The 66,936-nt window shown below is 45.1% G+C and overlaps 1 protein-coding gene across 1 annotated transcript; it reads right to left on the bottom strand.

The window, feature by feature from the left end:
* Positions 1-6,260: 6,260 nt before the first annotated feature.
* On the bottom strand, positions 6,261-11,766 carry LOC139263241 (actin, alpha cardiac muscle 1). The gene is made up of 7 exons (XM_070879008.1): positions 11,691-11,766; positions 10,583-10,724; positions 9,884-10,208; positions 9,324-9,485; positions 9,040-9,231; positions 7,747-7,928; positions 6,261-6,598 (listed from the first exon to the last, which is right to left on the bottom strand). The coding sequence occupies exons 2-7, from the start codon at positions 10,709-10,711 to the stop codon at positions 6,455-6,457; spliced, it is 1,134 nt and encodes a 377-aa protein (XP_070735109.1). The 5' UTR covers positions 10,712-10,724; positions 11,691-11,766; the 3' UTR covers positions 6,261-6,454.
* Positions 11,767-66,936: the final 55,170 nt, after the last annotated feature.

Here is a 66,936-nt window from a genome sequence, read left to right as displayed (position 1 = left end):
TTGCAACAGTGACTACACTCCAAAAGTACTTCATTGACTGTAAAGCGCTTTGAGCCATCTGGTGGTCGTGAAAGAGCCTATATAAATCCACGTTTATTTTTCTTTCTTTCCTAATTTAAAAAAAATGAACCGCACAGCTTATCCCTTTTGTGGATTGTTTTCTTTTGGCATCACTTTTCTTTTTAGGCAACATTTATCTGCAAGAAGCATTGACGTCCTGTATTTTTGTTTTCATTTGTGGGCCTCAAGCCTATACCTTGAAGTCTCTTAATTTTTTTTAAAGCTCTGAGCATTTGAAATCAGTAGAAGATCAGCTGGTCCATCTAGCCTCTCCCATAATGTTGTGATGCCTTATGCATTAAGTCAAGAGATTCCTTACCTATTACAGGAAAAAACTCTGGAAAACTCTCCAATCCCGTTAGGCTATTCAAACTAATTCAGGAGACCACGTTGAAAATGGCTTTGGTACCTACCGCGTGTAGATGCAATCTCCTCCCAATCCAGCTCTTTTTTGAAGGTATACAGTGCTCGTCTTATAATTGGCAACTTATTCCATAGATCAAAAGCTCACTGCCTTGCAATGTTCCCCATAATTTTCTCTTTGGGTGCGTGGCCCCTTTAAAGGGCTGTGCAGCCCTTTCACAACTTTATAAGAACATAAGAATATAAGAATTAGAAGCAGAAGTAGGCCATTCGGCCCCTCATGCCTGCTCTGCCATTCGTCTTCTTCTTCTTAGGCAGTCCCCCGGAGTCGAGTATGACTTGCTTCCGCACTAAAATTAGTTCTAAGGTTACTGATGAGACCAATACAGAATCTACAGTCTCTGTCACAGGTAGGGCCGATGGTGGTTGGAGGGACGGGTGGGTGGGGGGCTTGATTTGTCGTTCACTCCTTCCGCTGTTTGTACTTGGCTTCCGCATGCTTCTGACGAAAAGACTTGAAGTGTTCAGTGCCTTCTCGGATGCTTCTCCTCCACTTTGAGCGGTATTGGGCCAGGGATTCCCAAGAGTCAGTGGGGATGTTACATTTTTTCAAGGAGGCTTTGAGGGTATCCTTGAAACCATTCAATAAGATCATGGCTGATCTTCCAACTCAACTCCACTTTCCTGCACTGTCCCCATATCCCATGATCCCCTTAATATTCAAAGATCTATCGATCTTTGTCTTGAATATACTCAAAGACTGAGCCTCCACCCTCTGAATGAGGAAGTTTCTCCTCATCTCAGTCCTAAATGGTCGACCCCTTATTCTGAGACTGTGACCCCTGGTTCTAGGCTCCCCAGCCAGAGGAAACATCCTCCCTGCATCTCCCCTGTCCAGCCCTGTAAGCATTTTGTATGTTTCAATGAGATCACCTAAACTCTAGAGAATATAGGCCTAATCTGCTCAATCTCTCCTCATAGGATAATCCCCCATCCCAGGAATCAGTGTGGTGAACTTTCGTTGCACTCCCTCTATGGCATGTATATCCTTCCTTAGGTAAGGAGACCAAAACTGTGCACAATACTCCAGGTGCAGTCTCACCAGGGCCCTTTATAATTGCAATAAGATGGCTTTACTCTTATACTCAAATCCTCTTGTAATAAAGGCCAACATACCATTTGATTTCTTAATTGCTTGCCGTACCTGCATGTTAACTTTCAGTGATTCGTGTACAAGGACACCCAGGTCCCTCTGAACACCAACATTTTCCAATCTCTCATCATTTAAAAAATACTTTGCTTTTCTATTTTTCCTACCCAAGTGGATAACTTCACATTTTTCCACATTATTTTCCATTTGCCATGTTCTTGCCCTTTCACTTAGCTTGTCTATATCTCCTTGAAGCCTCCTCACAATTTACATTCACACCTAGCTTTGTATCATCAACAAACTTGGATATATTACATTTGATCCCCTCATCCAAATCATTGATATAGATTGTGAATAGCTTGGGCCCAAGTACCGATCCTTGCGGTACCCCACTAGTTACAGCATGCCAACCCGAAAATGACCCGTTTATTCCTACTCTCTCTTTTCTGTGCGTTAACCAATTCTCAATCCATGCTAGTATATTACTCCCAATCCCGAGTCCTATTTTTGTTTAATAACCTCTTGTGTGGCACCTTATTGAATGTCTTCTGAAAATCCAAATACATCACATCATCTGGTTCCCCCTTATTTATTCTACTAGTTACAACCTCAAAAAACTCTAGCAGATTTGTCAAACATGATTTCCCTTTCATAAATCCGTGTTAACTCTGCCCAATCTTATTATTATTTTCTAAGTGCCCTGTTATCATGTCCTTAATAATAGATTCTAGCATTTTCCCTAAGACTGATGTCAGGCTAACTGGTCTGTAGTTCCTCATTTTTTCTCTTCCCTCCTTTCTTAAATAGCAGGGTTACATTTGCTACCTTCCAATCTGCTGGAACCATTCTGGAAGCTATGGAATTTTGGAAGATGTTTAAGATTTAAACATTGCAAAAGCCAATGCCCAGCTGTGTGGGACCAGCAAAGAGCTGCGTGACCAGGCAGGTTCTGGGGAGCGTTACTGCCTAGTAGGGTTGCCAACTCTGGTTGGACATATTCGGGGAGATTTCATCACATGACCTCCCGCCATCTAACATCCGACCCCCATGCTCTCGCCATTGGTCACCCGTCACGTTCAGCTTCATGGCGCACCTCCTTCCCACATCAATTGGAAAGCGGATAGGCTTTTTGTTACTCGATTCTTGACTGCCAGTCACACAGCATTTTACCCATCTCCAATATTTTATAACTAGTAAACAAAAGTGTTTAAAGGAAATGAAAAAATCTCACATTGTTTTTTTAATGCCCTATATTTTTTTCCTGGGTTGCTTGCAGCAGTATCTTGGAGATTAATCTTTAATTTATGGAGACATAGAAACATAAAAAATAGGTGCAGGAGTAGGCCATTCGGCCCTTCGAGCCTGCACCAGCATTCAATAAGATCATGGCTGATCATTCCCTCAGTACCCCTTTCCTGCTTTCTCTCCATACCCCTTGATGCCCTCAGCCGTAAGGGCCATATCTAACTCCCTCTTGAATATATCCAATGAACTGGCATCAACAACTCTCTGCGGCAGGGAATTCCACAGGTTACCAACTCTCTGAGTGAAGAAGTTTCTCCTCATCTCAGTCCTAAATGGCGTACCCCTTATCCTAAGACTATGTCCCCTGGTTCTGGACTGCCCCAACATCGGGAACATTTTTCCCGCATCTAACCTGTCCAGTCCCATCAGAATCTTATATGTTTCTATGAGATCCCCTCTCATCCTACTAAACTCCAGTGAATAAAGGCCCAGTTGATCCAGTCTCTCCTCATATGACAGTCCAGCCATTCTGGAATTAATCTGGTGAACCTTCGCTGCACTCCCTTAATAGCAAGAATGTCCTTCCTCAGTTAGGAGACCAAAACTGAACACAATAGTCCAGGTGAGGCCTCACTAAGGCCCTGTACAACTGCAGTAAGACCTCCCTGCTCCTATACTCAAATCCCCTAGCTATGAAGGCCAACATAGCATTGTCTTCTTCACCGCCTGTTGTACCTGCATGCCAACTTTCAATGACTGATGAACCATGACACCCAGGTCTCGTTGCACCTCCCCTTTTCCTAATCTGCCGCCATTCAGATAATATTCTGCCTTGGTGTTTTTGTCCCCAAAATGGATAACCTCACATTTATCCACATTATACTGCATCTGCCATGCATTTGCCCACTCATCTAACCTGTCCAAGTCACCCTGCAGCCTCTTAGCGTCCTCCTCACAGCTCACACCGCCACCCAGTTTAGTGTCATCTGCAAACTTGGAGATATTCACTCAATTCCTTCATCTAAATCGTTAATGTATATTGTAAAGAGCTGGGGTCCCAGCACTGAGTCCTGCGGCACTCCACTAGTCACTGCCTGCCATTCTGAAAAGGACTCATTTATCCCGACTCTCTGCTTCCTGTCTGCCAACCAGTTCTCTATCCATGTCAGTACATTACCCCCAATATCATGCACTTTGACTTTGCACACCAATCTCTTGTGCGGGACCTTACTGGAGTGTTGGCAACCCTACTGGCTAGATGTTCCTTTTGTCCCTCTATGTCCCCAGCCAGGTGGAAGGGCTAAGATGGTGACTTCCACCCCATAGTGATTCACCAATAAAACCAGCAATCTCTGCCAGTCCCTTCAGGTGTGAGTTTGAAGAGAACATCACTTGCTGTTGTAAAGATGAATGGGGGCCATTCTAGCTAATAGGTCTGGGATGAGACAATTTACTCCCATTTTATCTGTTGTGACAATTTGGCTTCAGTTCACATATTCAATTCTCGTAGCCTGTGGTCTTTCTTTTTGAATCTGTATAAATTGATTTTATTTTAAAACAAAATCCTTAGACATAACTCAATCCCAAAATCCTCTCCATGAAGAACATAATCTAAAACACAACAGCTTAGTTATATGATTTGTCCTCAATTCTCACAGACTAAATGGGTTAATAACCAATTATATTACTTAAATGCATTTACTTTGGATATAATTCCAGTCCACAACATTGAGCTTGAATTTACTTTCAGACTGTAATTTCCATGAGTTCCTGCTTTATAATCCTTCATTACTGTCTGTGTTTTCTCCAATCTATCCAGCCTGAAATTGTATTTTGGTTTAAATGCTTTTACATGTAAACTTAACTCTAACATAACTGGAAGATTAAAAATAAAGAGGAAATAATATTGATAGAAAAGTTCATTCTGAGTGCTTTGCGAAGGTACAATGGTCACTTGGTATAGCTTAAAGTGCACTCAGTTTGAATTCCATGGCACAATTTTTGCTATCGCTGAAATGTGTCCCCCCTCTAGATCCTGGTGTAGCCCAATATTTATTGTAACACTTTCCAAATGCAGTTTCCTGAAACATCAGCTGTACATTTTCTGTCTGTTTTCTGCAGATTAGAAGGTTACTATGGAATGCAGCATATACTGGAGATTATTCCTGTGAAAAGCCATGTGTTATCAATGGAAATCAGTAGCCCAGGATTAGGATGTATTACGTGATTAAACAGGCTTCAACTTCTATTTCTGCTCACCTATCTAAGAGATAGCTGATTTTTCCACTATACTGATGCCATACTAATGGTACTGAGACTACTTTTTCTAAGACTGTTATACATTTAAGAAGTTGATTCATGGATTTAAAATGTATCTTGTTCAACAGGCATTAAATAATAATTGAAATTATTGAGAAAGTTGGTAGCCCCATCACAAGTTTCACAATTTCTAACGTTGCTCATTCTACTGTGAATCAGTGGGCCATTTATCTCAAGTCAAGTTTAACTCCCACTAAAAGAGAATGGCAGCTTTAAATTTTGGATGTTCTTTTTATTTGTTTGGTGATCCCATATTTGCTTTGTATAGATAGACTTGAGATATTCAATGGATTTCTACTCATTCAATTTAATTTGGCCCTCGTACTTGATTTCCTCTCATACCCAATACTGACCTCTGTGTGAGCCTTCAGGGGGAACAACATTTCATATTCCTTACATATATGTACTATTTCTTTAGTGCTTTTATTCAATGACTTCAAGTGATCACAATATGTATTGTGGCTCTATGCGCAATATATCACTGTCCATTTGTAAAAGATATATGTGTTTGCAAGAGCACATTTATAGTTCAGTGTTTGATTCACACCAAAATTGTCAATTGAATTGCTCATTTTATGTTGCTAGACAATATTAGAGGTGCATTTCCAGCCAGGCAAAATGAGGTTTACATTGCCTGGCTGGAACTGGAATAGTTTTGTCTTAGAGAGGGGTTTGTGTATAGCTGGATATATGGGTGAGCAGAACTCCCTACCCCAACAGTTAAAATGTCAGATGTTTGAAAAGTTAGGTGGGGGAGCATTCCTATATTGTAAACATTTAAACTGACCCCCCCTGAGCACTTTGTAAACCAGGTTTAACATCACTAGATTTCAATTCTATCTGGTGTTAAAGTAAAGCCGGATTAGTGTTGGTACCAAGCCAAAATTGCTTCCTGCAGATTAAACCTGCATTGCAAGGGTGGAATTATACAACAGACTTCCTGGAGTCATTTGGAGACTTCTACCCAATTTATGTGCTATTTTAAATTCAACACTTGGTGGTGACACTAAATTTAGTCTATTTTAGTGTAAATAGACTCCAGGAAATATTTATCTTGCTGTGGCCACCGCGTGCATCTCACCCACCCCCCAACCCCAACCCCAAGTCAGACACTATTCATAAGTTGCAAGTCCCGGTCTTGTTTTATTCATAGATCAATAAATATTATTGTCACAAATAAATTGCACATGTGTAAACAAACTGTACAATGAAAATAGTTTTGAAACTATTTTGTGTTTCCTGATGGCCTGATGATTCAAAGTAACCAGAGGCACAATCTTGTCAACCTGAGTTCAAAGTAAGTTAGAATCATGATGTTTAGAAGCATTTGCGGTGAACGATGGATGGGCCAGCTTCATCGTACTCCTGCTTGCTGATCCACATCTGCTGGAAGGTGGATAGAGAGGCTAGAATGGAGCCTCCGATCCAGACAGAGTATTTACGCTCAGGTGGGGCAATGATCTGAAGTATTAAAAAAATGTCTTAGTACTGGTATGTACTAAAGCAAATCTACCTGAAATCTATCTTCATACATTATAGTGCAGGAACATTTTCAAGAGCTTAAATTGTACAGTAATAGTATATTATAAAATAACAAAACATGTTATCAAAGTTAGATGGTTAAGGAATAAATGCTTTTAAATTAATATCTGTTGTAAGAATAGATTATCTTACAATTTTTAATAGTACTGATGTAATGTACAAGTGTTTAGCTATAACATATTGTGAATCACACCAAGATTTGGCAGATGGAGTATAATTTTGGAAAGTGTGAGGTCATGCACTTTGGCAGAAAAAAATCAAAGAGCAAGTTATTATTTAAATGGAGAAAGATTGCAAAGTGCTGCAGTACAGCGGGACCTGGGGGTACTTGTCCATGAAATACAAAAGGATTGTATGCAGGTACAGCAAGTGTTCAGGAAGGCCAATGGAATCTTGGTCTTTATTGCAAAGGGGATGGAGTATAAAAGCAGGGAAGTCTTGCTACAGTTATACAGGGTATTAGTGAGGCCACACCTGGAATACTGCGTGCAGTTGTGGTTTCCATATTTACGAAAGGGTATACTTGCTTTGGAGGCAGTTCAGAGGTTCACTAGGTTGATTCCGGAGATGAGGGGTTGACTTATAAGGAAAGGTTGAGTAGGTTGGGCCTCTACTCATTGGAATTCAGAAGAATGAGAGGTGATCTTATCGAAACTTATATTATGAGGGGGCTTGACAAGGTGGATGCAGAGATGATGTTTCCACTGATAGGGGGGACTAGAACTAGAGGGCATAATCTTAGAATAAGGGGCCACCCATTTAAAACAGATGAGGAGAAATTTCTTCTCTCAGAGGCTTGTAAATCTGTGGAATTCTCTGCCTCAGAGAGCTGTGGAAGCTGGGACATTGAATAAATTTAAGACAGAAATAGACAGTTTCTTAAACGATAAGGGAATAAGGGGTTATGGGGAGCGGGCAGGGAAGTGGACCTGAGTCCATGATTGGATCAGCCATGATCGTAGTAAATGGCGGAGCAGACTTGAGGGGCCATATCGCCTACTCCTGCTCCTATTTCTTATGTTCTTATTTAACTTCATTGATATTTATTACAGTTTTAGATTTATTACCTTGATCTTCATAGTGCTGGGGGCCAGTGCAGTGATTTCCTTCTGCATACGGTCAGCAATACCTGGGTACATGGTGGTACCACCAGACAAGACGTTGTTGGCATACAGATCCTTACGGATGTCAATGTCACACTTCATGATGCTGTTATATGTAGTTTCATGAATGCCAGCGGACTCCATACCTGTAAGAATAGACCAAATCTTACAATTATTATGAATGAAAACTCTCAAGCAGGTAATTGCAAAGTGCTGCAGTACAGAGGGACCTGGGGGTCATTGTGCATGAAACACAAAAAGTTTGTATGCAGGTACAGCAAGTAATCAGGAAGGCCAATGGAATGTCGGCCTTTATTGCAAGGGGGATAAAGTATAAAAGCAGAGAAGTCCTGCTCGAACTGTACAGGGTATTGGTGAGGCCACACCTAGAGTACTACGTACAGTTTTGGTCTCCGTATTTAAGGAAGGCTATACTTGCATTGGAGGTTGTTCAGAGAAGATTCTGGAGATGAGGGGATTGACTTATGAAGATAGGTTGAGTAGGTTGGGCCTATACTCATTGGAGTTCAAAAGAATGAGAGGTGATCTTATCGAAACATATAAGATAATGAGGGGGCTCGACAAGGTAGTTGCAGAGAGGATATTTCCATTCATAGGGGAAACTAAAACTAGGGGACATAGAATAAGGTGTCGCCCATTTAAAACTGAGATGAGGAGGAATTTCTTCTCTCAGAGGGTTGTAAATCTATGGAATTCTCTGCCCTGGAGAGCTGTGGAGGCTGGGTCATTGAGTATACTTAAGGCGGAGATAGACAGATTTTTGAGTTATAAGGAAATAAAGGGTTATGGGGAGCGGGCAGAGAAGTGGAGCTCAGTCCATGGTCAGATCAGCCATGATCTTATTAAATGGCGGAGCAGGCTTGAGGGGCCAGGTGACCTACCCCTGCTCCTATTTCTTATGTTCTTATGTAACAACACCACACACTTGTTCAGATTTAGTTCATATCAGGTCAAAATGAGACATCTGTTGACAGATGGCCACCAACCAACATATCAACAGAACAACTGGTGCCTGACCTCCTATGTATGCCTATTAGCACATATTCCACCAGTAGATTGTTATTACAGCTTTACATGTATTACCTCCAGGTTTTAATTAATTTGAGTAGTTTGACTGGAATAATTCAACAGTTCTGAGGTAATGAGAATAGGTCAACTTTATATTTCAAAATGTTCAACACAGTAACCCAAAATTCATAAGTGGTACATTCAATGGAAATAAATCTGAATACTTACCAATGAAAGATGGCTGGAACAGTGTCTCGGGGCAACGGAAGCGCTCGTTACCAATGGTGATGACCTGACCATCAGGCAATTCATAGCTCTTCTCCAGGGAAGATGAAGAAGCTGCAGTGGCCATTTCATTCTCAAAGTCCAGGGCAACATAGCACAGCTTCTCCTTGATGTCACGGACAATCTCACGCTCAGCTGTAGACAGACAAGTTAATCATTAAGATGGCCCTTGTTGAATTTTAGAATGTAATTAATGCAGTGCGCTAAGTAAACTGGTAGCCACATACCGGTTGTCACGAAGGAGTAGCCACGTTCAGTAAGGATCTTCATGAGGTAGTCAGTCAGATCCCTGCCAGCCAGGTCCAGACGCATGATGGCATGAGGCAGAGCATAACCCTCATAGATTGGGACATTGTGAGTGACACCATCACCAGAGTCCAGGACAATACCTAGGGTAACAGAATGTAAGTTTAAAAAGGGGACTTCATGAACCGCTGCTCTCTAGTCACATTTCCAACAGTTACATTGATGACCTCACCTTCAGCACAGATTTATCATTTCTGAGGTAATGAGTATAGGTCAATTTTACATTTCAAAATGTCCAATGAAGTAACACAAAATTTAGAAATGGTACATTCAGTGTGGATAAATTACTGATAAGGCTTATCAATTATATTTAATAAAATTAATATACAGCAATATTTTGGATGAAATTTTAAACAAAATGTGATAATCAGTAAATTCTAATGTTTCTTCGATTTTGAGTTAAAAGTGTAATAATTTTAGAGGATTGTCTGAAGCGTCTGCCGTGTCTGTAAGCATCATCGTCTGAGACTGTTGTACTTACCTGTAGTACGACCAGAGGCGTACAGGGATAGGACAGCCTGGATAGCGACGTACATAGCTGGAACGTTGAAGGTCTCAAACATGATTTGGGTCATTTTCTCACGGTTAGCCTTGGGGTTCAGAGGAGCCTCAGTAAGAAGTGTGGGGTGCTCTTCGGGTGCCACACGGAGCTCGTTGTAGAAGGTGTGGTGCCAGATCTTCTCCATATCGTCCCAGTTGGTGATGATCCCGTGCTCGATGGGATACTTCAGAGTCAAGATACCTCTTTTGCTCTGGGCCTCATCACCTACGTAGGAATCCTTCTGACCCATACCTACCATGACACCCTATAGAAGGATATATATATAAGATATATAAGATATAGAAGGATACATTAACAGTTTGAACATTAAAGAGCTGACTATCTTCATATTGTTCGGTTAATATTAAACGAGAATAATGAATAAATTATCGTTACACATCAAAAACATGAGCATTTTGTCAAGAATTTGAAGAGCAAATTTTGTAGCGTGATAAAAAATCTCAAGCGTACAACCTCGGAGACCCTCGTGAAAGGGAAGTTTGTGCGTGTCAAGTTGGGGAAAGCTTATAAAACGTGCAAAGCAGAAATAATCCTGGCGAGTTTTACACTTCACAGGGAAGACGAGGCTACACATAATGCCGTGTGGTGTAAGGTGAAAGGCCATTGTGTGCTGGATACCTGGTGGCGTGGGCGGCCGACGATGGAGGGAAAGACAGCACGTGGTGCATCATCTCCAGCGAATCCAGCCTTCACCAGTCCCGAGCCATTGTCGCACACTAAGGCGGTGGTTTCCTCGTCGTCGCACATGGTGATTTGGGATCTACAAAGAGAACGGGGTGTGATGGAACAGCCATCAGAGACGCTGGCATCAGACTGTATTACAACTCACTTGAACCGCGTATGGACTCAAAAGCAACAGTGCGACAATCAGCGATATATAAAGTAGCGTTTCATATGAATACTTCCTATTTTATTGATATTTAACTATTCAACTGCAAAGCTATTTTCATGGCACCAAATGCCGACTGCCGTGAAGCTATAGTTGACCCTTGGATTATAATTATATTTAAACTACTTTCATAAAGGCTTGTTTGGGCTGCATCTGTTTGGTGTGGCATTCCTCCCTACGGTACCAGATGTCAAATATCGCTGACTGCAAATAAAGCAAAACCGTGCAGAGAAAAAATGAAGATCGGGTTAAATTGTTCTTTAAGACTTCAATTGGATGAACTTCTTTACGTTGTTTTAAAACTTGTAAATCCCACTAATAAAATATTGATCCAAGGTTCAATACAATCGAAATTCCCATTGCTCCAATATAGTGATGTAACCAAAGATTGTGTTAGTCCGGCAAAACTTTCTTCTGTTACTCTCGACCCGCATTGTCTCTTTAACTGGAGTATTGAGAAGGTATCTATTCAAATCTTTAAAGTTCCACCAGTGCCACCTGACCAAACAATGGCAACATGCGGAGAGATTGATATAAAACAGCCAATACCGAGATTTACAGAGAAATTTCCCCAAACTGTTTAAATTATATTTAGTGAGAACAAATTGAAAACTTTTACTTTCCTTCTTTTATGGAATAATAAAGCTTATCTTTTGCATAACAGCTCCAGTGAGTTCAAAAGGAAAATAAACGCTCCTTTTTTTAAAAGTCTTAAATTCCACTTAAACAAGTCTGTGTTTAAAAATGACACAGTTGCATATGTTTGAAAAGTTTCCAGTGTGAGGATTCCCCTCTGTCGCCCCACCCCCGTGACTTGGACAGGTTTGGAGAGCTTACCAGATCAGCACCTTCAGTCTGACAGGCTCCTCTGCAATGCTGGGTCGAGATTAAGTGAGAGGGAGACAAGGATTTATATTCCCCGATGTGTTGGTGAAACAGAAAGCCCCCCTAAGGGAGAGTCTGGGACATTGTCCTTATTTGGTAGCCTTCACGCCACTGTGTCTCAGTGAAACCATTAATGGAGACAGCGGCTGCAGAGGGGGAACGGGCAGACTCTGCTCACAGCCCCAGCAGCTCCAAGCTTAGCCCATGTAAGGAGAGTGTCTTCAGCAGCCTGCAAATGTGCAGCGGCCTACACAGAAACATCAAAGGGATGGCCAAATAGGGAATTGCAACCGAAAACATTCGTGACTGGCGAAAGGTGGGAATGCAAGGGCAAGACAAGAGTCTCGCCTGCAAAAAAAACAGTACCGTGAAAGTCAATTACTAATGATCTAGCAATCGCGCCACAGAGGGTCAACTACATATGTCTCCCGAGAGAGATTTGATTTACATTCTATTTTATAATCGGATTGTAAATTTTTTTACAATCAAAGCAGGATGTGAATGGCACTTATGCAAACATTCCTGGGAACATTTTTAGAACCTTTAGAACCTTTGGATTACTAGGTGATTCTGGCACCTTTCTAATTCTGGTTTGAACCACGTCAATCAGAACAGATCAATCGCACCAGTTACTGTAGCGCAACACATGCATGTATATATTGTGTACATATAGTGCATATATAGTGCATATATACACACATATATATATATATGTAGTCTATATGTATCTGTGTGTATATATAATACATCACTCATTTAACTTCAAGTCATGTAGTGGTAATCCCCATTTAAACCATACTGCATTAATAAAATACCACGTGGTGTTGAACACAGCAGGATGAAACTGTTGACAATATCACAGAGCAACTGTGGTCCCACCTCTGAAACAATGTAGGAGTTGCATCATACATTATGGCAAGCAATGCTGTCAGATCACCGCTTTAATAAGATAGGAAATACGCATCTTTATGGCATTGAGCTGTATATTACCACTCGGAAGATAAGTGGCATTTCTTTCTGTTGAATGCATTCATTAGCGGGTGGGGGGTGGGGAGGGAGGTATATTCTGAAACGCCTTAAAGCTGCAGACGTGTTGAGTGAACTGATTTAGTTTAGTAACTAAAAATAGAAAAGTATAAAATAAATTTCCTGGGTTACTGTGGCCCGCCACACCGAGGAAAGGCTCCGAGCGGTTCGAGAGGAGGATCCCGACTTGGTTCTATCCACGCAACTTTGAGTTTCCTTGAAGGAATTACTAGTGATCCATGGAATTATTGATTTCAGCCGATTCTGGGTTTCCCTCTAACAAAGCACATTAAGTGGGAACAATTTACGTAATTATATTTACATTTATATTTAATTATTGTAGGTTGAGAAATATCAAGCTATGTTCTGTAACAGGGAAACCGTATGTTCCACGGATGTATTGATTGGACCAAAGTCTATTTTGATTCTGGGCCGAGAGACTTAGGAGGATTCCTTCACAGATTTTTCTTATTTCTCTCAAAAAACGAATCAGGGCGAGCAAAGGACAGGATTGTATGAAATTGTGAATGGGATTGATACATACAGCGGCGCCCGGACATTATAGTTCATTGGCAGATGAACTGGTTTCCAGGGGGAACCAAAAGACGTAGAGTGCCCTAGTCAATCTATTAATATGAAGTAGTAATAGTTCATGTGCACGGTCTACCAGGACCGTCACAGAACCATTGGGGTTCTTTAAAGAGTTTTATGAATTCTGTCTTTAAAAAAAAGAAACGAAGTTGTTATCCTGTCAAAAAAAAACAAATGTAAGAGATTTGATAAGAGAAAACTTCCCGTATTTTAATGACAGACCTTCATCTAAGTTTTAATAGGCAGGAGGTAACTCTATCTGCTACGGACGCGAGCTATTTGGGTGGATGACAGTTCAACTGAAGCAGTGTGTTGTCTCAGCTGTCGCACAAGCAGCCTGTCCGGCAAGGTTACTATTTGCATGCTAGAGTCTCGTTGGAATGCAGCAGGCATTTGGACTCCATGCCCCGCCTCTGGAATTTACTGAAAAGTTTAACAAGAAACAGCGTTACACGGTGTCGTTAGGGATTTTGCTCTTGGAGCCGTTCATTACACTTGCACTTGCCCATAGACTTTCTATGGAGTTTTGCACTGGAATTTACTGTCATTTTTAAAAATTCATTTACAGGGTGTGGTATTCACTGGCAAGGCCAGCGTTTATTCCCATCCCTAACTTCCCTTGAGAAGGTGGTGGTGAGCCGCCTTCTTGAACCGCTGCAGTCCGTGTGGTAAAGGTACTGCTGTTAGGGAGGAAGTTCCAGGATTTTGACCTAGCGACCATGAAGGAATGGTGATATATTTTCAAGTCAGGATGGTGTGTGACTTGGAAGGGAACTTGTAGGTGGTGGTGTTTTCATGTGCCTGCTGCCTATGTCCTTCTAAGTGTCAGAGATCACCGGTTTGGGAGGTTCTGTGGAAGAAACATTGGCAAATTGCTTCAGTGCATCTTGTAGATGGTACACACTGCAGCCACTGTATGCTGGTGGTGGATGCCAGTCAAGCGGAGGACTTTGTCCTGGATGGTGTCAAGAGTGTTGTTGGAGCTGCACTTGTCCAGGCAAGTGGAGAGTTTTCTATCACAGTCTTGACTTGTGCCTTGTAGATGATGGAAAGGCTTTGGGGAGTCAGGAAGTGAATCACTCACTGCAGAATACCCAGCTTCTGATCTGCTCTTGTTGCCATAGTATTTATGTGGCTGGTCCAGTTAAGTTTCTGGTCAATGGTAGCCCCCGGATGTAGATGATGGAGGATTCAATTATGGTAATGCTATTGAATGTCAAGGAGAGGTGGTTAGATTTTCTCTTGTTGGAGATAGTCATTGCCTGGCAATTATGTGGTGTGAATGTTACTTGCCACTTATCAGTCAGCTGTAATGTTGACCAGGTCTTGCTGTATGCTGAAAAGTGCAGCGCCCTCTATAGGGCAAGGAGCAGGTCTTTCTCCTCACCGAATCAGATTGAAGAATGGTTAATAAGCAGTACAGAGTTTGAATCAGGAAGTGTCAGTTAGAATATTGAATTCAATGTCAAATCATGTACAAAAAGCAAAATAATGAAAGGGAAAGAAAGATTGGATTAAGAGTCAGGGAGATAAGAGACATAAAGAAAAGGGAAAATATTTAAATGTTTTTATTTTTTAAAATCTCCAGCAATAATTAAAACCTAAAGGAATGACATTCCACTCTTGTAAAAGTTATTTTTCAGTGTTCGAGAACTTGTTTGGCAGTAATTAAGACTTACCATGCTGTTGAAAGGGAACTTACAGTGGAATGGACAAGCCCTAGCTTTTTCTGGTGAGTTTAGTTTGTATCTATGAGGTAAGTACAGCAACTTCACGCCATCCAATGTATTTGAATGGGGAGCCAGATGGCAAGATGCCATTTTTGGGAAGCTTTTGGAGAAGCCTTGCATCTCAGACAGCAACTTAAGGATTTCCGCGTTTAACTGCACATGTACGGCAACTAGAAGTTGCTGTCTGATTTCCACATTAATTACTTTGATTGCTGTTAGTCTCATCATTATTTCTACAGCAAAATCTGGCCCAATAGGATCTTAACCTAACTGTGTCAGGTACTAAAATACTTTTCTCACAGAAAACTAAACAAAATGATTTATCGCCTCAGAACCTAGCATTAATTGACACTGCATTGTTGAATAGATTTTGCTATAGTAGGTATTCCATCCACTGGCTTAAATATCCACTTCCTCCACTGCTTCCTGCCTACACAAAGCCTCTCCACCACCTACAAGGCACAAGTCAAGAGTGTGATGGAATACTCTCCTTGCCTGTATGAATACAGGTCAAACAGCACAAGAAGCTCAACACTATCCAAGACAAAGCAGTCCGCTTAGCAGCCTATCCAGCACCTCAAACATTCACTCTCTCCACCAGCGGTGCACCATAACTACCGTGTGTACTATCGTCCACTAAACAAAGCTTCTTCTGCAACACCTCGCAAACTTGAGACCTTCACTACCTAGAAGGACAAGGGGAGCACGTGCATAGGAGTACTATCACCTCCAACTTCCCTCCTAGTCAGACTTCATCCTGACTTGGACATATATTGCTGTTCCTTCATTGTCGTAGAGTCAAAATTCTGGAACTCTCTACTTATCAGCACTGTGGGAGCACTTTTGCCACATGGACTGCAGTGGTTCAAGAAGAAGGCCCCTACTCGTGGGCAACTAGGTATGGGCAACAAACACTGGCCTTTCCAGGGAGATCCACATCCTGAGAATGAATATAACAAAAAATCACTATGAAGGTATTTGCCATTTTTAAAGATGTTATTCTAGTTTAGAACGCCAAAATCCTGGAACTCCCTCCCAAACAGAACCTTCAATGGTTCACCACCACCTTTTCAAGGGCAACTAGGGATGACCAATAAATGCTGGCCTTGCTAGCGATGAATGAATAAAAAATGGTACCTGTACCCTTTGCAACCAGTAAGGCCCGCAACATTCTCTATTATTAGACTCCACACAGCAGAACAGAGTCAATTGTTTGACAGGGCCACTATAAATATAGTCATGTTTTATTTTATTCAGGATTTCATCAAATTCCCTAATATTCAAGAGAATGCCTTTAGAGACATTCTTCAAAATGATCATATTTTTTGGCAGAAATTAACATAAAGTAGCAGTTTCCAAACTTGTTAATAAAGTAAAGACCGATAAGATCACATTGTAGCCTGATCCAATCTGGGATCTTTGTGGTTCTAACAGCAGAGTTTCGCTTTATCCAGCCCTGATCTTTTCATACTGAAAATATTGATTCTCAGTTTATAGTAAAGGATCTCCCATCTATCTTAGGTGCAAAGGTTGTGAATTTTCAAAAAAAATAGCACTGATCCTCTCTCATCATCATCCATCATAGGCAGTTCCTCGAACCGAGGATGACTTGCTTTTTTTTTAACCAAACATATGCTTTATTAGTACATCAGCACACTACTGAATAATACAAATAGTATCTGGTTCAAGGTAATTAACAGAAGATGCTGGAAACACTCAGCGTGTGGAGATTTAACGCTTCAGGTCAATGACCTTTCAGAGGGTTCAATGTACTGCTTGATGTTCCATTGTAGGCACCACTGCACTTGCAGGCCGATCTTTAAAAACACATTTGAACTGTAACCATCTCGTTACAGAAATTTTCCATTTAGTCTTTGGAAGCAACCTGGCACGCATTCACCATCACCTGGCACAGGAACAAGGCCTCAGGAACTACCGAGTAAATGGCCTTCAATCATCTTTTAAGCTTTACTTGGAGGAGAGTCAATACTGCAGCAGAGACCAGTAATGGCAAACCGGCAATTTCCTGCGACAGTACATCTTCAATGGCCACCAGCGGAAAGAGAGCCCGAGGATGACTTGCTTCCATGTCAAAAAGTTCACAGGTGTTTCAATGATGGACCTAAAATTCCAGGTCCGAACTAAATCTTGAAGGGTGGAAGATGCCTGTACTTGGATTTTTTTAACGTGTGGTGACCATTGCACACTAGCCACCACACGGGCTTGACAGAGCTTGGTCTTGGTCCAGTAGCAAGGTTTAACCAAGATGACTGGAGACCTGCTCTGCTGCACGGACCTAGTGCGCACACATATCGCAGTGTGGGCTGGCCCGTGCTGCCCCTGGGCCCTCGCCTCTTCTGGGTCCCGAACTCGCCTCTCCTGGGCTCCGATCATGTCCCTCTACAGACTCTCGCCTCTCCTGCAGTATCTCCAATCACTGACCTGGACCTTGATGACGTCACTTTTTACTGCTGTTGCTCTCCTGCTCCAGCTGCTCCATGGAGTGGTATGCTGCCACGCTGCTCCTTCCGCTCCCTGGCCTGCTCCGATGGTGCTCGCAGGCCGGGGGCCGATCAGCCTGCTGGGCTAGGCCACCACACTGCTCCTTCCGCTCCCCGGCCTGCTCCGATGGTGCTCGCAGGCCGGGGCCCTTCCCACATACAGAGCAGGTGAATGGCCTCTCCCCAGTGTGAACTCTCTGGTGTCTCAGCAAGTCGGATGACTGAGTGAATCCCCTCCCACACTCAGAGCAGGTGAACGGCTTCTCCCCAGTGTGACACTGATCCTCTCTAATCAGGCAGGAAGAGCTGGACAACATCCAGACTTAGGCTGATAAGTGGCAATTAACATTCACGCCACAAAGTGTCAGGCAATGACCATCTTCCTCTGACATTCAAAGTTATTATCATCCCAGGTCCTCAATCATCAACATCTGGTCACCTTTGACCAGAAACTGAACTGGACCAGCCACACAATTACTGTAGCTAATAGAGCAGGTCAGAGGCTGGGTATTCTTAGGTGAGTGGCTCACCTCCTGACTCCCCAAAGCTTCTCTACCAACGACAAGACACAAGATAGAAATGTGATAGACTACTTTCCATTTGTCTGGGTGGGTGCAGCTCCAACAACACTCAAGAAGCTTGACACAATCCAGGACAAAGCAGTCCACAAGATCGGCACCTCATCGACTGGCATAAATATCCATTCCCTCCACCATTGGTGTACCATGCCTGCAGTATGCAGTAGTATCTACAGGATGCACTGCAGCAACCTGTCAAGGTTTCTTCAGCAGCACCTCCCAAACCCACAACCTCCACCACCTAGAATGACAAGGGCAGCAGGTGCATGGGAACACCATCACCTCCAAGTTCCCCTACAAATTACATACTATCTTGACATGAATATATATCACCATTCTTTCATTGTCATAGGGTCAAAATCTTGAAACTCTCTACCTAACAGCACTGCAGGAGCACCTTCGCCACATGGACTGCAGTGTTTCAAGAAAAAGGCCCACCACCACCTTCTCACGGGTAACTAGGGATGGGCAATAAACATTGGCTTTTCAAAGGAGATCCACATCCCGAGAATTAATTTTAAAAAAAATAACTATGACCGAATTTGCCATTTTTAAAGATGTTATTCTAGCCTAGAACGCCATGTTACAAATCACTTTCCAGCTAACAGTATAATTAATTGCTGATGCAAATTCAACCCTTGAAACAGCATTGTCGTCATGTGAGTCCCAAGTCTCTTGCCAGACATCATCTTCCAACACATGCCAGCTGTCCTGACCACCTGTTATTGCCCAGCAAAGTAGCCAGTGAGACACAGGCAACTCAGTCAGCAAAGCATTTGGTGCAGTTGTTGAACCATTAATCCAAAACGTGCTGCAAGTCATCTTTATTCAGCTGGAGAGAAATCTTCATCCTAATACAGAAGTAGGAAAGCTCTCATACTGGGGATTGTGTTTGGAAATTGAAAGATATTTTATTGCAGCTTTTCAAATATACATTTCGGAGAATTACTTGCAACATATTGCTGTCAGGATTCTAACCCTGGAATTAGTCTGTCCTATAAGCAGGACCTTTACCCTCTGATAATGGGTTTTTCCACAAGAATCCACAAGTCCCCAACTGCCAACTCAAGACCTAATGTTACCATTCGCCATTCTTCAGCAAAAATATAACTCTAAATATGTTTGTTTTCAACTTTCTCCACAGTGTTGCTAAAAGTATGATCATAACAATAATCAATAATGTTAGAATTCCCAGTATATTAGCATTGCCCAAAATAGCACCTGGCTATCATTCTTAAAATCCAAGAGCAAAATTCTACACTAGAGATCAATTAGCTAAATTAGACTTTGAAAGAAAATTGAAGTGAATTAATTCATTAAAAATAAGCTGCTCCCTGCAACGGAGGCAGCGCGAGCCTGGAGCAGCTGGAGGGAATTTGATAAAAAGCTGCTCCCTGACAACAGAGGTAGCTCGAGCCTTGAGCCTCAACGGACCTCTCAAGGGGACAAAATGAGAAATAAAAAGTAATGACATTATAACATCACAAGGATGGAGGGCGGTGATTGGTTCTTCCATATTAATTGAATCAATGGATGGAATGAATTTTAAAGAAAGCTAAAAACATATTTAATTTGCTTTAGTTGCTGATTTTCTCATTTTAACTTAATGTATAATTATTGTATATATTATTTAATTTTGTTTAATTATAATTAATCTTTATTATACTGATTTACTATTGTATACTCCTTATTATATTATTTACAATGTAATTTGAATTTCTTTTTTTTAGTTTTTTGACCCTTGTCTATCTGCGTGCGCATTTTGGCTGCCGCTTCAGTCCCAAGCCTTTTACCTCTTTTACACTTCCTTCTCCCGCTTTTTCTCTCTTTTCCTTCCTTGTCAATATCTAACATGTCGTAAGACTGTTATGAAGTGCCTTGGGACATTTTACTATATTAAAGGCGCTATCTAAATAAAAGTTATTATTATTATTACACTACAGGGCTACGTGCCTCATTTCCTCCTGTTCATTGCCAGTTGGAATGTATTACCTTTTGCTATTTGACTTAATGTAGTGAATAACATATTGGGTTGGATTTTGCGGTCAGCAGCGAACGAATGGCACTTGCCGTTCATTATGCTTACAGGTGTCCGCAGACATTTTGTGGGCTTTTGAATAGCAACTTACGGTCATCGAAGTCTGATACAGCGTGGCACGCTCTACAGGGGTTCTGGGGACTGTGAGAACAGGGCAAGCAACAGCGGGCTTCTTCAACGAATCAGATTGAAGAATCCTTACTGAGACGTGCAGAACCAGGAACTGTAAGTTAGAATATTTAGTTCAATGCAAAATCATGCACAGAAAGAAAAAGAGATGGAAAGAGAGATGGGATTGAGGGATGGAGAAATAAAAGTAAGAAAGACAGAAAGAAAAAGTAAAAATAATTTTTAATTTTATTTTTTTTTAAATTCTCCAACAATAATTAAAATCTGAAGGAATGAGACTCCACACTTGCAAAAGTAAATTTTCAGGGTCAGAAAGGTTGTTTGACAGTAATTAAGACTTATCACGCCATTAAAAATTCACTTACACTTGAATGGCCAAAGCCCTAACTTTTTAAGCACATAAGAACATAAGAAATAGGAACAGGAGGAGGCCATACGACCCCTCGAGTCTGCTCCGCCATTCAATAAGATCATAGCTGATCTGATCATGGACTCAGCTCCACTTCCCCGCCCACTCCCCATAACCCCTTATCCCCTTATCATTTAAGAAACTGTCTATTTCTGTCTTAAATTTATTTAATGTCCCAGCTTCCACAGCTCTCTGAGGCAGTGAATTCCACAGATTTACAACCCTCTGAGAGAAGAAATTTCTCCTCATCTCTGTTTTAATTTCTGGTGTGTTTAATGGGTATCTAGTGGGTAAGTACTGCAACTTCAGACCTTTCATGTGTTTCAATGCCGAGTCTCGGTACACTTGTGGAGGAGCAGAGCAACTCAGACAGCAACTTCCTGATTTCTGCGTTTAACTGCGCATGTGCTCACTACACCAAGACTATCATGGAGAGCAAAGAAAACCCACAGCTTCTATTCTGCAACATCCATAAGCCCCTCTCCCCTGCCCCTCCCCCTCAGCTCCAACAGCAAGTGTGAGAAGCAATGATGGCTGGTGGCCTTCCACACAGGTGAGGCATATGCTAAGCATGTCTAATCAGGCAAGCTTGTTCCCATGGGTAATTTGCGCATGTACCATAGTCCAGGACACAAGCTAATAATCTGCCAGTCATTTTGGGGTAATTTGCACAATGAAACAGCAAAACAAAATGCTGAACCATCAGCCGCTCCAAGCCTGAGACATTATAAATTCAGCACTGGCAGTCTCGGCATGCCTCACCTGATGAGCTGCGAGAAGTTCACGGATTTCTATAAGATTGAGACCATCTGTTCAGCAATGTTCCTGCTTAGGTGCAGCCACACAGCGATCTGCAGGTCCCGTGCAGCCGGCTCCATAGCGTTCTAATGTCAAAAACCACGCATGCGCAGTAATGTGAATGGGCCGCACAACCCCTTAAAGGGGGCGCACAACCAAAACATGTTTTTACAGGGAACATTGGTGTTCTGCTGCCTCAGCTGCTTCCCCTCTTCCCCCACCAATTGAAACCTACACCAAATCTTCCCCCTGCCATAGGCCTGAACCCATATTATTATTATTGATTATTGAAGATGTTTATAAGTGGTTTTGTAGTTATGGACAGTTATATAGAATGTTGCTTTATCTAAACATATCTAATAATGCAATTAGATTTGTTTGGATCCTTTTTATAATCAACTCCTTGTTTACGTTACAAACCTATTGATTTCCAAAATTACACAAATTACTTAGCATGGGTTTAGGTACAGTTCAGGGCCTGATAGCCATTATTGTTGCCAGACTCCAGCAGTTTTCAGTATATGAGAACCAACAGATGAGTATGAGGGAAATTCTAAACAAATTAGTACTACATCTCTGCTTTATGAGAGAAATTTATCAGCATAAACATTAGCATTTACCCCAAATCATTAACAACTGGAGTACTTTTTTCAAACTGCCTCACTGTAGAAATTTAAAGGAACATAAATTCCTGACACCATCTTTAGCAACAAGCACCAAGCACCAGGCATCAAAGCCCAATGAGTATTGTCCCATTAAACTATTTATACAATAAACACTCTTGTGTCAGATTTGCATGTGGTATCTATCATTTATTTTATAATAGTGAAGTGTACCTGTCAATTTTCTTAATCGCTGCTTAAATATTTAGGATCTGTATTTTACTTCTTTCTCAATGATTATTTTCTATTTTTGTTATATTTTGGTTATTCACCATTTATATTGTAGTGTCTCTGCACCTTGTTACAAACTCACACGAGGCATGGATATATCAAACACGGTCACTCTGTGACCTTCACTTTATTTCCAGGACTGAAGAGTGCTGATCCTGGGTGGGACCTCCCCTTTTATACCTGGAAGCGCAGGTGAGGGTGTGGTCAGGGTGTGCATTACAAGGGTACAGGTACAGTATGCATGAGTTACAGTTACATACTTATAGTCATTGCAAGATGGTGAAATACATGACATATATTATGCAACAATTTTCTCAATTTCAGTGTTCTCCTCAATTCCATTTCACCACATAATCATATTCTACCAAATATTCTACGTAATTGCATTCTATTAAGAAATTGAACACAATCACATTCTCCTAAAATATTCTACACTATTGCATTCTCCTGCAAAATTCCATATCATTGCATTCTACTAATAATTTGCCACATTTCATTCAATAAAATAATTCTACATAATCACATTCTACTATTAAAATTCCAAATAATCATATTCTACTAAAAATTCTTCACTATTACATTTTACAAAATATTCTGTACAGTCCCATTGTCCCAATAAATTCTACACAATTCCATGTTACCAAAAAATTACATAGTGCAAATCCACCAAAAGACCTATACAATTAAATTCTAATAAAAACATTCAGCAAGAAAAAAACCTTAGATTTGACTGTCATGTCAGTTCCTCAGCCACCTCACTAACTATATACACCAAATATATCACATGAAAAGCATTTTTTTAAATCACCAAAAATCTTACTCCTGGCACCAATATTCACCCCACTACCTCTCTGCTTCCCACTACCAGAAACAGCAGAGCATTTCCCACCAGACCTCCTGGGCCCTAGAGAAAACCTTTCCTCTCATTTCATGTTTTCCACCTGGCCATCTGACTGCCCCCAGCCCTGTGTAAGCAAACAAAACATGCACAGGAGTCCATCTATTATGTAAAAAGTTACAATTTGCAAGAGCCACTGTGTGGTCAGGGTTCACTAGTGTAGGAAGGTGTATGCAATGTACAAAATCACACAAAAATCTATTTTTCAGATGATAGAAAAAAACATTAAAAATTCCCCAAACTTTTGCATTCGAGCAACCAAAAGATCTCAACGCCACTAAAATAGATGAGCTGATCACTAATTTTATTATAAAAACAGAAAATGCTGGAAATCTCAGTGGGTCAGGCAGCATCTGTGGAGAGAAAAACAGAGTTAACGTTCCGGGTCGATGACTCTTCATCAGAACTGGCGAATGTTCGAAAAGAGCATGGGAGAATGGGAGTACGACCTCACAAACACACAGGCTATAAGATGGCTGATAACTTCAGGAATCTATATATATTACACGTCTCCCTCCTTAAGAAGAAGTAATTATAACAAACAATCATCATACGTAACTTGCACGGTAATACATAACAAAAAATAGGGCCTTATTTTGCCATATTTACAAATCAAGCATAACCACTTGTTTTCTGTTTCGAAGAGGATACCTTCACTCTTGAACAGAACCTTCCAAACATGGTGCCAAACTCATTCTAGGCTGATCCTGAGTAAAGTTTTCCTCCAAGGGATGCTCTTGATTTATATTTGAACTCTCTATAACTTCAGACTGTTTGTCTGCCTGACTTGGACTCAGACTTAAATTCTGACTTTCTCTTGGACTTGTTTCCAGTACATTTGATGTAGGATATGCTTCTGGTACTCTACTTGTATCAAAACTATCTGATGAGTCAGAAATAATCGAATCATTCCAACCTTCAACTCCTTCCATGTCTGTAGATAAAATATGATTCAAAAAAGGAGGCAGATAAAAAGCAGGAAACTATAGGCCAGTTAGCCTAACATCTGTGGTTGGGAAAATGTTGGAGTCCATTATTGAAGTAACAGCACATTTGGAAAAGCAAAATTTGGTCAGGCAGAGTCAACATGGATTTATGAAGGGGAAGTCATGTTTGACAAATTTGCTGGAATTCTTTGAGGATGTAACGAACAGGGTGGAAAAAGGGGAACCAGTTGATGTGGTGTATTTGGATTTCCAGAAGGCATTTGACAAGGTGTCACACAAAAGGTTACTGCACAAGATAAAAGTTCATGGGGTTGGGGGTAATATATTAGCATGGATAGAAGATTGGCTAGCAAACAGAAAACAGAGAGTCGGGATAAATGGTTCATTCTTTGGTTGGCAATCAGTAATGAGTGGAGTGCTGCAGGGATCAGTGCTGGGACCCCAACTATTTAAATCTATATTAATAACTTGAAAGAAGGGACTGAGTGTAACGTAGCCAAGCATGCTGATGATAGAAAGATGGGAGGAAAAGCAACGTGTGAGGAGGACACAAAAAAGCTGCAAAAGGACATAGGCTAAGTGAGTGGACAACAATTTGGCAGATGGAGTATAATGTTGGAAAGTGTGAGGTCATGCACTTTGACAGAAAAAATCAAAGAGCAAGTTATTATTTAAATGGAGAAAGATTGCAAAGAGCTGCAGTACAGCGGGACCTGGGGGTACTTGTGCATGAAACACAGAAGGATAGTATGCAGGTACAGCAAGCAATCAGGAAAGCCAATGGAATCTTGGCATTTATTGCAAAGGGAATGGAGTATAAAAGCAGTGAAGTCTTGTTACAACTGTACAGGATATTGGTGAGGTCAGACCTGGAATACTGCGTGCAGTTTTGGTTTCCATATTTACGAAAGGATATGCTTGCTTTGGAGGCAGTTCAGAGAAGGGTCACTAGGTTGATTCCGGGGATGAGGGGGTTGACTTATGAGGAAAGGTTGAGTAGGTTGGGCCTCTACTCATTGGAATTCAGAAGAATGAGACGTGATCTTATCAAAACGTATAGGATTATGAGGAGGGTTGACAAGGTGGATGCAGAGAGGATGTTTCCGTTGGTGGGGGATACTAGAACTAGAGAGCATGAACTTAGAATAAGGGGCGGCCCATTTAGAACTGAGATGAGGAGAATTTTTTTCTCTCAGAGGGTTGTGAATCTGTGGAATTCGCTGCCTCAGAGAGCTGTGGAAGCTGGGAGATTAAATAAATTTAAGACAGAAAGAGACAGTTTCTTAAACGATAAGGGTATAAGGGGTTATGGGGAGTGGGCAGGGAAGTGGAGCTGAGTCCATGATCAGATCAGCCATGATCTTATTGAATGGTGGAGCAGGCTCGATGGGCCGTATGGCCTACTTCTTATGTTGTTATGATCAATGTGAACAAACCTAACCTGTCCATGATCAAACATCTTGACCAAATATTTGTGAGAACCACATATCTTTGTCTGTTACCTGGTTTGGCCAGCCATTTGCGATGTAATCATACATCTTTGACACAACTGGGTCACGTTTGGTTGCTTTATCAATCTCTTCAGCTGGAAGTTCATCAGTGTTATGTTTTGATGATTGTTTGGTATAATTACTTCTTCATTAAGGAGGGAGAAGTGTAATATATATAGCAATGCCACAGTAGTCCACTGGGTGGAGTTATAGAAATATAGAAACATAGAAAATAGGTGCAGGAGTAGGCCATTCGGCCCTTCGAGCCTGCACCGCAATTCAATGAGTTCATGGCTGAACATGTAACTTCAGTAACCCATTCCTGCTTTCTCGCCATGTCCCTTGATCCCCCTAGTAGTAAGGACTACATCTAACTCCTTTTTGAATACATTTAGTGAATTGGCCTCAACAACTTTCTGTGGTAGAGAATTCCACAGGTTCACCACTCTCTTGGTGAAGAAGTTTCTCCTCATCTCGGTCCTAAATGGCTTACCCCTTATCCTTAGATTGTGCTCCCTGGTTTTGGACTTCCCCAACATTGGGAACATTCTTCCTGCATCTAACCTGTCTAAATCCATCAGAATTTTAAAAATTTCTATGAGATCCCCTCTCATTCTTCTGAACTCCAGTGAATACAAGCCCAGTTGATCCAGTCTTTCTTGATTGGTCAGTCCCGCCATCCTGGGAATCAGTCTGGTGAACCTTCGCTGCACTCCCTCAATAGCAAGAATGTCCTTCCTCAAGTTAGGAGACTAAAACTTTACACAATACTCCAGGTGCGGCCTCACCAAGGCCCTGTACAACTGTAGTAACACCTCCCTGTCCCTGTACTCAAATCCCCTCGCTATGAAGGCCAACATGCCATTTGCTTTCTTAACCGCCTGCTGTACCTGCATGCCAACCTTCAATGCCTAATGTACCATGACATCCAGGTCTCGTTGCACCTCCCCTTTTCCTAATCTGTCACCATTCAGATAATAATCTGTCTCTCTGTTTTTACAACCAAAGTGGATAACCTCACATTTATCCACATTATACTTCACCTGCCATGCATTTGCCCACTCACCTAACCTATTCAAGTCACTCTGCAGCCTCATAGCATCCTCCTCGCAGCTCACACTGCCATCCAACTTAGTGTCATCCGCAAATTTGGAGATACTCGTCTAAATCATTAATGTACAATGTAAACAGCTGGGGCCCCAGCACAGAACCTTGCGGTATCCCACGAGTCACTGCCTGCCATTCTGAAAAGTACCCATTTACTCCTATTCTTTGCTTCCTGTCTGACAACCAGTTCTCAATCCACGTCAGCACACTACCCCCAATCCCATGTGCTTTAACTTTGCACATTAATCTCTTGTGTGGGACCTTGTCGAAAGCCTTCTGAAAGTCCAAATACACCACATCAACTGGTTTCCCCTTGTCTACTCTACTGGAAACATCCTCAAAAAATTCCAGAAGATTTGTCAAGCATGATTTCTCTTTCACAAATCCATGCTGACTTGGACCTATCATGTCACCTCTTTCCAAATGCGCTGCTATGACATCCTTAATAATTGATTCCATCATTTTACCCACTACCAATGTCAGGCTGACCGGTCTATAATTCCCTGTTTTCTCTCTCCCTCCTTTTTTAAAAAGTGGGGTTACCTTGGCTACCCTCCACTCCATAGGAACTATATTACATCTGTGAAAGGGTGGAAGGCCGGAGAGATTAGGAGAGAAAAGTTGGCTAAAAAAGATCTGGTTCCTTGTGCTGTTTTTTCCTGCCTGACCACAATATTTTTCTCAGTGGGTTCTATGGAGTTCTCTCTCCTCTGACTGTCTGCCTCGGTCCTTCTAAAAGCTGCAAATCTGGGAAAAATATAATAGAAAGTAAATCTCCCTGCTAAAACTACTGCTACCCTTTCAACTAACTAATTCCAGCTGGAACAAAGCTCTACTTTACCACAAAGATTATTGCAGATCTATGAATTATAAAATGTACTGACAGAACTTCACCTTTCTGAACTCTGTGGGTGGCTATTGATTATTTAATCACATTTATTCATGAAATTGTATGCCTTTCCAAACAAAGATAAATAAATTGACTTTACACCATTAATTGTGGCCATTGTAATGTATGCACCTGTGAGTATGCACACAGATTTGTATAACTGTTGATCTCCACGTTGCCATCCTCTTCTGCTGTCCAGAAACGCCATGGCGCATCTTGCTGTCCGGAGGAACGGGGGTCCCCAATGGAATGCTTTCTATGTGGGAGCCCTCCCTTTATTGACTGGCCTGGAGGGTGTTGCACGGAGCAGTCCCGTGCAATAAGTCCCATGCCAGCTGTAATTTCTGCGATCTAGAGGAGTCTGTGTTCAATGTATATGTAGAGTGTGCGAGGTTGCAGCCCCTATTCCATTATTTGAAGGGGCAGCTCCTTAAATTCTGGTTGCACTTCAGTCCCACACTCCTGATCTTTGGGCACCCAGTGCGGAGGGGAGTGGGCAGGTCAGACGGCCTCCTCCTAGGACGGTTCCTGGGCATGGCCACGGTGGCCGTCAACCGGTCCAGGCAGCGGGCGGTGGCCTCTCTTCTGCGGTTACATCCGAGCCAGGGTGTCCCTGGAGATGGAGCACGCGGTGTTCACCGGTACGCTCGCAGCCTTCCGTGAGAGGTGGGCACTGGAGGGACTGGAGTGCATCATCACCCCCGGCAACCAAATTTTAATTTGACTGTTTTAAGTTTAAAGTTTAATTTGTTCAAATTGTCGGTTTTAGTGCCCCTTTAATATGGGGGCATTTGATTTACGCATTAATTTACAGATTTACAGATGCAACAAAATAGTTGTAGAACTGTTGAGTTGTGAGTGGTTTAGCCAGTCACATGATGTTCACAAGACTCAATAAAACCCCAGCCAGTTGGGCTCAGGGGATCCACGATGAGGCAGGTGATTGTGAGTCTGGTGGATGAACTGGTAATATGTAGTGTGATTGTTGAACCTTTGCTAATAAACCAGTTCTTAATGAATTTTTAAGCAAAGGACCCATGAAGCAAATACATTACAGCCACCTTCATAAATTTCTTGCAACAGTTTCTTAACTTATATAAATAGCTCAATTTGTTACTATTTACATGAACCGGTGAACGGATTCTGCAGGAATTTCATACATTTTAGTTCCACATCAGCGGCGGCCGCAAGAGACAACGGCTGCAGCAGCGCGCACACAAACACCAGCAAAGTAAGGGCAGAGGAGGGTGATTTTTATCGTGAGTGAGTGAGAGAGAGCGAAAGAGTGTGTGAGAGAGACCCTTTGGCAGGTTGTCCCGGAGCCCCCCCGAATCCGGTGCAGAGTCTTTTCGGCCAGGGACAGAAGCGGCCGACGCAGGGTCGCGACCAGGGACAGAAGCGGCCGGTACGTGGTCCCTTCGGCCAGGGAGAGAGAATGTGCGAGAGAGAGAGAGAGAGGTTGTGTGAGAGAGAGAATGAGCAAATACAAATAAGCACAGTGTTTGGAAGGAGATTTTTCCAAATTATTTGGGGCTGTCTTTTCACTTGTTAGCAACAGAATTTTAAGTCCCGTTACAACAGTTTTCCCGTTGGATCTGTGTACGGCTAATCGAGAGTTGCCTGTATCTATAATTATGAAAAGTTGCAGGTGGATCACCCGCTCCATGGAAAACTGGAAAGTCAATATTTCCAATATGAAATCCAATGTTCTGATGTCCATCCTTACCTGCTACATTTCCCCGTGAGGCCTGTAAGTCATGCTCGAATACCAATCCCTAGCTTACTTTTAAAAGATAAAGAGTAATGCCTTCCTGTCACCGGAGACTGCTGACCCTCTGCCAGGCTTCTTGAATAGTTCTATAGCTTGCCAGCTCTATACTTCATCCAGTAAATGTCCATTTTTAAATTTACATTTTATCTAATTAAGTTTACCTTTGTAAGCAGCTAGGATTTTGCTGTCTCACCTCCAGTAGGTCAGTGATCATTTTCCACTCCAGCCAAGAGATCTGAGTTTATATTGAATAAATTTATTGCTCCACTTAATTGAAGTTCCTGCTCCAGGTAAAAGGTCTGAGATTATTGGGATAAGAAGGTAAGCAGGTCCAGTTGAATTAATTTGATCTCATGATTCTGGCCTCTGATCCCCAAACATTCTGGCACTTCCAGCCCCAGGAGGGTTTTCCTGATCTAACTTTGGTCCCTAATCCAGAAACATCATCAAGCCTCCAAATCCATTACTTTGGAAAACCCTTTCTGCAACAAGAAGCCATTGTTTTAGTAATTCCACCCCTAACTCTGGCCTCCGATTCCTGAACATCGGATGTCTTAAACCAAGCTGTTTTATGTATCCCAAATGTGCTTCCAATCTGGGAATAATCATTATTTTCCAGTCCTGATGTTTTTGAAAATCTCCCCATCAAGTAAGAAGCCCCAAAATACAAAATAAGCATTATGTATTCGTCAGGATTTTGTAATATTGCAGCCTCAATTGAGGTGCAGGCTGTGTGGCAACAATGACTGAAGGTTCTGACAAATGTGTTAAGGCAACTTTAAAAGGAAGCAAAAAGCATTAGAGCTTAGCTCAAAATTGTTTATCGTGTCAAGCAGAAAAGATGGTCAAATCAAGTAGCCAGTTTCTTCAGTACAAATAGAGGCAGTGTTAAGGAAAAGCCTTTGGTATCCAGGTTTACAGGGAAACTTTAATATCTAAGTACTATAACTATCACGAGAGCACTATTACCACAAGGACATCAGCGATTCAAGAAGAAGGACCGCCACCTCCTTCTCAGGGAAAGTAAGGATGGGCAGTAAAATGCAGCTTTGTCATTCTTAACCACATCCCAGAATACATTTGAAAAAAGAAAAGGCCCATTAGATTAAAATGAAAGGACAGAATTTCACTTTCAAATCTGCCGATCATGACCAGTTCTAAGCCACACGCACGGCGGATCTGCCCAGATATTTTAGAGACATTTTAGGCAACACCCACACCACATCTGGCTGATTGGAGAACCACATACGCTGAGAGATTTGGGCCCGATTTTAAAGGGGAGGGGGTGGGGCACGATGCACGTGAGCATTGAAGCAGGCGACACAGCGAGAGAGCCTGGGAACATGGAGGCCCAGTCGATCTTAACAGCCAGGTTCATTTACATACATGTTTTCAGTGTTATATATGTGGACTTGTATTTACTCTGTACAGCCACCAGAGGGCTCATCCCCTGGAGTCCCAAGGGATCCCATAATCCCTTGGGAGCACAGGTATTTAAGGACGCTTCACAGGTTGAAGAGGCACCCTAGAGACCGCAATAAAAGACTAAGGTGATACTTTACTTTGAGCTCACAGTGTTCAGTCTGACTCTTTCTCCATACACAACAACTGGCGACGATATACAGATAGCAAAACCAAAGATACAGAGAACAGTGGGCATCCTGGAGAAATTCTTGGAGGGAGATGATTGGGAAACTTTTGTGGAGTGACTCGACCAATATTTTGTGGCCAACAAGCTAGATGGGGAAGAAAGCGCTGCCAAACAAAGGGCAATCCTCCTCACCGTCTGTGGGGCACCAATGTATGGCCTCATGAAGAATCTGCTCTCTCCAGCGAAACCCACGGAGAAATCATACGGCAATTTGTGCACACTGGTCCAAGAGCATTTGAACCCGAAGGAAAGCGTTCTGTTGGCGAAGTACTGGGTTCTACACCTACAAAAGGTCTGAAGGCCAGGAAGTGGCAAGTTATTCGTTGAGCTAAAGCGCTTTGCAGGACATTGTGAATTTGAAAGACATTTGGAGCACATGCTCAGAGACCTTTTTGTACTTGGCATTGGCCACGAAACCATACTTCGCAAACTTTTGACTGTAGAGACCCCAACCTTGAGTAAGGCCATAGCGATAGCCCAGGCGTTCATTGCCACCAGTGACAGTACGAAGCAAATCTCTCAGCACACAAGTGCTGCTACAAGTACTGTGAACAAAGTGATGCTGCTTTCGAATCGTAACGTACAGGGCAGGTCACATGTACCTGCAGCTGCACGTCCGCAGATGATTGCGAGTCCACCATCAAGGGTGATGAATGCAAGGCCATTAATACCTTGTTGGCGCTGCGGGGGTGATCATCGTTTCCATTCATGCCAATTCAAAGAGTACGTTTGCAAGGGCTGTGGAACAATGGGACACCTCCAACAAGTGTGCAGGCAAGTTGCAAAGCCTATTAAAGCTGCAAACCACTATGTTGCAGAGAAGAACAGATCCATGGAGGATCATGATGAACCAGAGCCTCAGACCGAGGAGGTAAAGGTACATGGGGTGCACACATTCACCACGAATTGTCCCCCGATAATGCTGAATCTTGAACTAAATGGACTCCCGGTGTCAATGGGGCTGGACACAGGGACGAGCCAGTCCATCATGGGTGAAAAGACTTTCGAAAGGTTGTGGTGCAACAAGGCCTCAAGGCCAGTCTTAACTCCAGTTCGCACGAAACTAAGAACTTACACGAAAGAACTGATTCCTGTAATCGGCAGTGCTACCGTAAAGGTCTCCTACAATGGAGCGGTGCATAAGCTACCACTCTGGGTGGTACCGGGTGATGGTCTCACGCTGCTTGGCAGGAGCTGGCTGGGAAAGATACACTGGAACTGGGATGACGTCTGAGCGCTATCACCTGCTGATGACACTTCATGTGCCCAGGTCTTAAACAAATTTCCCTCGCTGTTCGAACCAGGCATCGGGAAATTCCAAGGAGCAAAAGTGCAGATCCACCTAATTCCGGGGGCGCAACCCATCCATCACAAGGCGAGATCAGTACTGTACATAATGAGAGAAAGGGTAGAGATTGAGCTAGACCAGCTGCAATGAGAAGGCATCATTTCACTGATTGAGTTCAGCGAGTGTGCCAGTCCTATTGTCCCAGTCCTCAAGGAAAATGGCACCGTCAGAATCTGTGGCGATTACAAAGTAACTATCAATTGTTTCTCCCTGCAGAACTAATACCCACTACCAAAAGCCAACGACCTCTTTGCAACGCTGGCGGGAGGAGGACGTTCACGAAGCTGGATCTGACTTCAGCTTACATGACGGAGGAACTGGAGCAATCATCAAAGGCCCTCACCTGCATCAACACGCACAAAGATCTATTTGTTTATAACAGATGCCCATTTGGAATCCGATCAGTGGCGGCGATATTCCAGAGAAACATGGAGAGTTTACTGAAGTCGGTCCTGCACACCATGGTCTTCCAGGATGACATCTTGGTCACAGGTCGGAACACAGTCGAGCACCGGCAGAACCTGGAGGAGGTTCTTAGTTGACTCAACCCGCGTGGGGCTCAGGTTAAAACGCTCAAAGTGCGTTTTCCTGGTGCCTGAAGTGGAGTTCTTGGGAAGGAGGATTGCGGTGGACGGCATCAGGCCCACCATCGCGAAGACGGAGGCAATTGAGAACGCACCGGGGCCACAGAACGTGACGGAGCTGCGGTCGTTTCTGGGACTCTTGAACTACTTTGGTAACTTCTTACCGGGTCTCAGCACACTGCTAGAACCACTATATGTCTTACTACGAAAAGGGGACGAATGGGTTTGGGGCAAAAGCCAAGAAAATGCCTTTGTAAGCATTTAGTACTAGCATGTGATGCGTCGTCATATGGCGTCGGGTGTGTATTGCAACAAGCTAATGATTTTGGGAAACTGAAACCGGTTGCTTATGCATCCAGAAGTCTGTCTAAGACTGAGAGAGCCTACAGCATGATTGAAAAAGAAGCATTAGCATGTGTCTATGGATTAAAGAGATGCATCAATACCTGTTTAGGCTAAAATTCGAATTGGAAACTGACCATAAGCCACTTATATCCCTGTTTTCCGAGAGTAAAGGGATAAATACCAACGCATCGGCCCGCATCCAGAGATGGGCGCTCACATTGTCCGCATACAACTATGCCATCCGCCACAGGCCAGGCACAGAAAGCTGTACCGATGCTCTCAGTAGGCTGCCATTGCCCACCACAGGGGTGGAAATGGCGCAGTCCGCAGATCTAGCCATGGTTATGGAAGCATTTGAGAGTGAGCAATCACCCGTCACTGCCCGGCAGATCCAGGACCTCTTATTATCTCTAGTCAAAAGCAGTGTGCTTCATAGGAGCTGGTCCAGTGTCCCAGTGGAAATGCAGGAAGAAATAAAGCCGTTCCACCCGTGTAAAGATGAAATGTCTATCCAGGCAGACTGCCTTCTGTAGGCACAGCAGCCCAGCGAGGGCCCAACAAATGATTCAACAACACCAGCTTTCACACCGAGATGATCAAGAAGGGCCCCAGATCGACTCACATTGTAAATAGTTACACTATTGACTTTGTGGAGAGGGGGGGGGGGGGGGGAGTGTTGTTATATATGTGGACTTGTATTTACTCTGTACAGCCACCAGATGGCTCATTCCCTGGAGTCCCACGGAATCCCATAATCCCTTGGGAGCACAAGTATTTAACGAGGCTTCACAGGTTGGAGAGGCACTTTGGAGACCTGCAATAAAAGACTGCGGTCACACTTTGCTTTGAGTTCACAGTGTTCAGTCTGACTCTTTCTCCATACACAACACTCAGAGTACTGGCCAGGTCCACTATCTGGCCGGCGGGTGGAAGGAGGAATTAGGTGGCAGGAGGTCACTGCCAGGAACACATGGGAACCCTCCCTGCTAGTCAGTGGGAGGAGGGATGTGGAGGTGTTCGTGTAAAGTCCTATGCCTGCAGTACAGATTCACACGAGGCACATACTGAAGTCAAGATCACTCAGGACCTGCACCTTTATTACACAGCTCTCGAATGCCACACTTGCCTGAGACCTGTCCTTATATACCTGTCTGGGACAGAGTATCCAATGTCTCCTGCAAGTGGACCCTTGGTGGTAAGGTAAGCTTGTGGTTACAGGTCATCTCTGGTTACAGTCATGTATAGCATGGTAAGATACAGTTGTGTACAGTAGTGTGAGATACATGACATCACCCTCCCCCAAGGTCTTATTGTCTTTATAGGTTCAGTCTCTCAGGTGGTCTGCGCTCTCGCGTGGAGCATCTTAATTGTGGTTCAGTTGTTTGCCTTGGTGCATGTTGTTCTTTCGGGGTGATTGCTAGTATCTCGCCTGGGCTGTCTGTTTCATTCAGTATGATTGTTGGTGTCTCGCCTGGGCTGTCTGTTGGGATTGCCCTTTCCTCCGGTAGTTCCCTCAGGCTGTCCACCAGGTGTAGTGTGAGTTCCACATTGTAGTCTGCTTCTGGTTCAGCAGTGTTGTTGGTAAATCTACTTTTGACTTGGACTCCATGCCTCCGGCAGGTTTGGCCATTGTCCATTTGTACCACCAGTAGCCTGTTTCCTTCCTTGCCTGTTACTGTCCCTGCAAGCCATTTGGGACCCCTGCCATAGTTTAGCACAAACACTTTGTCCCCTATCTCATTCCACCTCCCCCTTGAATTTCGATCATGGTACTTGGTTAGCTTACGGCGCTTTGCCTCAACATGCATGTCTGGGAGGATTAATGAGAGCCTTATCTTTAAGGTCTGTTTCATTAATAGTTGCGTGGGGGGAACCCCAGTCAATGAATACAGATGAGATCTGTATACCAGCAGCAATCGCGACAGGTGGCCTTGCAGCGTGGGACCTTGGATTTTGAGCATGCCTTGTTTAATGATCTACACTGCTCGCTCCACCTGGCTGTTGGAGGCCGGCTTGAACGGGGCCGTCTTAACGTGATTTATGCCGTGGTCACTTATAAAATCTTGGAATTCTGCGCTGGTGAAGCACGGACCATTATCACTGACCAATATGTCAGGAATGCCGTGCGTTGCGAACATGGTTCCAAGGCTCTCCACAGTGGTGGAGGTGGTGCTCGAGTTTAAAATGGTGCATTCGATCCACTTAGAAAATGCATCTACAACAAGAGGAACATTTTGCCCATGAATGGGCCCGCATAATCTACGTGCACCCGCGACCACGGTTTGGTGGGCCAGGGCCAGGGGCTCAGGGCGGCCTCCTTGTGGGCATTGCTGAGTTGGGCACAAATGGTGCACCGTCGGACGCAGAGCTCCAAGTCCGCGACAATGCCAGGCCACCAGACGTGGGATCTGGCTATGGCCTTCATGAGAACAATCCCCGGGTGCTCGCGGTGGAGCTCCCGGACAAATGCTTCTCTGCCTCGTAAGGGCATAACATCTCAGCTGCCCCACATCAGGCAGTCTGCTTGAAGTGACAGCTCATGCATGCGCCTATGGAAAGGTTTGATCTCCTCGGGGCAGGCATCGCGAGCCTCTGCCGAGTCACCGGTTAGGATACATCTTTTAACTAGGAATAACGTGGGGTCGCTGGTCGTCCAAGCTCTGATTTGGCGAACCATCATGGGCGAACCTGTGGACTCAAAGGCATTGATTGCCATAACTATCTCACAGTCCTGTTCGTCAGACCCTTCCGTGGTCGCCAGGGATAGCCTGCTAAGCGCGTCGGCACAGTTGTCTGTGCCTGGTCTGTGCCTTATGCTGTATTCGTAAGACGCCAGCATGAGTGCCCACCGTTGAATGCGCGCCGAGGCGTTGGTGTTTATTGCCTTGCTTTCGGATAGTAGGGACGTGAGGGGCTTGTGGTCAGTTTCTAATGCGAACTTGGCCCCGAAAAGTTATTGGTGCATCTTTTTGACACCGTACACGCACGCGAGTGCCTCCTTCTCCATTCCATACCCGCGCTCTGCCCGCGAAAGTGACCTGGAGGCATAAACTATGGGTTGTAATTTACCCGCACTATTGACATGTTGTAAAACGCACCCGACCCCGTACGCTGACGCATCACATGTAAGAACTAGCTTTTTACCTGGATCAAAGAAAGCCAAAACACTGTTGGAACACAGAAGGTTGCGTGTCTTATTGAAGGCGTGTTCCTGGGCGTCCCCCCAAAATCAATCACACCCCTTTCTGAGTAGCACGTGGAGAGGCTCCAGCAGCATGCTTAAGTTCTGCATAAAGTTCCCAAAGTAATTGAGTAGCTCGAGAAAGGCGCGCAGTTCTGAGACATTCCGGGGCCTGGGTGCCAGACGAATTGTTTTGGTTTTGGACTCTGTTGGGCGGATTCCATCAGCGGAAACCTTCTGCCCAAAAATTCAACCTCGGGTGCGAGAAACAGGCACTTGGATTTCTTAACTCTTAGGTCTACCCGATCCAACCGCTTTAGTACTTCCTCCAAATTGCGGAGATGGGAGTCGGTGTCCCTGCCCGTGATAAGTATGTCGTCTTGAAATACAACCGTCCCCGGGATGGACTTGAGCAGACTCTCCATGTTGCGTTGGAATATAGCAGCTGCCGACCTGATGCCGAATGGGCATCGATTGTACATGAAAAGGCCTCGATGTGTGTTGATGGTGGTGAGTAGCTTGGACTCATCGGTCAATTCTTGCGTCATATACGCAGATCTGAGATCTAGTTTTGAGAAAAGCTTTCCTCCAGCCAATGTGGCAAATAAGTCCTCCACTCTGGGCAGCGGGTATTGGTCCTGTAGGGAGACTCTGTTTATGGTAGATTTGTAGTCCCCACAGATTCGTACGGATCCATCAGGCTTCATGACTGGGACGATGGGACTTGCCCAGTCGCTAAATTCCACGGGTGATATAATGCCTTCCCGCAGAAGCCTGTCCAGTTCATGTTCAATCTTTTCCCTCATCACATAGGGCACAGCTCTAGCCTTGTGATGGACCGGTCTAGCATCCTGTGTGATGTAGATTTTCACTTTAGCCCCTTTGAAGGCGCCCACACCTGGCTGAAAGAGATTTTCAAATCGACTTGGAACAGTTGCGCAGGGGGTCTGTTCCTCTGATGACATGGCGTGAACATCATCCCATTTCCAGTTTAGTTTTGCCAGCCAGCTTCTCCCCAGCAGTGCTGGGAGATCTCCGGGGACAATCCACAGAGGAAGTCGGTTCACTGTCCCTTTGTGTGTGACTGAGAGCATGGCACTGCCGAGGACTGGGATGATTTCTTTGGTATAGGTCCTTAGTTTGGTGTCGACCCTTGTGAGTTTTGGTCTGTCTCTTCTGTGCGGCCACAGCTGTTCAAATTGTTGAGCGCTCATGAGAGATTGACTCGCTCTCGTATCCAGCTCCATGTTGACGGGTATCCCGTTGAGTAGGACCCTCATCATTATTGAAGGCATCTTGTTGTCGGAGTAGTGGCCATTGATTGTGTTGACCCGCTGTACATCGGTGTCCCGGGTACTGTCCCCACCGCCTTCTGGTCCGCTTTCCGACCCTTCTGATTCGTATACCAGCCGAGCTGCCATTTTTCTGCACATGCGGGCCAGATGCCCTGTAAAGTCGCAGTTTCTGCAAACAGCATGCTGAAATCAACACCCCCTTGATGAGTGCCTTCCTCCACATCTCCAGCACAGACCGCTTCCATTGTTTCCAAAGAATGAGCTGCATCTGGCTGATCTCTCTTGAGCTTCTCTCAGTTTGTAGTTGATTGCTCGCATTGTGGGTTGATGTGTGAATGGCCGTTCATGTGGCCCTTGATGGCTTCTGGTGCCACTGCCTGCTTTTGAGGGCCTGCTCTCCTGCCTTTGTCTGTGTGTGGGGGTAGCGGCTTGTTTCACGCTGTGAACCCCTTGTTCCGATGTTTCGTTAGTTGTCATACCCGCAGTGTAGATCAACCTCGTTTCTTCTTCTCCTGCCAAGAATGTCTGTGCAACCAGTGCTGCTGCCTCTAGGGTCAAGTTCTTGGTTTCTATGAGCTTTCAGAATATGCCTGCGTGGCCTATTCCTTCAATAAGAAAGTCTCTCAGTACTTCTCTCCTTAGTTCATCGGAGAACTCACATAAGCTAGCCAACCTCCGAAGTTCCGCCACAAAGTCGGGTATGCTCTGGCCCACACAGCGTCTGTAGTTGTAGAACCTGTGTCTGGCCATGTGTGGGCTGCTTGCTGGCTTCAGGTGGTCTCTTACCAGTGTGCTCAACTATTCAAATGACTTGCTTGCTGGTTTCTCGGGTGCCAGCAGGTCCTTCATTAAAGCGTATGTTTTCGAGCCACAGTTGGTCAAGAGATGGGCTCTTCTCTTGTCTGCCTTGTCGGTGCCTAACAGTCTTTGGTTACAAAGCTTTGCTGGAGCCTTTCTATAAAGTCCTCCCAATTATCTCCAGCATTGTATTTTTCATCTGAGCCGTTGTTCGCCATTCTGTGGATTCTGTAATCCCGTAACTCGTCGCTACTGTAAAGTCCTGTCCCTGCAGTACAGATTCACACGAGGCACATACTGAAGTCAAGGTCACTCAGGACCTACACCTTTATTACACAGCTCTCGAATGCCACACTTGCCTGAGACCTGTCCTTATATACCTGTCTGGGACAGGTATCCAGTGTCTCCTGCAAGTGCACCCCTGGTGGTAAGGTAAGCTTGTGGTTACAGGTCATCTCTGGTTACAGTCATGTGTAGCATGGTAAGATACAGTTATGCACAGTAGTGTGAGATACATGACAGTTTGGGGGAGGGGTGCAATGTTCACGATGGTGGATGGTGGGTTACCGCACCATGATCGGGCGGCGAGGAGACTGGGGAGGGCACTCCTGATCAAAAAGGAATTCCCACATAATTCAATTTTAAAAACTTACCTTGGTCTCTTCTGGCCAGTCAGCACCTCCCGCCATGGTTTGGCTGTCGGGGTACATACCTTCCCCCTCCCAAAACGTTAAAATTATGTCACGGCACGTTGCGACTTTAGAATTTAAAGTTGGCCCACGCCTGTCTGCAGTGGGAGCCTCGGCTGATTTGAAAGTCGGCAAAGATGAATTGGTGCTGAGATTAACACATGTAGTTTTAGAGCTCTGTCAGATTCGTCTCTCAGCACCAGGCAAATTAGTGTTCAGATTTAGCGAACAAATCTTCTGCTAGTTCTACGCAAACTAATAAGCTTCCTATCTTCAGTCCCTCTATTTTCTGCTGCTTTCTTCACAGGCTGAACTCTCATACCAAGGCCTTGATTTTAACTTGCTCGCCTTGCTAGAACGAATGGAAATTCCTGCAGAATCCGTTCACTGGTTCACATAAATAGTAACAAATTGAGCTCTTTATATAAGTTGAGAAACGGTTGCAAGAAATTTATGAAGGTGGCTGTAATGTATTTGCTTCATGGGTCCTTTGATTAAAAATTCATAGTGTAGGGGAGGATGAAAACCCCCTCATTTTGCCCAGCAGGGAAAGAGCTGTGGGATCTGTCTGTGCTGCAATGTGAATAGAAACTAAGACGGTTTGACCTTGGCAGAGCAGTGATTGGACGGGGGAGGACACCGGAGGGCCAATGGTGGGACAGAGTCAGCCCGAAGCATGGGGCTTTCAAGCCAATGGGAGAGCACTTGCTCGAAAACTGTGAGACTGACTCATCGCCATTATCGGGCTATTGTCTTCCCCATGTTTACACTATGGAGGGAAATTATGCAGACCTTCAGAAAACTAGGGAACTCAAAACAAACCAAGGGCCTACACAATGGCTACAGGAGGCCAACGCAATCAACACTTACTCAAACCTTGTGTAGGTTAACATCAGTGGAAAAAACCCGCAATAATCTAAAACTGCTGCATTTTTCAAAATCACAAAGCCCACCAATGGGAAGGATCGATTTCAGCACGAGAGGCGGACTGGATATCTGGCTATAAAAGGGGGTTTCTGACCCAGTGTGTGTGTGTTCTGCTCTCGTGATCCAACAACCAGCAAGCCTCTCGACACTGAAAGAAAACCAGTGTCCGAAGACACCGAAGATCGAAGAAACAAACCACCAGACTGCAAAAGGCACAGTAGTGAGTATAACCTCTGGTCCCCAGAACTCCCAACTCAGTTACGCCAGGAAAGGTGGGAGGTTGGGCATTGTACTGCTAAACTTGTGTAAAAATTTTCGTTGTGTCTGTTTAGTGGGATTTAGGGAGATTGTTTTGTTGGTGTATTGCTGTTTGTTGAGATACACCTTGTCAAATAAATTGGAAGCCGAAGTTCCTCTTGGAATCACCTTGTCTCAGTTCTATTGTGTTACATCTCCTGATCGGGAGTCTTATGTCAGAACAGTGTAAGGGAAGCTAGGAGCGCCTTGAAAATGCTCAACTGTGTGTCACAGGCTAGGGAAGAAGGGGTTAGGAGTGTTTGACACTCACATGTGCCTCACAGGCTAGGCATAAGCTGTGGAGATCCACGAGTCTCAAAATCCCCTTCATAAGCTGTGGACACAGTCTCTCCAGAGATGCTCTTGCAACACTCAGGGTACCTCACAGGCCAGGCATAAGCTGTGAGGGCAGAAGGCCAGAGAGCGACACCCAAGGCACAACAACACTCCGCAAGAACCCCTTACAGAACATGGTGATCGCGGCAGGACATAAGCAAACAGGAGATGTTAATATAACAGATGAGGTGATTAGAGAGGAAACTAAAATGGAGGAGAGAATTTCCTCATACATTTTTGGAAAGGTGAACCTCACCAAACCTTGGGTGCAAGCCCTCACACGGGCAGAGCGGCCAGTGGATGCTGCTGCTCAGTGGACAGTAGGGAAGGACCACAACTCAGGGTGGAAAAGGCCATCTGGCTTATCTGCTTCACCCGCCAAGTCCGAAAGCTCGACCAGCGGGTGAAGGACTTGGAACAGGGTCTTCAGAAATCAGAGGAGCTCTCTGCTATCCGGGCTGCAGTTGGGGGCAACCTGCTGGCTGAATTAGCTGAGGAGCAGCAAAGGAACCGGCAATTGGAGGAGACCTTCCGAAATAGCCGGGACTATCTTCAGTGTCAGGTCACTGAGGCCAAGGGTAGTGAGGGGTTCCTCCGGGAACAGAACTCTCGGTACACCCAGAAAATTTGGGAACTCGAGAATAAATTAAAAGACGTGCATGCAGCCTATAAAGTGGCCAGTAGCAGTGAGTTTGCAGATCACAGTCCCTGCTAGGACAGGATTAAAACTCTCACCCACGCTCTGTCCCAGGCAAAAGGGATGGTCGCCTTGATAGGACCTGGAGGGTCCACAGGGGACAAAGGAGAGTATTGGGGGGTAGAGGAGAATCCAAAGGCAAGAGACGCCTGACCATCTCCTGAGGCACCGGTGGTTTGTCCGGTGGGGTACCAGGAGGAGCGGGGCGCGCAGTTAGTAGCATACCCAGGGCTGGGGGCAGGACCAATGTGTCCCGCTCGGCAACAGGGATGTGAGGCTCCCGCCGAGGGTCAGTTAAGGGCTGGATCAGGCGACCAGGCACTGTCTGCTGCACCGGGTATGGTGGGACAGCCGGAGGTAGAGGGACCAGCGCAGAAAGATCCTGAACCAGGGCAGATGTGCCCGGTCAGGCAGCCCAAGTACGGTCCTCCACAGGGAGCTGGCCAAGGTCAGGGAGTGCTGGAGAGCGACTTTATTATTCCCCATGGAGTTCAATCACTCAGGGCCATGGTGGCCCATTTGGCCAAACTCACTCGCAGCGGGGACCCGTCTATCCACTTCATGGAGGTGATGCAGGCAGGGGAAATTAATGTGTGCGACGAGGAAGAGACAGCTAAGCTGCTGCTCTTCTCTCTGGACAGCAAATTGTACCAGGCCCTACCGGCAGAATGTCGGAGGGGGCAGCACACATTTACTGAGGTCCAGAGGGCCGTCCTTGAGGCTATGGGCTTCGATGACGGCAGTCCTTTCGAACGGGTCGAAAGGACAAGGCAGCTCGCAGGGGAAACCCCGCAGGCGTTTGCGGACAGGCTGTGGGTGGTATATCACGCAGCCTGTGGGGAGCTCCTTGACCGGGCGAATCTTTCTGTGGTACAGACTGGCCGCTGGCTGAGGATGCTGGTGGCAAACTGCTTGCCCCAGCTCAAGGCCAGGGCAGAAATGTGGTTCGATTCCCGGGACCCCAACCTCACCGAGGAAGCAATGGTCAGGCAACTGGCACTGGTCCAACGGAATGGAGATAAGGAGGAGAAAACCTCCAAAGGTTGGGTAAATGAAGTAAAATCCAACTCGATTCCCAAAAGGGAATGGCACCAGGAGGGTGGCCGCTCGTCTGATAAGGAGGGAGTGTGCTACGGGTGCAGGAAAGCTGGGCATTTTAAAAGGGATTGCAGGAGCCCAGTAAAGAGATATGGGGGAGAAGTCCTTCAGGAGCCGCCCAGAGTGGGGGAAGTGGAGGGAGCTCCTCACCATCCCTTGACGAGATAGTAGCTGCAGTGAGGACAGCGCTGGAGGGGACTGGGAAGGTAGCCATGGCAACAGACAGGGAAGCACCAGCAAACCTGCCAGTACAGAGGCCGTGACTAGCCCAGAAACAGCCTGCATACCTGTGCCCACTAGAATACGACCCCTGGGGACGACCCTGGGTCAAGATGGAGGTTGAGGGTGTATTGGGTACTTACCTTTTGGACACTGGCGCTTCCAGCACGATAGTCCATTCGGAGGACCCCGCAACCTCACCTCTATCAAACGGGGTGCCGTATCAACTAGTTGGGTTCACAGGAAATGAGAAGGCTGGGTTTTTCTCAGTCCCGCTCGCAGCTCGTTTAGGAGCACTCCAAACACAATGGAAGTGCGTCCTGATGAACTGGGAGCAGGTGGGAAAAGGGATCTTGGGGGCTGATTTCATCATCGCTCGCCAGATCCTAGTAGACTTGAGGAATCACTGTCTATGGAGCACAGTGGGCGCGGGAGCAGAGGGAGAAGTCATGGTTATTGATAAGAAACAGGGAAAAAGGACTCTGTGTACAATGAAGCCAAAAGGGGGTTACGACCTGGAGGTTCTGATTGGTAACACCCCGGCCGAGTACCGGGCCTATGTGCAAGCAAATCTTGTAGCATTTGCCACCCATAAACACGATTGTGGGATAGTCACAGGAGTTGAGGTTAGAATAGATGGGGATCCCATGTCCCGCCCGCAAAAGCAGTATGGCTTTCTCCGAGAGGCAGAAGCAGACTTGGAGCAGCTTTAAGCTCGCTTGTCGAGCAGGGTGTTTTGAGACCCATAGGAAACCGGACAATTCTTGGAGGGCTACGGTGGATTATAGGGTGCTCAATAAAAATATCCCAGCTTGTGCTCCCACAGTAGCGGCGGTTGCGGATCTGATAGGGGAAATCCCTGCATCCGCAACCACGTTCACAGTGTTGGACATATCCAACGGGTTCTGGTCAATCCCTGTATGGAGGGAAGACCAGTACAAGTTTGCCTTCACCTTCTGGGAACAGCAGTATACATGGAGCTGCCTCCCACAGGGCTTTCATAATAGTCCCAGCATCTTTCACCAATGCATGGCGAACTGCTTAAAAGGCTTCAGCCAACCACACCAGCTGGTCCAGTATGTGGACGACCTGTTGTTGTTCACAGTCAGCAGTGAGGAACACGGTCCACTGCTGGCCGAACTGCTGGTCTTACTGAAGGAAGGGGGTTTTAAAGTTAACCCCAAGAAAGCCCAGATAGGTCTTGGAGAAGTAAATTTCTGGGCCTGACGATAAGGGCAGGAGAAAGGGCCATTGATGAGGCTAGAAGAAAGGCAGTGCAGGAACTCCCTGTCCCTAGGGATGTCTCGGGGGTAAGGTCTTTCCTGGGAATCACTGGCTACTGTAGGGACTTCATCGAGGACTATGCAGCCACTGTCGCCCCTCTGCTCAGACTCCTACACAAGGGGGTCGAGTGGGAATGGGACGAGGGCTGTGAGGCAGCATTTGTCCGTCTTAAGAGAGACCTGCAGGTAGCACCAGCCCTCGGGGCAATTGATGGGGGGAGGAATTCTTCCTGGAGGTGGCAGCCAGTGACGACAGCTTAAGTGCAGTGTTGCTCCAGGAGCGAAACGGTCAGCTGAGACCAGTGGTGTACTCCTCCAGGGTCCTCACGGAGATAGAAAAGGGATACTCCAATTGTGAGAGGCACTTGCTTGCCACCCACTGGGCAGTAAAGAGAGCTCAGACCTTTACCGGAGTGTCCCCCTTTACACTCCTCACCCATCATACCCCGACACAGATGCTGTTGGACGGGAGGATTAAGGACGGGACAGTGAGCAGTGCTAGAATCACTCACTGGACCCTCCTCCTCTCCCAAATGACTTTAAAGGTCAAGGGTCTCTGCGAGCCCAGGCTCACAGCAAATTTAATCTATCCAGGGCAGCCGCATAGATGCTCTGTGGAGGGGGTATGGGACATCAACTTTGGAATTCGGGCAGGGATACACCCCACAGGCCGCGAGATCTACGTTGATGGCTCCAGTTCAGTGTCCGCGGGTACAAGACTCACGGGCTGCGGAGTTTGGGATCCCAAGGCAGGGATTGCCTTGGCTCTTAAACTCCCATGCAACCTGAGCGCCCAGCAAGCGGAACTCTCGGCAGTGATGTATGTGGTCACACACCCCGAGGAATTCCCTACCCCATATACGATTTGCTCGGACAGCATGTTCACTTGCAATTCGTGTACAGAGTATCTGGCGATTTGGTCTCGCCGGGGGTACACCTCTGCGGATGGGAAGCCCCTTGTGACCAAACCCCTGCTGGAAAAGATTGTGGCTGCAGTGGGAGAAACCGGGGATGTATATATCCATAAGGTAAAGGCCCACTCCAAAACTGAGCCACGGGGGGAAGGTAACCAGCAGGCAGACCTGCTGGCAAGGGAAGGTGCTCGTACAGGTCGCCCAAGAGACCCATACGAGGCAGGCAGGAGAGCAGCAGCAAGAAGCAAGTCAGGGACACAAGGGAGCGGCGGCTGCGGCCCCGGACCTTAAAGTAGTCCAGATGCAGGGTCCGGTCCTGAAGGCTGCCTTGGCTGCTATCAAAAAGGGGAAAAAGGCAGAGGGCCCATACAGTGCTGCAGATATTGCTGTGCGGGAAGGCATGTTGTTTAAAGGGGACAAATGGGTAGTGCTGTAGATACTGGATTCTTTTCCCTTCAATCTGTTTCAGCGAATTCACTGACACACGAACACTTTTAGTCTTAGCAACATAAGACCTTTATTAGGGATTCTCCGGCCGGGACCTGTTAAGATAAAGAGAACACTCTCAATTCGAGCCTGTCCACCTTTCTCCTGACAAGTCTCGTAACAGTACAAAAGCTCAACACTTATACATTGTTACAGCAGAACACATTTGAGTGACACTCAGTTTATACAATCATTGGTCGATTTCTCCCATAGCATACCCAATTGCAGGCTAACAACTCTCCGAATAGGGCGGGCTCCAGGGATATGTTTATTGTTTCGATTTTCATAGCATTTCCCTATTTCATGGCTGGATATAGCAGCCCCTCATCTGACTCATGTCTAACTTTTGCTTTTTCGCGTAACTCGTGTTTGACCACAACTCTGAGTAACCCCTTTTTGTGCTGACATTGTAGTTATCACAGCTTGACATCTTTGGTCAGCCATTTACCCATGATTCCCTATCTCCATCCTTTTGCTACCTTCTCTAGCCATCTACCACTTTCGCAATCCTTTTTCACATTCTCATTCCCCCCTTTTATCATTCCATGATAACCCTGGTGATTATTCCAGGAGTATCGCATTCAGCCGTACGCATTCTTGTTTCTCATACTCTTTTTGATTCTTGAGTAAATCTTTAGTCTGTTGAACCAGATTCCGGGAGCCCGTGACTGTAAGAGTTTGCTCCAATTTTGCCATCATTACTTTACAACAGACATTAAAGCAACCAATAATCAGACAACAGGTAACTATTATCATAACGAGAATAACTGCTCCATGCATTAAATAAGATCCCCAGGATCCTCCAAATAACCAATCCAACCAACTATTTCCTTTCTCTGGGTATACCCCCTTTTGGGGCATGGGACAGTGAGTGGTCCTATAGTTCCTACTGCAAAGAGGACTGGGAGGGTCAGTGTTGCTGTCTTGAAGGTGCCGTTGAGGAGGAACACGAATCCTTCCTTAGCTCTATAACACTTTAAGTCGGTGTTGCTAACACTCGTGAACTGCTTATACCACCAATTGCTAGGTTCCCTTGAATTTGAGCCTGATCCTACTAATTGGTAAGCATCAAATGGGTATGCCCATGTTTCTGAGCTGACATGAGTTCCGTTACACTGACCGCAGATAACTTGCCTTCCTGCGGTCACGTTCAGGCATCTTTGCTCATTACAGGTACAGGTAAACTGGCCCTTACGCACTCGACAGTGCTGATGGGCACACTGCGTCTGCACACAGGTGGCGTTCCTGGGGACCAGGGCATATACACAACCTCACCCTTGTCCTGAGAAGCAAAGCGGGTAGCTTGCAATGTCCGAGCATACCGCTCCGTTCTTTCCCTGGGATCCCCTGCACTCAGGATTCATGGAGTCTATTAATTCCACACATCTTCCCGGTATACCCCTTCTATATTCGCCCGTTTGTCCCTCACAGGGTGCGTCCGAGGTATCCGCCGTATATAAGTCGCGGGGGGTCCACCCAGGGGTGGCCACGAACAGGGCCTCTACTGATTGGGCTAGTGGGTAACACACAGTTCGATTACCATGCAATCGGGTATGGGTCTGATAAAATAAGTTATCCTGTAGCCCTTCTAGTTCTGCTAGGATAGCACAATTATACCTGCTAGCTTACACATGTTTAAATAATTTTAGACGATACTATACATTAGTAAACAATAAGATAAGGATAGCTCAGAAAACAGCTAAGTCTGCTTGTTCCTTTCTCCTGCCGTGTTCTTGGCGTTTTTCTTCCTGCCCCAAGGATGTGGTTTATTCAGCTATGGAGGAGAGGAGGTCTGGAACAGAAACAAGGGTTAGGACGACCAGTGAGAGGCTCATTATGAAGTAATAAGTTTAGAGTGGTGCAGGTGAACCCAGGCACTTCTCCCTTCAACCTTAGCTGCGGTGGGGGTAGTGAGTAACACCTGAAAGGGCCCCTCCCATCGTGGCTCTAGTCCCTTTCGAATCCATTTCTTAATCAGGACATACTTCCCTGGTGCCACGAGGGACAATTCGGGTAAAACTGGGAGGTCAAGGTGAGCCTCTCGAACCTGGTTGTGAACTAGTCGCAGAGCCTGAGTCAGAGAAAGAACATAGGTGGTCATCAGTCGAGCTGGGATACCATATCTAGGAACAATTTCCCTCATTAACACCTTAACAACAGTTTGAGCCTTATTATCCAGGGTAGGTTAGGCTTCAATCCATCTGCTAAACACATCTACTATTACTAACACATATTTGTAACACTGAACTTTTTGCAACTCAATGTAGTCCAACTGCAAGGTCTCAAAGGGTCCTTCTGGTAGGGGCGTCTTACCCCAATCACAGCGGACTCCCTTCCCTGGATTATGCTGTTGGCAAACAAGGCAGCGACTACTGATGTTCTGGGCTAGCATCTGGAGTCTAGGGTGCCACCAAGTGGCCAAAAGCGTGTCACTTGTTGTCCTTGCTCCACAATGAGTAGCAAAATGCATACATTCAATAACCCATAGAGCCAACTCGTCAGACATGCAAGTCTGTTCCGCGGGAGTGGTCCAGAGTTTAGAAACATTGTCATAAGTACATCCATAATCTTTCCACAACAGTTTATCTTTTTCAGGAGCGTCCTCCTGTGCTTTAATGACATCTTGGATGGTTGGCATTGTTTTTTTCCGAGGCTAACTTATCCTTGGCAGGACTTTTAGTTTGACTCATCATTCTAGGCACCACCATTTGTTGTCCGCAAGAGGCCTGTTTAGCCTCTCTGTCAGCACGGCAGTTTCCTATATCGAGCGGAGAGTTTCCGGTAGTGTGGGCAGTGCACTTAACAATAGCAATACGTTTAGGGAGCATGAGGGCTTGCAACAAATCAGATACTAGTTGCTTATGGGATATCTCATTCCCCTGTGAGGTTAGGAATCCCCTGTTTTTCCATAATTGTCCGAAATCATGGGCTACCCTAAAGGCATACCTAGAGTCGGTATAGATATTGACTTTGAGGTCTTTGGCCAAGATACAGGCTTGGGTGAGGGCGAATAGTTCAGCTTGTTGGGCAGAATAGGCAGTTTCAAAGGCGGCAGATTCCAAGACCTGATTCTCCTGGTTTACTATGGCGTATCCTGAGATTTGTGTACCTTCTGGATTAATAGAAGAACTTCCGTCAACATACATAATACAGTCTGGGTCTTCCATTGGTACGTCAACTAAATCTTCCCTGACCGACGAGGCCCCCTGAATTAAAGATAAACAATCATGACTGGGTTCTTCCTCATCTTGGGGTGGCTCAGTAAGAAAACAGGCCGGATTAATGGCAGTACAGTGCCGAAAGGTCAGCTTAGGATTATTCAGTAGGTAGATCTCATATCTGCTTTGCCTGGCCATGGTAAGGTGTTGAGTCTGCAGTTGGCCCAGGAGGGCAGCTACGGAGTGAGAGGTGTACACAACAATATCCTGCTGGAGGGTAATGTTGGCAGCGGATTGAAGGCTATTGTAGATGGCGGTTAATATTTGAGTACATACAGGGTGCCCCAAGGCAACGGGGTCTATTTTGGAAGAGTAGTAGGCAACAGGCCTATGCTTATCCCCGTGTTTCTGAGTTAAGGCAGCAGTAGCACAGTCTTTCAGGATGGTACAATACAGTTGAAAGGGCCGGTCATAGAGGGGCCGGCCCAAAGCCGGAGCTTGCAGCAGGGCTGTCTTTAGTTCCTTAAAGGCTTGGACGTCTGCAATTTTTATTTTAAAGCTGCCTTCCTCATTTGTATACGGGGTAAGGTGCTTAGTCATCAGGGCGACGTTAGGGATCCAGGATCTGCAGTAATTGATCATCCCCAACCACTGTCGCTTTTGTTTAGCCGTGCTAGGGACTGGAAACCGGCAAATCGGTTCGTCATCCGGGGAGGTTCGCTGTACAATCAAGTTACGTACTCGGGGGACGGTTGGCCAAAGGGGTTGTTCTGGGAGAAGTTAGTGTAAGATCCCCGTCCTCTTCCCCCCTTGCCCCCCTCCTCTTCCTCCTCTTCCTCTTTCGTGCCGACGGGAGGGACACTCTCTACTCCAATGTCCTTCTTGCCCACAATTAAAGCATCCATCTCGTCTTTCCCAGCCCCGACCTCTTCCCATACCAGGCCGGGGACAGTAGGGCGGTCCGTAATTAACGGGGCCTGGGCCATTTGGGTGTTGGGTATATCCGTATCCTTGGTTATCCACCCATCCCTTTACACAGTACTGTGGTTCCATCTGGTATCCCCTCGGGTTGGACCAGGGTCCTCTCCATGGGGGTTCTTCCTTTCTAGTCACATATTTGGTTTTGACCCGGGTCAGGGGTGCGCCTCCTCCTTCCCCTCCTTTCTTCTCCTGCCAATAATACTGCTCTTTCTATTTGGGCTCTACTGTTATCTGCCCAATTCATATTATTTGTCCGGATAGCATGAGCAATCGAATAGGGCAGGCACTGAAGTAGAATAGCGCAGAATTGAGGTGAATTGTCCCCTGCCCTGAAGGCATTATCTCCTGATTGACCTCCGTATATTTCAATAAATCTTTCCATGAATTCGTCGGCAGTTTCTTCTTGTTTGGGTTTAGTTTCTAATACTGCTGCCATACTGATGGGCTTCTGAAGGTTCTTGCTGAGAGCATTAAAGATAGTGTTTAGGCGATCCTGGGCATTATTAGGGTGAGCAGTCATTAATGCATCATGGGTGGCTCGCCTCAAATTTTCTAAGAACCGGACGTGTTCAGTCGGGCTCAGGGTCTGCTGCACTAAGGACCACAAGTCTCTTGATTCTGCATTATAAACTGAAATAGTAGTTCGAAGATAATCTATAAACTGGAGTCCGTTTGGGCTTGTCGCTTCGTTGGTGTAGGGTTACATTTATCTTTAACTCCTCTCGCCGGAGTGTAAGGTGGAGGGGGATGGGAAAGAGGCTGTGACAAAGGGTCAGAGGCTGTTGGGCACGGCTGTGTCCATTCATCAATTTCATCATCAGCCTCGGTCAACGCAAAGCCAACCATTCGACTACGTAGTCTATCGGTACCCTTCTCAGAGGTCCCAAGGGAACTCTTAGTACGTTTCTCGTGCGCGCACTCTTTCTTTAGGACGTCTACAGTTTTAACATGTCCTCCTTCTGTCAAGGACAGCCCTAGTTTAGTGGCGTTCTCCTGCCAGCTTGACAGAAGGGACTCATCTTTCAGCTTTTGACAGTACTGTCTCCATTTGGCTATTAAATCCTTTTTTAACCACCGGGACCATATATATATATTTTTTTACTCAACAAACCTATCCTTTGTGCATTTCCTGGCTCCGTAACTTATCATCCGAATATACGTAATTCAATAAGGTTCACACTCTTAAACTTCCCACATACAGGACAACACTACGAAGGGTTAAAAAAAACTTTCACTGTTTGAAAAAGTGGGTGGAGCTAAAACAAACCACAACTCCCTGGTCTCCCCACACAAGCTTTCTTCTCCACAGTAAAAATCATACAAGCATTTCTCATTTAAAACAAACGTTCACAAGAGTCTCTCTTTCCTATTAATTTTTTGGATCCATGACCTTTCAGGGAATTCGTAGTTTTATCTAAATTACTCATCCTTGTGTCGCCGCACGTTGGATCAGGGTCCTAATTAATCCAAATTACTTCCACGTCGTCCCGTGTTAGTTCTAGTTTAGCTTGCCCAGAGCCTAGGTGGACCAAGTGATATACAAGATCGACACCACTCCTGGCGCAAGTACAATTTAAAATTTACACAATCCCGTGTCACCCCTCGGCTTGCGCGATTTCTCTCTTCGTGTCGCTACACGGCTTATCCCAAATCTCTGCGTTTTTCTATGTGGCCCGCGCGATTTTTCTCTTCGTGTCGCTACACGGCTTCCTAATTAAATCCAATCAGTGCCTAGACGGGCCAAGTGATATACAAGGTCAACGTCACACCTGACTTGGACACTTATTTCCTAAGTTTAGAAAGTGTTCGCCAGATTGACCTGGATCTCGTTCAGACACCACTTGAGAACCAGCGAGTGGCTGAACTTTCCTCAGACTTTTGAAACCGGAGGAAACTGGAGCAGTATTGAAATTATACTTACTCCAGTGGCCATTTTCCTCTCGTCTCGTCCAAGGCTAGTCTAGCTCTTAATTCTCAAGTTTTCGGCAGTCGTCCGTTGAGATCCCACTTCTGACACTAAATGTAGATACTGGATTCTTTTCCCTTCAATCTGTTTCAGCGAATTCACTGACACACGAACACTTTTAGTCTTAGCAACATAAGACCTTTATTAGGGATTCTCCAGCCGGGACCTGTTAAGATAGAGGGAACAATCTCGATTCGAGCCTGTCCACCTTTCTCCTGACAAGTCTCGTAACAGTACAAAAGCTCAACACTTATACATTGTTACAGCAGAACACATTTGAGTGACACTCAGTTTATACAATCATTGGTCGATTTCCCCCATAGCATACCCAATTGCAGGCTAACAACTCTCCGAATAGGACGGGCTCCAGGGATGTGTTTATTGTTTCGATTTTCATAGCATTTCCCTATTTCATGGCTGGATATAGCAGCTCCTCATCTGACTCATGTCTAACTTTTGCTTTTTCGCGTAACTCGTGTTTGACCACAACTCTGAGTAACCCCTTTTTGTGCTGACATTGTAGTTATCACAGCTTGACATCTTTGGTCAGCCATTTACCCATGATTCCCTATCTCCATCCTTTTGCTACCTTCTCTAGCCATCTACCACTTTCGCAATCCTTTTTCACATTCTCAGTGCCGCCACAACACCAGAGGGAATTCCTTCAGCTGGCCCATGAGGGTCCAGGTGCGGGACACCCCGGGTCGGAATCTACCTGGCAACAGGTAGAAAAGGCAGGGTGGTGGCCAGGCCTCCGGGAAGACGTCCGCGACTTCTGTGTGGGCTGTCTGGTTTGCACTGCAAACAACCCAGACCCTCAGAAAAGGAAGGTGTCTATGGGACACGTCAGGCGGGTAGAGGGACCATGGCAGTTGATCCAGATCGACTTCATCGGACCCCTACTGGCCGCCCATGGAGGTTATAATTACTGCCTCGTCCTGGTGGATGTGTTTTCCAAGTGGGTGGAAGCCTTCCCTTGCCGAACAGCTACCGTGGTGGGGACTGCAAAAATCTTGGTGAGGGAGGTGTTCTCTCGGTGGGGTCTACCTCAAATCGTGGAGTCCGACCGGGGAAGCCACTTCACCGGCCAGGTGATGCAGGCCACCCTAAAGGTGCTGGGGATAAGGGCCAAATGGCATGTCGCCTACAACCCTCAGTCTTCAGGCCCTGTAGAACGCCTGAACCGGACCCTAAAGGAAAGGCTGCGCAAGGAGACGGGAGACTCACCGAACAAGTGGGTGGAGGTCTTACCGTTGGTCCTCATGGGAATCTGGGCCAGTCAGTCAAAGAGCACAGGGTACTCACCCCATGAGCTGATGACTGGCCGGATCATGAGAACCCCAGTGCATGTGTTGGCGCCGGTTCTCACCGAAGGGCCACTTCGAGAGGTGAACCGGAACCGCTTTGTCAGGAATCTGTTTGGACAGCTTCAACAGATTCATTGGCAGGCGGCCAACAACATGGGTAAACAGCACCGTGCCAATCGGCTGCTGTTGGAACCCCGCAGTCACCATGATTGGGAGGTGGGCGACCAGGTGATGGTGAGAAGTTTCGCCCGGGTCGGGGTATTTGAACCACTGTATATATGGGACCATACAGCATAGTCGACAAGGCTAGCCCTATGGTCTATGCGGTTCAATTGCCTCGCCGGGTGAAGTGGTATCACATTAATCAGTGTAAATTGTTTGACCCCAAAAGAGGTAAAAAAAACAGAGGGGACGAGCAAGGGAAGGGAATCAGGCACTGGAGGAAGAACAGGCCCTGGTGTATTTGGAAGCTCCGGAGGAGGCAGCGGGCCCCGAAGCTCTACAGCCGGGGATGGTTCACTGCTCCAGTAAGGCTATCCCACCACTGGGTAGAGGTTCCCAGCCCACTAACAGAAGTAGGGAGAAAGGCTCTACCATTAGCAAGGTCCAAGGGGTAGCTGAACCTCCCATGGTGGATCAGCTGGGGCTAGCCCAAGAGGTGGAGGAGATAGCATTGCAGCCCATAACGTGGGACCCTGCACCGACAGTAAGGAGGAGTGACAGAGTGCCACAGCCCAGGGCGCCGTGATTCCCTGTTTACTTAGCTCCGCGCCCCAGACTGAGAAGGCGAAAGACAACAGCGAAGGTGCTCTGTTGCGCTAGCAAGGCTCTCCCACCGATTATCCGTGGCTCGAGAGGGCCTTGGAGGGTAGCACAAGACTCATTAAGGGGAACTATACTAGCCCCTCAGCGGAGCGCATCCTGGTCCCCAGGTTACGGTCAGCCGAGTGGTCGACGACGCCTGTACAGTGACAGGATGTAGCCTGGCCACCCGGGGACGGGTGGCAGTGTATATATTTTCCCTTCCTGTTTTGTTACTTTGTGTTGTGTGCATATGTGTTTAGGTAAGGCAGTGACGGTTGGGTACAGCATTTTTGTGTTTGGAACATGTTACGCGGGCCGAGCCTGGAGAGGTCTCTCAAGGCAAGCCCATGTTCTTCTTGCCTTTCAGATGTCAACACCTCCCTACTGGACGTTAGTGATGCTGGTATCGCTAAGGATCTGCACCGGGCACTGAGGGGACACCGAGGACTCCCTGGTTTTCGGATGCTCCGGGGGCAAAGCGCCGACAGTGACCACAGGAGAAGGGACTCCGGCGGCGGATGGCCGGGTCACCTACTCCCACGAGGGGAGATGGCCTGGGTGGTTTGGATCGAACTCCACCAAGTACTCCAACCATAAGGACCTCACCTACGGAGAGGCCTCCATCCCCTGCCGGGAGATCACTGTGGACACTTCCAGAGTGAGAGTGACAGAAGGCAGGAAGGTATGCCTAACTTGCAAGGGGACATACCTCTGGGACGGTGGTGGTGGCTCAGAAAGCTCAAGAGGGGCATGGGAGACCGACACTCGGACTGGGAACGTCTGGATAATGATACCTACCGAACCATCATGGGGTCATCTGGCGGGGTAACGGTGTGCTGGGAGAAATGGTGGGCGTATAACCAAGGAATTTATTTGTGTATGTGGGGATCCACTCACGTGTGTTCAGAGGGGGTCTCCATTGCTTTCTCTCGGTGGTGGCAGGGTGTCGGGGATGGGTGGTATGGGATCGCAGCGGGGAGGCGTGTGTGACCCCCAATCCCCGGGTACCAGTAAACGCCACCGAACTTGTAGTTCGGGAAAGAAAACCCCCACCCACGGCCAAGCCCACCATCCCACATGGGTGCCCGACAACAACCTGGAGGCCGGGGAATGGTTCAGTGTTGGTCCCTACCGAGAAACTACTTTAGCAGGGGGTACACTACGCGGTGGCATCAGTGGTGCTAAATCTGACAGAAGTCCGCCTACCTACGTGGTGTCCCCAGGAAAACGAGCTGTTATACCAGGCTCTGCTGCGGGAGATGTTCCAGAAGTTCCATGAACTGGACTTCGGGGATGTCAAAGTGACAGACTTGTATAAACAGTGGGATAGGGCCGAACCGGACAGGCAGAAGCGTGGCACTTTAAATGACATTTTCACGGGGTTTAACACCAGGGCGTCCGCCATAAACAGTTTGGATAACATGCAGCTGGCCCTCCAGATAAATGGGTTAAAGAATCAGCTGCACAAAATCCTGGGGGACGAGAATACCATAGTGGGATCCGCGCTCCACGAAGAGGTGGCAATGACAGTTCACTTAAAGGAGATTATCTCTCAATTGGAGGCACAGGCCAGGGCTGTAAATGCCTTGATTCGGGAGGATAGAAACGTCTCCGATCAAGCCGCCCAAAATGAGGTGTGCGTACTCTATGGGGCCTGGTTGCTGGGAGAGGGACGGAGTAACCTCGAGGATCTGAGACAGGGACAGGTCCCCTCCTGGATCAGCAACCAGCACTTAGCAGCACTGCACCCTTATGATAATGTTTTGAGTCCTTGCCAACTTCGTGTAGCGTCGGAAGCCTACCCGGTACCGGTGGACTGTGGAAAGTCAAACCATACCATCATGGGTGTGGTGGTCAGGATGCCCGTGATGGGGGCGTCCCCATGACCAGCACCCCTGTACCGAGTGGAGAATGTGGGAGTCATTCGTGGAGGGGTGCATGTTCGATTCCAAGAGGTCCCACCTTATGTCACAATGTGGGAGCACACTGTGACAGGTACAGACTTCTCGGGTTGTCGGAGCAGGGGAGCACAGGTAATCTTGTGCCCCCAGCACTTGAACGCTTTTGCAAGGCCACAATGCAGGTTCAGCACTGCTGGGGCAGAGCCTATCAATTGCACAATGGAGGTAATGGCCCCTAACCGCATGCCTCCACAGGTAGCATATGTAGGCGGTGGGACATATTGTGTCACCACAAATGCCCAACGGTATGAGCACGGACCGGGAAGGTGGTGTCCAATACCGTACAGCAGCTTTTGCTTTAAATCCAGGGCAGAGGTTCAAGTGGCACACACCAGAATCAGACCCATCCCTGAACCTTCCACAATTCACCTCACGGTACAAAACAACCTCAGCCACCTACAACAATATGTCGCTCATTTTGGCTATCCCATTGCCCCACTATCTGAGAAACTTACAACTCTCCTCCAGGCAGTGGATTTGTCTCAAAAACATTTTTACACTATGGAGCAGAAAACTGAAATTCTAGCAGGGGAGATTGCCCAGACTAAAACCCCAGCATGGTGGGATTTGGGGATACGGGCAGACATACCTGCATGGATCCTGGTGGGATCGCATGCCTTAGTAATCGGCCAACTCCTGATTGTAGCATATCTGCTAGTTACAAGCTGTAAGCTCAGGAGAAAAAGAAAAAGAAAGCAGTTCCTCAGGCTACTACACAGACAGGAGAGCCATTGCTAAACACTCAAGGCGTGTAAACAAAGCTTGACCACGACACTTAGGCGGTTTTGTTATTCCCAGGGCTGACTGCGTTTTCATACATGACCCCTGGGGAATTTGCAGGTCAGGTTTCTTTGTTTTACGGTTAAGACTGAAATGAGACTCAATGTACAATTACTGCTGTAACCTTAAGTACATATATGTATATTGCTGTTGTATATTGTAACCTGTTGGATTCTGTGTTTTGTTCCTGTGTTAAAAGGAATTCCGATATATATCGACGGGATCAGTTTAGAGTTAAACTGGGGAAAATTGGGCAATTTGGGAGACCTAAGATTTTCTCACCACCCTGAACTTTGACACACTCGAGTGGTGTCTGACTGTGTCAGATGGGGGATTATGTAGGGGAGGACGAAAACCCCCTCATTTTACCCAGAAGGAAAAGAACTGTGGGATCTGTCTGTGCTGCAATGTGAATTGAAACTGAGATGGTTTGACCTTGGCAGAGCAGTGATTGGACGGGGGAGGGCACCGGAGGGCCAATGGTGGCTCAGAGTCAGCCCGAAGCATGGGGCTTTCAAGCCAATGGGAGAGCACTTGCTCGAAAACTGTGGGACTGACTCATCGCCATTATCGGGCTATTGTCTTCCCAATGTTTACACTATGGAGGGAAATTATGCAGACCTTCAGAAAACTAGGGAACCCAAAACAAACCAAGGGCCTACACAATGGCTACAGGAGGCCAACCCAATCAACACCTACTCAAACCTTGAGTAGGTTAGAAAAACTGAATTGGAGGGAAATTATGCAGACCTTCAGAAAACTAGGGAACCCAAAACAACCCAAGGGCTACACAATGGCTACAGGAGGCCAACGCAATCAACACTTACTCAAACCTTGAGTAGGTTAACATCAGTGGAAAAAACCTGCAATAATCTAAAACTGCTGCATTTTTCAAAATCACAAAGCCCATCAATGAGAAGGATCGATTTCAGCACGAGAGGCGGTCTGGATATCTGGCTATTAAAAGAGGTTTCTGACCCAGTGTGTGTGTGTTCTGCTCTCGTGATCCAACAACCAGCAAGCCTCTCGACACTGAAGGAAAACCAGTTTCTGAAGACACCGAAGATCGAAGAAACAAACCACCAGACTGCAAAAGGCACAGTAGTGAGTATAACCTCTGGTCCCCAGAACTCCCAACTCAGTTAGGCCAGGAAAGGTGGGAGGTTGGGCATTGTACTGCTAAACTTGTGTAAACATTTTCATTGTGTCCGTTTAGTGGGATTTAAGGGGATTGTTTTGTTGGTGTATTGCTGTTTGTTGAGATACACCTTGTCAAATAAATTGGAAGCCTAAATTCCTCTTGGAATCACCTTGTTTCAGTTCTATTGTATTACATCTCCTGATCGTGAACATGTGTCAGAACAGTGTAAGGGAAGCTAGGAGCGCCTCGAAAACGCTCAACTGTGTGTCACAGGCTAGGGAAGAAGGGGTTAGGAGTGTTTGACACTCACAGGTGCCTCACAGGCTAGGCATAAGCTGTGGGGACGCACGAGTCTCAAAACCCCCTTCATAAGCTGTGGACACAGTCTCTCCAGAGGTGCTCTTGTAGCACTCAGGGTACCTCACAGGCCAGGCATAAGCTGTGAGGGCAGAAGGCCAGAGAGCGACACCCAAGGCACAACAACACTCCCCGAGAACCCCTTACAATAGCAACACATTGCCATTAAGAACCAGTTGGTTTATTAGCAAAGGTTCAACAATCACACTACATATTACCACTTCATCTACCAGGCTCACAATCACCTGTCTCATCGTGGATCCTCTGAGCCCAACTGGCTGGGGTTTTATTGAGTCTTGTGAACATCACGTGACTGGCTAAACCACTCACAACTCAACAGTTCTACAAATCTGTGAGCATACTCACAGGTGCATACATTACAGTGGCCACTATTAATGGTGTAAAATCAATTTATTTATCTTGTTTGGAAAGGCCTACAATTTCATGAATAAATGTGGTTAAATAATCAACAGCCACCCATAAAGTTCAGAAAGGTGAAGTTCTGTCAGTATATTTTATAATTCATAGATCTGCAATAATCTTTGTGGTAAAGTAAAGCTTTGTTCCAGCTGGAATTAGTTAATTTAAATTGTAGCAGTAGTTTTAGCAGGGAGATTTACTTTCTAGCATATATTTAGCACAAACTTTTCCCAGGTTTGCACCTTTTAGAAGGATCTCAGTTAAGTCATCGAGTCCGAGGCAGACAGTCAGAGGAGAGAAAAATCCATAGAATCCACCGAGAAAAATACTAAGTGGCCAGGCAAAAAAAAGCAGCACAAGGAACCAGAAAAGGGACCGAAGAAGATCATTTCCTTTAGTCATGTTGCTCTGTAGGTTGGAAAAGTTGATGAACTGGATCTTAGTCAATTCCAAATGCTGTAGTGAAAAAAATGGATAAAATTAAAAATAATGCTGCAGCCATCATGAAAATCATGTGCAGATAAGATATGAAAATAATTCACACTATAACAATTACACAGTACACCATACCCTGTATTTTAGAAAGCAGCCCTTGCATGTTTGCCATCCCACAATGCTTTTATGTGATCTATTTTGTACTTGTCTCTGTTCACATTGCCTTCAGAGCCTTGATATGAGACTCTTCTCCATGTTCTCACATGGTTGCAGTTAGTTTTGCCCAGGGATCAGGCAACATCTCAGTCCAGGTCCCAGAGCAGGTTCTCAGAATAAGATAAGGTTGGATCCATGGTCTGGGCATTGGTAGCAGCCAGGTTATCAATAGTTCTCGTTACTGGGGCTGAATCAATAGTTCTCGTTTCGGGGGCTGAATCAATAGTTCTCGTTTCTGGGGCTGAATCAATAGTTCTCGTTTCTGGGGCTGATGGTGGCATCATGAAACCCACTCTTGGGGAGCGAAAGGCTGCACAGTTTGATCTGAGTTGGAGTTGTGGCTAGTGGAAGTGAGAATTCTTAGGGCTAGCTGATTGAGAGTGCAAAGCCAATCTGGGTTTTAGACTTGAGATGGAAAATGAAGGGCAATAGCATAACTTTACACCAGGAGGTGCAGTGTTTTGGTTATGCTCCTGAATTTATGATTTACTGTTATGTTGAGAATACATAAGTTACTAGTGGATGGAAAATACAGGACTGAGTAACCTCAGAAATACTGTCAATCTAGTGGTTACTGTGTGGAGTGATCTCACTATTCTGCATTATTGATATCATCTTCAAAAGAAGCTAAAACATTTGATCACCGCTGAATGTTTTTTTTACCACAAAATGCAAATAAATAAAAAAATTTTAAATCATAATGATACAGGTATATATATATTTCACAAAACATTCAGGTCTTATTAGAAGTGGACTGCAGAACATAATAAGAATCGGCCACTGATGATAGAGAGACACTAATGGATCAATTCAAGCCTTTGGAGGTATACTTCCTATTCATCTGTACATTAGAAAATCATGAGCTGATCAGACCTTTTCCCTTTCATGCTTCAGGTTGCTGGATTACTTGATTTAAAGCAACAGATTGCCCTCTGTAAAGAATGTTTGCTGTGCTTGTTATCCCACTACCATTTTCCAATGGGATCTTTGAATGAAATTTCAGTTTAGTCTAGTACTATTTTGTTTCTTTTAGGGAGCCATCCACAGAGCATTGCCATATTTTGACTCAAACTAATGTGCTGTTTAGGGTACAAACATCTACCCTGTGATAAAGTAGCTGTTCTCTATTCCATGCCTGCCTGATTAGCACAGATTAAATTAGGATCCTGCAGTGTGCATGGCGGTACTGACAGCACTAATATGCCAGTATGCTCCTGTAAGTAACATATGACAAAACTATACAGTAACTGCAAGATATATGAATGGATTCCTTTTCTCCCCAGTCAGTCAAGCTATTTGTGGTGAGAACTGATAACCGTTCCCAATCCTGAAAAAGCTGACATTTGATGTACAACTTAGCAACAAACCCTAGATTTCAATCATACCTTAGCATGATCCTATCAGGATGCAAAGGTTTTGTTATCTTCTTCACATGATACTACTACTCTTTCTCTTTTGGCTCACGAGAAATGGTCAAATTCTGCAGATGGTACAATGAAAAGCTATCAGTGATTTTTTTGCAATAATGGATATTAAAGTCAGGTGTTTGGATTTTTCGATTAGTTCCACCATTTTGTTAAGCATAGGTTGGGTGGACCTGATTGGAAAATTGGGCAGAATTCTGTTACACTGGTTCTCTGCTCACTGTGGCATGGGTGACATCCCACGACAAGGCATATCAATAGTAAGTTCCAGCCACAAACAGGTAGGAGCTTAAATTAAGCATTAATTTGGGGCAAGGAGGATCTACAGGTAATTTCCTGATTTTCTAGCATGTAGGACATGGTCTCTGAATGATGTCCATGTGAAATAGGCATACTGGGTTGCTGAGAATCACTTGTGAATAGTTAGCCTAAAGGGCACAATAGGATTTGGTTTCCATATTTGCGAAGGGATATACTTGCTTTGGAGACAGTTCAGAGAAGGTTCACTAGGTTGATTCTGGGATGAGGGGGTTGACTTATGAGGAAAAGTTGAGTAAGTTGGGCCTCTACTCATTGGAATTCAGAAGAATGAGAGGTGATCTTATCGAAACGTATAAGATTATGAGGGGGCTTGACAAGGTGGATGCAGAGAGGATGTTTCCACTGATGGGGGAGACTCGAACTAGAGGGCATGATCTTAGAATAAGGAGCCACCCATTTAAAACAGAGATGAGGAGAAATTTCTTCTCTCAGAGGGTTGTAAATCTGTGGAATTCGCTGCCTCAAAGAGTTGTGGAAGCTGGGACATTGAATAAATTTAAGACAGAAATAGTCAAATGATAAGGGGATAAGGGGTTATGGGGAGCGGGTGGGGAAGTGGAGCTGCGTCCATGATCAGATCAGCCATGATCTCATTGAATGGCGGAGCAGGCTCGAGGGGTCGTATGGCCTACTCCTGTTCCTATATCTTATGTGCTTATGATTGGGCAGGTTTAAAGCCATATCTTGATTGCTTTTCTTCATTATTATTCTGATGGCATTTAGGTTTTCATGAGCTATGTGCCAATCATCCTAATTTTCCTTTTTGGACCTAGCACCGTTAACCCCACCAATGAAAATCCCCCATCTGCCATGTTTGAACCAAGCAGGTAAGCAGTGCTCTCTGTCCAGACACCAGCACCTGCAGAGACATTTGGCCGATGATTTGTGTAAGCAGAGGCTCCTATTCTGAAAGAAAGTTGGGAAAGATATCCCAAGGGCATCATTATGATATGGGAATGCTTGACTAACTGAACGAGCCATATATGAGTCTTTTCAGAAAAAGAGAACAACAAAAAATAGTATTTCCTGTTTGCTATTTAATTGTCCTGGCAATAGTTCTTAACACTTACAGCATTTATCATGGGCTTTCACTAATTCGTGCTCTATGGCACTATAATACCCAGGTGCTTCTCGCTCAACAGCCATGAGCATGGTGTGCATGTGCTTGGCATTGCCCATATCCAAATGCATAAGTGTACCTTTGTCTATATTAAATGACAGATACGGATCCATTCCCCCATTGCATCTCGATCTTCCTGTAATTTATGCAAGGTCCTTACACTTGTTCATATCTGAGTAACATCTGTGAACTTGCAGTCTATTCCCCTAACACCTACATCCAGATCAATGATTGTGAAGAGCAACTCAGACCTCTATGAGAATTCATTAGACCAGTTCCATGCAGAACCACTAACATTTATGTCTATTAGAATGTAACCGGTTCCTTATCCAACCCCAAATCTGCACACTAACTACTTAGGACTGAACCTTTAGTGGACTTTTTTGCGGCATCTTGTTAGGGCTTTTTGAAAATCAAGAACCACAATTGAGTAGGCTTCTTACATCCACCAGTCTAGTAACTTCTTCAACAAATTCAACCAGGTTGATGAGACAGGACCTTCTCTTCCAAAAGCCATTTTGAAATGTTCTAATAACCCTATCTCTGTCAAGGTGGTCATACAGCATATCTCTAATGATTCCTTCTAGCAACTTGCCTATAACCGAAGTCCAGTTCATGGGCCTGTAATTTCCTGGTTCTGACATTTCCCTTTTTAAATATAGGCACATTGTAGGCCTTTCTCCAGTCCAAGGGAACAATTCCATACTCCAGTGAGCTATTAAATATACGAGCAAGAGGCATGTTGAGAACAGCCTCCAATTCTTTCAGCACCCTTGAGCGAGTGGCTTCAGGGCAAGCAGCCTAATCTGTATTGATATCCTTTCTTCTCGCCAGGTCTCTATCTGCATCTACTTTGTCATTTTCAATTTTAGCAACAACCCTACAAAATATTGATAACTCAGGATTATCTTCTGTAGTGAAGACTGCCACAAAGTTGCCATTTAAATCCTTGCCTATATCCTGGGAATCATCATGAATCTGCCCTGAGGAATCTTCCAATGGCTCTATACTGTCCTTAATGCCCCTCTAACTCATAACATAGCTGAAAAAGAACTTGCTTTCACTATCACAGCTATCCACTAGCCTCTTCTCCACAGTCACTTTAGCTGTTCTGATAGCAGCTTTCATTCCCTTGAGAGTTCTTTTCTGTAAGCCCATGAAATATTTCTGCTTAAGTTTAATTTGCCTTTGGACACGACCCATTAGCCAATTTAGCTTTGTTTTACCATATGCCCTAACCTTAAGGACTTACATAGCTTTTGCATAAGGATGGTTTTGCAGGCATTTGATTTTTCTTCAGTGTCGCTATATCCCTACCGAGTAGTTCAAGTCATTACAATCTTCAAAAATGTAACTCTCTTAAAATCTGGTATTTCCATTAAATTTGTAGTTGCCTTGCTTTGGCTGATTAAGTTAAATCTAATAATATGGTCACTGTTGTCCAGGTGTTTCCCTATATGGAGGTTTGATAGCATTACTATTCAAAACTAGGTCCAGCACCTGATTTCCATAGATTCCTCATTAACATATGCAAGCAAATAATTATTTATATTTAAAAATCTTTCAGCTAGGATGCACCTCAATAACAAATGGATCACTATTGTACCATTGAATACTTGGAAAATTAAAATCCCCCATTACACAAACCCTTTCCAATTCATTGTAACTTATGCCCAGAGTGCCACATTATAATGGTCCCATTGGAAAGGTACAACAGGTGCCAATGACCAATCTTGGGCTCACAGCTTGATCCACCTTCAGCTGTACCTTTCAAAATGAAATTTTCTCTCTCTCACAAATAAAGCCACACTTTCTCTGTTTTGCACTACTCTGTCCTTTTGGAATCCCTTATAATCTTTTATTTGGATATTTAGTCCATCGTTTGAAACTAACCATGTCTCAGAAATACCAAACAATGTCTAAGCTCTCCATAGCTGCATAACACTTTTGGACAAGTTGTAACCTCTTGGGGTAGATTTTTGACTTGTCGCTCAAGCATAAAGTTGGTGTTGCAGATGGATCGCACATTATAGAAACGGTACAAATTTTAATTAAATCAATGTAAATAAATTGGGAGATTTCTGAGACGGGCAAGCCAATCCGCAATGCCAGTTTTACACCCAGGCGGCAAGTTCAAATCTACCCCCTTATTTCTGATACTATGGCATTTATATAAGAAAACAATATTTGTGGCCCATGAGGGTCCACCCATGCGACCCATTTGAAAGGCTTGAACATCCATAGTATAAAGCACAATTGTTTCTTAACTCTCTCTTCTGCACCAGTGTAATTTTTTCCATGATCAAAACCAGCAAATGTTATGACCTCTCTAAGTGAAAGTGGCATTTCAGTCTACATTTGTGCAGTTTTATGCTGAGGATTTATAATCACTAGGAACTTAGTTGACACTGTGTAAACTCACTGCATGTAGGACCCAAACAGTTGGCAGATGCAAGGAAACTTCTCATCCCATCCGTCTGGGTAGGGCTAGTCTGGAAGCCCATCCCAAAGGTAAAAAGGCAGTGTGCTAGCTTACAACGTCGCATTGTTCCTTTTAATAAATATATTAAGCCACGATCTCTGCCTAAAGGAAGGAAAATGCTGATAACTTGTTTTTACATTTACAAAATGACACTTAGATAAACATAACATGTACAATAAACAGAATACATTAATCGGCATTACAGTGAATACAGCATCCCCGTATTTCATGCTCTTCTTGGCTGACATTACTCAATGGTATATTTTCCAATAATTCACCACCTCAGTGCATAGCCTGAGTGTTCTGTGGACCGATAGCACTTGAACATTTCCGAGATTCTGATCACAGGTTCATGTAAACAGCAAGTGGGGTCATTTATATAAATTAGAATTTTAAAAAATATTGAAGCTAACAATTGAGACATATGAGAGAATGGCCATTTATTGCAACATGTTCATTACAAGTAATTTAAAATGTATATGTTTTCATTCAAAATGATATTATTCTGCTTAAAGAAGCCGTAAAAGGGGTTAAACAAATCTGTAGCCACCTGTTGAGGTCAGAAGTGAAAAGTAAAGTGTTTTAAATATACTAATCCACAATATTTTGGATGGTGAAGTGGACGGCTCACAGTTGCAGTAAAGTTTCTTTGTCGCTGAAAGGGTAGCAGCCATTCTTTTTTTAGCAGAGAGCTTTGCTTGATCTCATATTCTCAGCACAGGTTCTGCCCAGGTTTGCACCTTGTAGAAGGACATCGGTGACCTGATCCAATCCAATACAGGTAGTCAGAGGTGAGAAAAACCCGTAGATGCCCCCAAAGAATATACTGAGTGGCCAACCCACAAAGAACAGTACAATAAGCCAGAATAAAGACCACATGAGCTCCCCGCAGCTAGGCATGTTGCTCTGAAGGTTGATAGACTGGAACTGGATGAATTCCAAATACTGGAGTGAGGAAAACAGAAATTGTTTAAAGAGTACACTACAGTCACCAAGAATTGCATGTGGCATTAAACATTGACATGAATATTATTTCTTATGCAAATACTTTATAATTTATGGTGCATACTAAATGCTTATGGTGGATGGAAAACACATGTGTGAGTGACTCTATAGGTTGGATTTTGAGCGGGATCGATGACAGGTCGGGTGGGAAAGTATTTTTTCCCCCAGCAGGTTAGGACCCCGTTGTGAACCCGCCACCACTTGCCTTTCCCCTATGGTAGGTTTGTCAATACTGAGCAACCCAACATGCAGCAGGGGACCCAATTCAAATAATTAGTGGCTTATTTAGAACCACTTAAGAATGAATTTCAGCTAATCATCTGCATTTGACACCTCGCCCACTGGGTCCATGCTGCTTGGGGACCATGTTTGTCAAGCTGAGGCAGGAGATCAGTAGCCATTTAATCAGGTGATGAGTTGACAGCTTCAAATGTACATTAAAAGTTCCCACCTTAGAGAGATATCTTCCCTCAGCCACAACAGATTCACCATGCTGCAAGTCTTTCCACAAGTCTCAATCCAGTCTGACCTCATTACCTCTCTCACCATTGACAGATCGCTTCTGTCATCTCTACTTCAACTGCCATCTATTCCATCAGCATTGGTGCCCCTTATACTCTCTTATCTTGATCCTCAGAATCCTATCACAATCAGCACCAACAACAATACCAATCGCCTGACACTACACATGACAGAGGGCATCAGCACCCAACCACATTGTTGCCTAGGAGGCCAGGGATGGCTTCACCATGGCCAGATTTATTTCACTTGATGCTGTACACCCTGGCTGCCAAATGATGCGCCAGGTTGGTACCATCCCACACCAACACCATAAAGCATCCCCACAATACCCAAGCCATTCTTTTCACACTCATCACCATTGCAGAGGGTAGCATTATGTCTCACCAATCACTACAAATCACTAAGCCATTTCCAAAGGTGCACACAAATCTGTCCAAGAACGCAAAGAGTTGAAAATAAAGTTTTCAATGTTTGACACCATATTAACAGAAACACCCAAATGCCCACCCTGTGCCTTGTTAGTTGGTATGACGGCACTAGGATGAGGGTGAGTGTGAGGGATGGTTAGCGAGATGGTATGTTATAATGTAGATAGAGAGGGATGGGTGGAGGTGCAAGGTATGTTGGTGTGAGTTAGGATGTGCAAAAGTAAGGTAGGGAAGGCAGAGTGATGGGGATGTGATGAGAGGCACAGCAGGATGAGGTTGAGTTTGGCTTTGTACTAAGGTTTAGTGATCTACTGAGATCATTTAAATGTTTACAGCACTCCACCAGGTCCTCCTGACCACATTCCTGCATGTGCCCTTCTGTGCAATGTGCAATCAGGTTATGTTGATCTCCTGGGAGTTCCCTTCT

The sequence above is a fragment of the Pristiophorus japonicus genome, chromosome 4 (genome assembly GCF_044704955.1).
Source record: "Pristiophorus japonicus isolate sPriJap1 chromosome 4, sPriJap1.hap1, whole genome shotgun sequence".
NCBI lineage: Eukaryota > Metazoa > Chordata > Chondrichthyes > Pristiophoridae > Pristiophorus > Pristiophorus japonicus.
Note: the sequence above shows the minus strand (reverse complement) of the source record. Positions and strands in the feature narration are given on the sequence as shown.

Bases quoted from the DNA above. Each gene is read 5' to 3' on its own strand.
- LOC139263241 (XM_070879008.1), bottom strand. From the start codon at position 10,711: ATGTGCGACGACGAGGAAACCACCGCCTTAGTGTGCGACAATGGCTCG. The intron at 7,929-9,039 runs GTAAGTATTCAG...CTATTCTTACAG, and splicing joins GTTCCAGCCATCTTTCATTG to GTATGGAGTCCGCTGGCATT. The intron at 6,599-7,746 runs GTAATAAATCTA...TTAATACTTCAG, and splicing joins CCAGCACTATGAAGATCAAG to ATCATTGCCCCACCTGAGCG.